This window comes from Ananas comosus, linkage group 8 (genome assembly GCF_001540865.1).
Source record: "Ananas comosus cultivar F153 linkage group 8, ASM154086v1, whole genome shotgun sequence".
Lineage (NCBI taxonomy): Eukaryota > Viridiplantae > Streptophyta > Magnoliopsida > Poales > Bromeliaceae > Ananas > Ananas comosus.
Window position 1 is genome coordinate 2,597,424 of NC_033628.1, and position 60,948 is coordinate 2,658,371.

The 60,948-nt window shown below is 34.6% G+C and overlaps 3 protein-coding genes across 4 annotated transcripts; all 3 read left to right on the forward strand.

The window, feature by feature from the left end:
- On the forward strand, window positions 8,303-11,751 carry LOC109714469 (xyloglucan galactosyltransferase KATAMARI1 homolog). Its single transcript, XM_020239109.1, has one exon. The coding sequence runs from the start codon at window positions 8,979-8,981 to the stop codon at window positions 10,674-10,676; it is 1,698 nt and encodes a 565-aa protein (XP_020094698.1). The 5' UTR covers window positions 8,303-8,978; the 3' UTR covers window positions 10,677-11,751.
- LOC109713846 (MDIS1-interacting receptor like kinase 1-like) lies at window positions 22,638-27,120 on the forward strand. The gene is given in 5 exon segments (XM_020238085.1): window positions 22,638-23,191; window positions 23,485-24,915; window positions 24,917-25,286; window positions 25,929-26,316; window positions 26,457-27,120. Coding segments are annotated over 5 exon segments (3,081 nt in total). The 5' UTR covers window positions 22,638-22,754; the 3' UTR covers window positions 26,912-27,120.
- LOC109713552 (beta-glucuronosyltransferase GlcAT14A) lies at window positions 53,704-58,999 on the forward strand. 2 transcript variants are annotated; one of them, XM_020237662.1, is made up of 5 exons: window positions 53,704-54,324; window positions 55,180-55,255; window positions 55,367-55,482; window positions 57,885-58,417; window positions 58,768-58,999. In XM_020237662.1, exons 1-4 carry the CDS (start codon window positions 53,754-53,756, stop codon window positions 58,397-58,399), a joined length of 1,278 nt encoding a protein of 425 aa, XP_020093251.1. In that variant the 5' UTR covers window positions 53,704-53,753; the 3' UTR covers window positions 58,400-58,417; window positions 58,768-58,999. The 2 variants fall into 2 exon arrangements, with proteins under 2 accessions (XP_020093251.1, XP_020093250.1); XM_020237661.1 differs by having other exon boundaries at window positions 53,705-54,324; window positions 57,885-58,999.

Below are 60,948 nucleotides of genomic sequence, written 5' to 3' on the forward strand. Positions count from 1 at the left end.
TTTTTGTGCTTAATAAGTAATTACAATTTGAGTGCATAAGTGCTTGCCTTTTTAGTTATAACATATATCCTTATTCAAGAAATAAAATTTTTGCTAAAGAAAAAAAAAGTTTAAAAGCTACAAACTAAATAAATCTTTAAATTTTTAAAAATATGTAATTTTGGAACAACTCTATTTTAATAGCACTTGTCATAATTAGGGTTTGATTGGTCCAAATGGCTCTGAACTAGCGCATTCCTCTTGATTAATTAAAAGCATAATATTCATCTAATCATCATCATTCAAAATAATCATCATACTCCAATAAATTATGTTCTAAATGAAAAATTACTCACATGCATTTTTTACCCATTCACAATCATCTCCCTTCCTTTTTGTTTTGGTTAGTTGCTTTTTGATGTTGTTAGAACGATTCTTAAATTTCAGTCTGGATCTTAGTTGGCTTAAAAATGCCAGTATCCTGTATGGCGAGAGGTCAGATTAAATCGAGTCATAATTAAGATCTGTGGACGCTGTGTCTACACACTTTAAAATGAATTGGTTGCATCTTTCTAACAGCATTAGTATTTGAAATTAATGGTTAGCACCGACGATTCGACAATCTCTGTTAGACGATAAATTTTGGCCGCGGGATTAATGGAGCGGCAGATGATCTCGACAATTTGGTAATTGACAAGAGATAATCATTAAGTTTTAGGATTGAGCCAAAATTATTGGGATTCAATTTTGAAATGAGATTCGGGCTTGTCAGGAAAGTCGGATTCTGATTCGAACTGCAGGGGTTATAAATACCATGCAAGCAAGCAGAGAAAGGCCCTCTATTTAACAAAAACAACAGCAACAATACATCACATATTTGGACGATTTAACTGCAGGAGCAGTTTGGATATTTTCGGTAGTTTTCGCAGCATATTTAGTAGCTTCACCAATCGTGCATCTTCCAAATATTTCAGTCATGTAGGCCGAAATCTCGAATTTTCACTACAACTGAATTAGATTATAAGAACATATTTTTGAAACACTTTTATATAAGTGTTCTATTTATGCCAAAAAAAATTTAAAAAATCTAAATATAAAACCCAATCCACTCAAAAAAAAAAAAAAAATTTCTCTACTCAGCCAATCACACCTAGTCTACTCGGCCCGAGTACAAATTAAAAAAAAAAAATTAATCACCACCTCCCCTTCTCCTCTGCTGTCGCAGCCGACGAAATAGGGTTTCGACGGCTGGAGTTCGGCCGCGAGTATCTCGCAGGGACCGTAAAAGGCTACGATTGCGACGTATTCCTCCGCCACATATCGCTGGAGCAGTGGGTGCCAAATATCAAGATGGTCCTATCTATAGCGATTCCACATATAGCAATATTTTTAAAAAGTGCTGGTAATTTAGTTAGCAATATATTTTTTTTAACTTGTACCGATTTTTAAAACTGTCGCTATGCATTATTTTTGTTGTAGTGTTTAAAAGTTCAGTTTTAAGCCCAAGACCAACCAAATCCATCCAAGAAGGTCAAGTTCCAACAGAGAATGTAAACCGAAAGGGTTGCGACTCCCAACCATTGTAATCGTTTTATATTAAACAATCCCACCTTGAAAAGTAAACAGAAGAACTAAAAATGACCCAACTTGAAAATTGGTGTATATTATATACACTAAATTAAGGACTATATGTACTTATGCATATAGATAGGAAACTTATTTGACAAAAGAGGTACATATATATATATTTTTATCACAATAATAAAATTAGTATTGATAAAGATAAAGATATATAAATGCGGAGAAAAATTAAAACCTGGTAGGGGAAAGAGCACGAGTGACTTTTGTCAATTAGCCTAATAATTTTATTAATTTATTATTATATATTATTATTATTGTTTATTTTAGGTCTAGTTTGAAGAGCCATGGCATGTGGGTTGGACCACAACTTCAATTGCCACACGTTCACAAAAGTTGGTCTTTAAATGCTTAAATCATGTGGCATGTGAGTGATTTTCACCTACTTTTTATCATAAAACCAGCAAATAAATAAAAAAAATTATTAAAAATATAAAAATTAAATTTAGAATTTTTTAAGAACTCAGAGTACTGGCTCTCATACTATATGATGGACAAAAATTTTATGGACATAGTCCCCATGGGACTATACGGATCGGCGCCATGTGGTCGGTCCGACCGCCACGGCTGGAAAGAAAAAAAAAAAGCCCCGTGTTTTTAGAGAGAGAGAAAAAAAGCAACTGAGAAAGGCATCCGTCGGATCGGCCACATGGTGCCGATGGATCGGCCACGGATGGAAAGAAAAAAAGAAAAGCCCTATGTTTTTAGAGAGAGAGAGAGAAAAAGAAATGAGAAAGACACCTGTCGGATCGGCCATGTGGTGCCGATCTGCATAGTTTGTAAACTAATTAGTTTGAAAATTATTTTCATAAAATTAATTTTGTCTCTGTATAATGGGTTGGGATTAATCTCAACAACTTTTGCTGGCTTTTAATGCTTGTTCCCTCGTGAGATGTATCTATCGAAGAAGTGTTTTCGTAGCAGGTGATGTGATGTCTCTTTTATTGGTGGCCGTTGGTGCCATTGTTTGAATATATTTTTTTCATTCAAACATAGTGCTACGTAAATTATACCTTAAATCAGAGTATGATAATATATTTTTATCATATGTAATGCATCTTTCCTGCAATTCATAGTAGAGCCTGCATCTCTCTTATGAAGTCACGCAACAAGAAGTAAAGAGTTTATAAAACTCCAATTTAAAAGAAATAAAAATAGAATTAAAAAAAGCTCCAATTTGACATATATATATATATATATATATATATATATATATATATATATAATATACTATACATATAAATTAGACTGGGATTTACCTATTATAGTAAAAACACTCTTTTTATCTTAGTTTTTAACCCTGGATGAAAAATTGTAGGGTTAGGATGATATTAGTCGGTTAGAGTTGATGGTCCTCCTAGGGTTGAGTGGTCCTACTGGGTTATAGTATTTAATCCAATGGCTAGAAAATGATAAAAGAGTTGATCCAATGCTAAAAAAACTGGTAGCAACAATAGAATTTGTACTAATAGTAGCCCAGTCCACTCTATATATATAAATATAGAGAGAGAAGTGCTGGTACTTTTCGTAAGGCACGAGGCCTCCGTGCTTCCACTTTGTTTCGATGTTCGGACTTTCGAATCGACGATCGTTCCGTTATGTTGATCTAGAGTATTTAAAGTACCAAGAAATTAAATTTTTGCGATTTTTCGATATCATTTGCCTAGTGACGAAGGGGCTCAAATCAATATGTTAACAGCCTGGTGAGCCCAGTTGCAAGTTAATCGGATGTAGAAATAATCCAATATCACGTGAAATTTTGATAGAAAATTCTTTATACCATATAAAACAAGATCAATAACTTTGATCTAAAATTTTAATGTCATATCATCATATTTTGTGAGATTTTTATTTTCAGCCGTTGATTTTGAGCCACTTCGATCACTAGGCAAATGATATCGAAAAATCGCAAAATTTATTTTCTAGATACTTCAAATACTCTAGATCAAGTCTAACGGAGCCGATCGTCGATTTGAAAGTCCCAACATCGAAAACAAAGTGGAAGCACGGAGCGCTCCGTGCTTCCGAAAGCACCCCAGACGCACTCTATATATATATATATATATATATTCGATTTTGTATTTTATTTTTTTAGAAAACATTTTTAATAAATTCTATAGACCGTAGTGCTTGGTACATTAATACAGAGAAGAGAAAATTAAAGAAGAAAATAATATTGAGGATCTTCAGTGTGACACTCTGAGGATTTAACTAGTTAGCAGGGCTAAACCTTGTCCGACTATTATATTTTTAAGCAGTGATTAGGTCCAAAAGATTAGCGATACGAGTCCACATTACCTAATATTTGTGAGTATGATTCACTATGACAGGAATCGTCAGTACTAAATTAAGAGGATGAATAATTATAAAATAAATAATTTCTCTAAAAAACATGACCTGTACTTTCCTAAAAATTTATACTGTTAGAGAACAATATTTATATATTTTTATATTTAACACTTCCTTTCACGTCTGGGCTCGAAATTTTTTTAGTTGCCCATGACGTGGGCTTGAATTAAATGGGAAGAAATTAATATGTTAGGAGCCTGACATGACTTGAACTCAGGATCTCCTGCTCTGATACCATATGAAACAACCTTGTACTCTAAAAGCTTAAGCTGTTAGGTATTTATATATTTTTATATTTAACCACGTCTCGTTCAAATCAAAATAAAATATTATTAAAAAAATAACTTTTACGACCATCCTTTAAAATTTAATAATAACAAGCTTTAAGATTTTTATCAACATCAACATCATTGGAGAGAATCTTTTACTATAATTCAATAATAAGTCGCATATATTTGAAAACTTTACCAATTGAATATATCTCTTAATTATTGGCGAAGCATCACATCAACAAAGCTGTTCCCGCGTTTTTAATTTATTTGATACTCTACCATTATAATATAAATATAATAATTAAATAACTATTAATTAAACATAGTAAAATGATCGTGACATATGATTAGTACCCATAGCTCTTTTTTTTTTATTTTTTTTATTTTTTGGGTTTAGTTTAGTGCGTGCCACTCCTTTTCAAATGTGGGTTCCCCCACAAAGAATTAGTACCCAACGAGTACATGATGTGTTAGAAAATTCGTGCCACATTTGGTGCCATCTAATGCGCATAAATTATTTTACATATATAAATTAAAAGAAATAATTTATATTTGTTTCTCTTTTAATTCTTTAATTATATTTAATTAAGTTCATTCAAAATTATTGACACAAAAAAGGGGTAAATTCCATATTTCATCCTCAAATTTTAATTTGTTAATTTTTTTGCTTAAACTTCCAGATTTTTTACAAAGTTTTGTAATCCAATTTAGTTGATTAAATATTAATATTTTTTTAATATAGTGGTAATATAATAGTATTGTGATTGATGATACGTTAATAATTAATATACAATATCATTTTTTTATATCAACGATGCGTAAAAGTTTAGTCAATTAAATTGAATTGTCGGATTTGATTGTAATAATTTTAAAAATTCAAGCTAGAAATTACAGTAAATTAAAGTTTGAAATTACAATGTCATGCGCCGCATAGTTTAAAGATCAAACATTTAATTTATCCATATAAAAAAAAATCTAATATAGCCATATTGGTGATAATTTTTTTTTTTTAAATAATTCATCAGAATGTGTTTATCTTTAAAATATAGTAAATAGTTAACTTTATATTAAATTGAAACTAATTATTAGAATAAATTAAATTTTACAAATAGAAAAAAAAAAAATCATACAACTTTTTTTTAAAAAAAGTAAACTAGAGTAGACAAAAAGGAGATTCAAAAACTAAATAATAAATATAAATTTAGCACGTTAATTAAAATGATAAAATTACGCGTATATTATTTATAATTAGATACAAATCCATCCACTAATATTGGCCCGCTATTATTTATAGTTAGTTTTTGGTATTAAATTGAAATTTTGTTAAAACCAGAGGTGATTTTTAAATTTAACTATTTTGAAACGAGGGCTTTTTTTGCATTTAGACCCCTGATAAATTTTTATTTTAAAAATAACCCTGTCAAAATTTAATTTGCAAAAATGGCTCTGGGCCTGCCACGCAGGCGCCACGTCAGCGCCACGGGGGCTGGGCCCGTGTGTTAAGTTGAACACGGTGAACCATTCACCGTGTTCAAACACGGTGAATGGTTCATCGTGTTNTAAGGAATAAAAATTATTAAATATTTTATATATTGTATAAATAAACAAAAATAAATTACGTATATATATATATATATATATAATTTATTTGGGTTTGGATTCGGATAATATTTCGGGTATCCATACCTATTGACATCCCTACTCCTTATTCCACTTTTCAATATACAAAAAATACGTAAGAAACACGGTGAACCATTCACCGTGTTTAGACACGGCAAATGATTCACCGTGTTTAACTTAATACCCTGGCCCCAGCCCTGCCCGCGTGGCGCTGACGTGGCGCCTGCGTGGTAGGGACAGGGCCATTTTTGCAATTTTAATTTTGATAGGGCTATTTTTAAAATAAAAATTGCTCAGGGGACTATTTGCAAAAAAAGCCCTTGAAACGATTTGAGGCAACAAAATCACGGAATTTCGTCGGGTAGAATTATTAATTTTGACAAAATTTTAATTTAATTTATCAAAATAATTAAAAAATGTTAGAGTGAGTCCACAAAACACGTGAACAAAAAAGTTGAGGGATTTGATTCAAAGAGAAACATTGTTTAGGGGCCTTAGTGCATTTTTGCGTTTTCCTTTCAAACCGGCCGGCCCTCGCCTTAAGCTACGGATGACGTCACCCTCGCGGCAACCGACACGTCATCCGGTCATGTCCTACGTGGCAAGAGGGTTTGACCGGGTACCGACGGAGGTGACCGGCCCGCGATTCTAAAACGCGCCGACTCCGCACCGCTACGACAAATTTTTTTTTTTTCAAAAAAAAATAAAAATAAAAATGTGTGAAAACCCCTCAATTATTTGGAAATGGAATAATTATTGTTTTCTTTCATTAAGACCCCTCAACTTCTCAATTTAAAATTGAGTATTATACTTAATCGAGTCAAAAATTTATTGACTTACTAATATTACTGGCTATCAACTATTTAATTTAAAGTTTTTTAAATAACTAACTTTGATAAAATTGTTAATAATTTTAACAAATTTTTTGATTTTTTTACTAAAACTATTTGATTAAGAAATCAAAAAAGTTAAAGTTGACGATATTATTTTGAACTGAATTATGGGCAGAGAAATGCAAAGTCTACTAGTTGAAGAATTATGTTTTGCAAGCCATTTTGAAATGGCTCCATCAAGTTTGAAGTTTTTTACTTTTTAAGTTTCTATAATCAAAATAATATTAGTTAAAAATTATATATTTTATTAAATTTATCAAATATTTGAACCCGTATTGCTGCCAGCATCGGCAGAGGTGTGGGTGAAGTAGGAGAGAGAGGAGCACGGTGTCGACGTTGGAGCGATGAAGGAGAAGGAGAAGGAGACAGAAAATAGAGAGAAAGCGGGAGGAAAATAAGAGAAATGAACGACAAGTAGACAGACGAAGAGAGCAGAAGAAAACATACGAGAGAGAGAAAGAAGATAGAAAAAAAAAATACTTTGATCAGTTTACTAAAAATTCAGATCTAATCTATAACATCTAAAAATAAACATATGTTTACAAAAATAAAAACCCAATAGATTTTTTTAAACAAGTGAGCCAAAAAGAAAAAGAGTACAACAGGCCCTAAACTTTTATTTTCTCATAAACGGTCATTTGGATTTTTTAACTTTGACAATTAAATCACTAAATTTTTTTAGATAGTTTATTAGATCTCTCTCCTCAATCCAAGTTATTTATTCCATTCCAATTTTGCTCCAAGTTATTTATTCCATTCCAATTTTGCTAATTAAGTTCGAGAATTTGAGAATAGAATTGACCTATATTAAATTTTACAAAAATAACATTTATTTCATTTTTGAACCTTTATAAGATAACTATAAGATATACAATCTGAACAGTTATACAATTAGTAATTTGGATTAAAAAAAAAATCATTGAACTGTCTAATACAGTTATGAAAATTTAATTTGTTAGAATAATAATTTAGTCACCCTCTTGTAAAAAAGCAATAGATTCAAAAAATCTCTATACATCTCATATATTTTTCTCTTAAAAAAAAAAAAAAAGTGAAATTGCACTTTTCATTCTCTAATAATGAGGCGTGCAAGCAATTCGATACTTAATTTTTAATTTATTCTCAATATTTTGGCGCAAACTTTCGAAATTAGTGTGATTAAATCCTGTAATATAATTGATAATGCAGTAACTCCATGTACTATTCAACAAAATTGGATCGTACAATTTAGTTGCAACAATTTTAATTTTTTTTTTTGAGAAAAAAATAGCATGCTATCCGTTTCATTCATTGAAGAGATAAATTAAGTTACAAGAATAGAGCATCCAGGCCCCTAAAAAAAAAAATTAAAAAAATAAAAAAAAAACGTCACCATCTCTGAAGTGAACAATTTAAAAAGTTAAGAGTCTAAAAATTAACAACAAAGTAAAAGCCGAGGACCAAAACGTCACGATTGTAAAGTTTGAAGACCAAAAATATAATTTAACCAATCACCCATAAACCCCCAAAAAAGAATAAAAACAAAAACATAAAAAAACAGGAAACCCGTAATGGGGGACACGTCTCCGTTCTCCCCCTTCAAATTCCCGAAATTTCGCCTCGTAGTGGAAAAAGCCCCCCTCCTCCTCCTCCTCCTCCTCCTCCTCCGCCATTATTATCCCTCTCCTCGAGTTCCCTCTCCTCCTCCTTCATCTCCCCGCCATTCCCTTTCGATCCCCTCCCCATTCTCCTCCCTCTCCCGAGATCCGCGTTGTCGATCCGTTTCCCCCCTCGGAAACCACCCAAAGATCGGGTTCCTCCCCGATTCCCGCTTCAAAATCGGTTCTTTTGACCCCCCCCTTAGCTCGATTTCGCGTCCATTGTGGAGATTTGAACTAAAGTTTTGATTTTTCTGGTTATTGTGATGGTTTTTTAGTGTTGTTGTACTTGTTGTGGGCGTCGGTGGGGTTCGTGGATTCCATTGGCATTTCCCAATTTCGGCGCTTTAGATGCTAATTAGGGGATTAGGGTTCCAAAGCCGCCACATTTGGAACCATGTTAGGGTTCTTTTCTTGAATAGGAAGGAAGAATCCCCCCCTTTTTTTCCCTTCCGTTATTATTATTTGCATTAATTGGTCACTTCAATTTGTGATTTTAGCTCAGATTCAAAGCTAGGGTTTTACAGTAACCCTGCTTTAGATTTGGCTCCAATTGTAGTTATCTTGAGCTCCTTGTGGGCTACAAACTTATGAGGCGGCGCCCCGCGACGTCGGGCCACCACGAAGAGATGGAGAAATCCAATTGTAAGTCGCCGCCGTCGCGGCTTTGCTTCCTCGCAACGCTTTCCGCCATGTTCTGGATCTTGATCTTCTACTTCCACTTCTCTGTTCTCACCGGCACCCCAATTAGCCCGCCGGATCAATCCGAATTTTCAGACGATAGTAGGCCATTCGAACCCCTCCCGACGATGCCGAGTCATCAGCATTTTGCTGAGCATCAAGAGCCCAAAACTTTCCCCTTCGCCCGCGCACTTAGGACGGTCGAGAACAAGAGCGATCCGTGCGGCGGGAGGTACATTTACGTGCACGATCTTCCGTCCAGGTTCAATGATGATATGATCAGGGACTGCCGCAAGCTCAGCCTTTGGACCAACATGTGCAAGTTCATGAGCAATGCCGGCCTCGGCCCGCCGCTGGATAACACCGAGGGCGTGTTCTCCAACACCGGCTGGTACGCCACCAACCAATTCGCGGTCGACGTGGTCTTCGGCAACCGGATGAAGCAGTACGAATGCTTGACCAAAGATTCGTCGATCGCGGCCGCCGTGTTCGTGCCGTTTTACGCGGGGTTCGATATTGCGAGGTACCTTTGGGGGCACAATATCTCGGTGCGCGACGCGGCCTCGCTCGATTTGGTGGATTGGCTCACGAAGAGGCCGGAGTGGAACGTAATGGGCGGGCGGGACCACTTCTTGGTCGCCGGAAGGATCACTTGGGACTTCCGGAGGCTCACGGAGGAAGAAACGGATTGGGGAAATAAGCTCTTGTTCTTGCCCGCCGCGAAGAACATGTCCATGCTAGTGGTCGAAGCGAGCCCGTGGAATGCCAATGATTTTGGGATACCGTATCCGACTTACTTCCACCCTGCTAAGGACGCCGAGGTTTTCCTTTGGCAGGATAGGATGAGGAAGCTGGAAAGGAAGTGGCTTTTCTCCTTTGCTGGGGCGCCTCGCCCCGGCAATCTCAAATCGATCCGAGGGCAGATAATAGATCAGTGCAAGATGTCGAGTGCGTGTAAATTGTTGGAGTGCGGTTCTGGGGAGAGTAAATGCCACTCTCCAAGTAGCGTAATGCAGATGTTTCAGAGCTCGCTGTTTTGCTTGCAACCTCAGGGGGATTCGTACACTCGAAGATCGGCGTTCGATTCGATATTGGCTGGGTGTATCCCTGTTTTCTTCCACCCCGGTTCGGCTTATATCCAGTACACATGGCATCTTCCTAGGAATTATTCAAGGTACTCGGTGTTTATACCGGAGGACGATATTCGAAAGAGAAATGTTAGCATCGAGGAAAGGCTTCGGAAGATTCCGCCCGATGTCGTCAAAGCGATGAGAGAAGAGGTGATCAGCCTAATACCGAGGTTGATTTACGCAGATCCTAGGTCGAAGTTGGAAACCCTAAAGGACGCCTTTGATGTTGCTGTAGAGGCCATTATAGACAAAGTTACAAAGTTGAGGAGGGATATAATTGAGGGTCGTGAAGATAAAGATTTCATCGAGGAGAACAGTTGGAAGTATGCTTTGTTGGAGGACGGTCATAGGACGATCGGGGCTCATGAATGGGATCCCTTCTTTTCTAAGCCTAAGGACGGAAGCGGAGATTCTAAAAGTTCGTCTGCCGAAGCTGCGAAAAACTCTTGGAAAAATGAACAAAGGAGCCAACATTGACCTCTCAGTATGTTGCTCTTTTATCGAAGGTACTTCGAGGCAAGTTCATCGCCAGAGATCGAAGTTGCTCCGCACAATTATTGCTCTTTCCGTGATTTTGATCTTCGTAATTTGATGAGCTTATCTCTTTAAGTTTGTAAGGAATACACCTATGCCCGTGTCCAAAACTAAAAGTAGGCGCTCGACGTTCTTTTCCAGATATATTTCATTCTTTCTATAGGCTAGAAATTTTATTTGATGTTATATGCATTAATAATTCTCTGTACTTCTTATAGGTTCTACAAAGATACAAATACTTCTATTGTATCATTTTGTTTTGTTCTCTTAATGTTGTGAATGAAAAATGAGGAGAATAGTGAAGTCCTTTTGAGTTCTATAACTCTATTTTTTATCCTCAATTTGCATGTCCTTAATACAAGACTATTATCTGCTCGAAGGATGTGTGTTTATATTCTTTACACTTTACGCTTTTTTGGTTGCTTTTATGATGGTTAGTTAGTTGAGTTCTGTGAATTGACACATTTTCTCGCTGGTTTAGCGTTTGGATCTTCTTGAATTCTCAAACGGAGGGTTACGGAAATCTTACGTGCAAAGAATGTTGGCAAGCACTTTCGTGCCAGATCTGCAGATTATAAGCCGGTATCGACACAGCAACAGTCGAGGAAAGGTATCGATGCAACAACCGAAAATTGTTACCGTGGTGATTGTGTTTCCAGGACTTTTTACATGGAGCCAAACGCATTTATAATGCACCACTTGGTGTTAGATGGAATTAAAGTGTTGGTGAGAGGAAATAGGCTTTTTATGACCTCCATACGACGGGACCGTGTTTTTGTCTACAATTATTTGCTTCCCATCGCATGGTGAAAGTTAAAAGTAATCGGCGCGGTAAAGTTCCTGCATGTTCATTTGTACTTTGGAATGAATTACTGTCCTAGGAAGAGTTAGTAAAATTCAGCTTTGGACTGTGTTCTTGTTGTTGAGTTTGTACCGAAGCATGCTTGGTTGTACCATTGTAATTTTGTCATCTCATTCTCTGTAAGGTTAATGTTAATAGAATGCATTATTTTGAGATTGATTCTGAACATCCTATTAGTATTGTCAACATCCTCATCTGTTCCTACAAATGTTTATTTGCTTGATGCTCCAAAGTTTCTACTCTCCTCTTTGGGTTCTGTCGAAAGTGCAGCATCTATTTCCTCATTTTATCTTGTAGTTTTTCTGATCAAAGCGAAACCGAGAATGATTCTTGTTCTTTTGGACTCTGACATGTTTGAATCAGAATCTAAGGATGGAGCTGTAATTTTTTTCGCATTGAGTTTTTAAAACTGTGTCTGCATCAAGTATGTGTGGCATGGCCTTGAGCACTGTGATTTGTGAACAGCTACTGAAAATTTACCTGTGATCTTTGATTGTTTGTATAAACCTTCAATTGCATATTTATGGAGAAATTAGATACCCCTGCAATCTCTGTAATGGCATGTTCTTGAATTAGTATTTGTTTCATGTTTCAACTTAGATGGTGTTTGTGACGCTCCAATAGTCTCACATCTGACGGGAAAAGATTATGATTGGGAATATAACAATCATGAACTATAATTACAATAACTGTATTTAAGTATTTTGGGGCCGTGGTTTTGAGCCCAACGAGTTATTATTATTAGTGAGGTGACATAGAATTGTAAAGAAATAGTTTTTAAATCACATTTGACTGATTAGCCCGACCCACAATATGGTGAGAATCGAGTCATAGTTTTGACCCATTGGAGTTGAGCTCCGTCTGGACAAACCCGACCCGGCCCATTTTACATAATGGTGCCGGGTCTCGGCAACACTTATGTTGCTTTTAGACCTATTAAAGTGATATATTGTATCACTTGAAAGTTTTTTTTGTTTTTTGTTTTTAACTTAATATATATATATATGATAATATTTTAGTCTTTAAGAAGCTGGGGAACGAGCCTTGTATATGAAAGCACAAGCAAGGATCGAACATCCAACCTGTAGAACAACAACCCGGCTAACAATCGCTAGTCAACTCGAATAACACTTGAAATAGAGACAAGGAAAAGACGTGTCTAAAGCCGACACGGCCCAAATTTTTTCGTGCCAAAGTGGGTCAGGGGTGGGGATTCAGATCCGTGTCGTGTCGTGTCGTGTCGTGCTGGGCCGCCTTTTTCTAGACCAAGGCCTGACGCTACCCCCGTCCTCGACCATTTTGGAAAGGGTTGTGTCGTGCCGGGCTATGGACTCGCCCATTTTTTTTTTCAAATTTTAATTTTGGAAAAAAAAAGAAAAAAAGGTCATGCCGGCCCATGGTGTAGGGCCATGGGCCAGTCTTGTGGCATGGCACGGACTGGAGCTGTACGTCCACGGGCTGTTCGGTCCGTTTTACATCCCTACGCTCAGCTCGTCTTATTCCCCTATACATGAAGTAATCTTAATTTTTAAGAAGGGTAAACTTTAAATACCACTTCTATGATTTCGCACACTTTAGTACCCTGTGATTTAAAGTGTATAAAGTTAGTGTCATGTGGTTTCAATTTTATCTTTTCGTCAGCTTTTCCGTTAATATTTCGTTAAATTATATACAAAATACTTCAGATATCCCACCTAGGTTTATCGAATATTCACTTTAGTACCCTTTAGTTTTAACTTTGTCATTGATTTAATGAAAAAAATTAGTGAAATTGATAATAAAAAGATAAAAATGAAACCACAGAACACTAAATTGATACACTTTAAAACATAGGATACTAAAGTGAGAAAGTATGAAACCACATGAATAGTATTTGAAGTTATCCTTTTAAGAATGAAGTATAAGATGAATCACAAAGAGGTGACAATTATAGAAATCTTCTCGCTCCACAATTTTTATAAGAAAAAAAAGTTTCATTTTGGTCCCCTAAAGACTAGAATTTATAACATTTTAGTTTTTACTATGTTTTATTATATAATTTTTTTTAGAAAAAAAACCTGAGGAGGACCATGATCACTGTGGGCCATAATGTAGTTCAGTACCTGACTAGTCACACTTAAAAAAATAAAAAATAAAAAAACAGAAAAAAAAAATGCAAGCTTCCATGTATATTCAAAATTGTTTTAGGGACCTTTTCTAAACCTTTAAAAGAAAATAAAAAAGTTTCATGCATGTCTAGTTTTAAAAAAATCTTAATAATTATTTGGCAAAATAACCACTCCATTTTTTTTTTAGTTTTCTCTCCACTCCCATACAAATTAAAGTTGGCCTGATGTGGTTTTAATTAAATAGTTGTATAAATTAATAACAATGCACAAGATCACAATTGTTTAAAGTAATGTGACAAAGTTACACTGAAGATCACACCTCATAAACAGCCCTTCACTACCTAACATATATTCCTCTCATGGTGTGTAGCTTTGTGTATCCTTTCCCATTGGAGAAGAGCCACTTTTCAATAATTCATGACTAAATAAACAAAAGTGTTCATAAAAATACTAGTAGATAAATCCAAGTGATTAAAATTGGAAGTAGCCCTTCACCTTCCATTACCAATTAAATTAACTATGATCCAAAGCGAAATTTATATAATCCATCTCGGATTTATTTGCTATGGCTAGCTATAACTTATATATAAGTGTTTTTTGAATAGAGCTATTTTTTTTTTACTAAAAACTTGTTTGCCTCGGTTATAAGGCATGCATGATGTTGTTCTAAGAAGTATTTTGAGTTGTTCTGTCATCTAAATAGGATCTTCTTATTGGCTTAAAAGAGCCAGCATCCTACCCTGTGGCAGGAGATTATGTTGGATCAAGTTATGTTCGAAATGGTGAGAGGTCGGATTAGGCTGAGTCATGTTCGAAATGATGTGAGGCTGGTGAGGCCGAGTCACAGTCGAAATCAGTGGGCACCATATCTGTACACTTTAAGTGAATTTGTTGCGTATTGCTAATAGCTCAAGCTTTTTGGGATTAATGGTTGGCAGCAACGATCCGGCACTTCTATCTTTGAGGCTTAAACTCCTATTTTAGTTTTCCCCATAGCAGAAATACTCGACTTATTTGTTTGCTAAGTGCTTTAGTTAATACAGATGACTGTAACTGAAACCCTAAAAGCAGAATCACAGGTGAGGCTGAGCAAACACTAAAATTCCGTGAAAGCAATATTCCTACAACAGCGGAAGGAAGTTTCAAATTAGAACTTTCTTTCTGTAGTAAGGAAAAGAAAATTTTGATTAATTAGGTGCGTTTACTCTCAAACTTGTCATCTCATTGCTTTACTTTTTTTCTTTTCTTTTTTGCATTTTGGGAGCTACAAAGCATGTTAAGAATGGGGAATTGAACGTAGGAACTTTTATCAGTATTGAATATAAAATATTAAGACACAGTTCTCTGATAGCTATTTTAAACTTTAGAGACGATTGTTTATTCATGTAGTATTAAAGTAAGAGGTCTTGAGTTTAGATCCTTCCTGTTAGCTTTGTTTAATTATTTTCTATTAATTTAATTCAAGTCTACATCTAAAATATGTTCTCCTATATATATCAGTTGCCAGATTTTATTTTGGATAAGCTGTTGTTATATTTGTTAAATTTCATCAAAATTAGAAAGACAATGTACATTGGAGCCACTGCTCTCTCATCAGCTTAGTTAAAACCATGTTTAACAAACACTAGTAAAATATAATGTGCACAAATGCCAAATGATTAAATCTCATTATCTATATAATCTAAACACAGTTACTAAAAAAATGGTATCTCTACATTGCATGCTTACACTAATCTAATACAGGAGCACCAGCTAGATTTATAGTAAAAAATCATGTTTTCTCCTAATTAACTTTGGGTGCTGATGGATTTTGCAAACTATTATCTCATTTTGTAATTAATCATATAGCTTAATGCTCAGCCCATTAAATAAACACATTAACATATAATTAAATAATGCCTTTTAGGTTGTGTCTGTGTGTATATATATATATATAGTTATAGTGTCATGCAACTTTATTGCTCTTTTATTTAAAGTAAACAATAAGATTGTAACATGCCACATTTAATTATATATCACATAAAAGCACACTATTTGGCACAAATTACTTTGTGTAGTGGGACATTAATAATAGTACTTTTCCCTCCACAAGTCTTTGAAAAGCCTCAAAATGTGCTTATTAAAATCAATAAATATGGGAGGATAATGCTCAATAATTAATGCATGGCTTATTATTCTCTGATCTTTTTCTTTCCAAGAGGGGGGAGAAGCTACGTACACAATGCAATTTGAGAAGTCCCTTCACATGGCCTCCATCTTCTTGCTAATGTATTTAAGTAGTAAAGCATAACAAGTACACTAAAAAGGCCAAGGCCATGTGTGCATGTGGGTGATGAGGAGGGGTTTGAGTTGGATGAGTGTACTGCGGTTGGTGGCCGCATCTATTTGATTGCACCTCTCTCTCTCTCTCTCTCTCTCTCTCTCTCTCTCTCTTGTTGTTTGCACTTGGTGCATGTGTACATTTGTGCTCTGCTCTTTCCTTAAAACTATAACACCTAAATAGTCTCACATCGAATAAAAAAAAATTTTAATTGAGAATATAAGAGGCCACCTATCCTAATAATAATAATAGGGGTTAAGCATTTTCGATTAGTGGTGCATTTTGGGCTTCTGAGAGCTTATTAAGTACTTATGCAGGGCAAAGTGCTATATCATAAGTTTGGTGGGAGTCACCTCTTGAACTCGTAGGAGTCACCTCTATAATCTCATATTGCTTGATAATTCTGATTTTTATGTTTGTGATCGGATTAAGACCTGAAAAGAATATCAAGATTTAAACGGGCAGTCCTACATCAGAGGAAAAAAAAAGGGTTTTTGATTGAGAATATAAAAGGCAACACACCTAGTAGTAATAAATCGGACTTAAGTATTTTGGATTGATGATTTAGAGCCCAACGAATTATTATTGTTAACGAGCTAGTTCATTACAAATACTATTCTTGCAACGTTTTCTATCAAATTGACTAATATAATATAGAAGCTACTTTGAAGTCCTTTTTGGGTCCAAGAGATTTGATGTTTAATTTTCACATTCCTGTTTTAAGGGACGTAATTCTGTTTGTTATTCAGTTATCGCTTTCGTTGCCTCTACGACCAGTGTACATGATTCAATTCACCCGGGATATCCATCATGCACATTGTCAACCGAAAGATCGATTAGGATGTTAGGTATAATCGATAGCCAATTCTTATATTATCGTTAAAAGTCAGGTGTTAAAGTTACTCCTAAACTATTTCTTATCAGATCGATCTTTTGAGTAATGGGTACATTCAGCTTCATTATCTCATTTTTCAATCTGCACCATCCAACCATTTTAACCGGTCACTTCGATTTTTCAAGTTGGAAAGAAAACATTCAATGAGTGGCATAAACTAGGGTGTGAGATGGAATATATGAATGGACGGCAGGGTACGGTACATGGGGTATACAGATGCACGGGGTGCAAGCAAGACCTCTCTCTCTCTCTCTCTAACAAAATTGGAGAGAGATGATTTGTGGTTTCTCTCTCATTCCAGTGTAGGGGCATAAATCAACATGGGAAGATTCTAAGAGGGAGGGCCCAATGACAAAATTGGTGCACTTGGGTTCATGCCATTTTGCTCTCTAACTAAACTACATTAGGAGAAAAAGTTACACAAAAATAGTACAAAGGAATGGGGAGGATACAGTTGAGTCGGTTGGGTTGACTTTTCAGGGAGAACAAGGGTCATGTTAGCTTCTGTACTCTTATATATATATATATATATATATATATGTATATAGTCCGGTTATGGTGCTTGTAAAAGCATCAAGCACTTGGTGCTTATAAATTTTTTACCGTTAGATCTATGCTTTTGATCATTTTTACCCGTTAGATTATACTATTCAACCAACCACTCACTCAACCCTAGGGGGCCCACATCATCCTAACCGTATATTTCTTAATCCAAGGGCCGAAAACTTATAAACACCAATGACTCAGTACTTTTAAAAGCATAGAAGCTCAATTCTCTCTCTCTCTCTCTCTCTCTCTCTCTCTCTCTATATATATATATATATATATATATATGCTTTTTAATTTGGAATTGGAAAGAGGCATCTTAAAAACCTTATGTGGCACAAAATTAAGTTCATTGAAGTGGGTTTTCATTTTTGGGTAAATTTTAATGGTGGGTTCCATGGTTTTATTCTTATTACTTAAATCTTATTAGAGTGCTGTTCTGATATTTTTCACAAGATTGTTTTGGTCAGTCTGATTAAAATTTGATTTTTGTTCGGTTTTTGATCTATATAAATGTGTCATGTTTGTGTTTGGTTTGAATTTCAATGTAAACTTGTTCGAATCCTGAGTCAAAATGAGTATTTAAATAATTTACATGTCGAGTTTAGAACAAGTTAAATCTGATTCAAATCCAAAATTTAGTGGTGTTGACAACACAACCTCTTTTAAAAAACTAAAATAGTAACATCAGAATGCCTAAGTGTTATAAATGAAATAATAAGACATCAAAATGCACTTTAATTACCACATTACTCTTTTATGAAATGTACCATCTCTCACACACGCACATTTGAGCATAGGAATATCAACAGGTCGGTTTTTGGACGACTTTTGTAATATCCAAAATTGAACCTGAATAAGAACACGAACCCGAAGCCTGAAAATGTAGCAACTGTATAACAAAGAAATTACAATAGTGATCGATAGCAACCAAAGACTGAGAACCAGGTAATGCAGGTATTAATTATATTCATAATCATCTAAGTGACAATATCTCTACCAACTATATTATTACACATTTGAAATACTCATTGAGGTTTCTTTGGTGGTAAAAAATTAATATGCCTCTAATCCAAGCAACCAAATTGTTTATCCTATATGGAGGTAATGACTTTAATTAGGGAAAGCACCCAAAGAGCTAATCTAGGATAGAGGACTTTTAGGTAAGATGATTACTAAGCTTCAAAGCAAGTGCTTATAGTAGTTAGTAAGTCAATAAAAAATTAATATATGAGCACAAAAGGGAGAAAAGTTATAGGAGTTGCTTATGATTGTTCATCAATGGCTAATGATGCTCTATCATTTCTCTTTAATTTCCTCTTATTACCTTTTCTTTTTCACCAACTTTATCTTGCCTTGCACTGCCTATGACATTTTTCTATATTAGCTACCAATCCAAATGCTAACTTTAGTTGAAGATATAGTGTGAGACATATAATTGCAATATTTAATAATTTTGAGATGAAAAGGTAGTTTTTTTAAAAAAATTAGAAAGATAGTATGTTATATGCTTATTTATTAAAATTTTATTTGGAGTAAAATAAGTTATTTTTGAATAACTTATTCGGTATGAAAATTTTTCTTGTTTGGTTGGAGATAAAAAATTAAAATTTTACTCTTTAAAAGGTTTTGTATTCATAATTTGCTAGGATGATATATTTCACCTTTAAAATTTATATTATTTTGAAAACTTGACTAGAAAGTAGAATATGTTATTTTATTCTAGATATTTAATCGTATTTTTCATCTACGAAATACTACAACATTTTAAGAAAATCAAAGACATATGTGAAATAAAATATTCAAACATCGAAACAGAATCTAAACAAAATGAATTCAGCTACAAAAAGTAAGTTATTGGTCCTATTAGGTTTTTGGCACTTGAATGAAGAGATGTACTATTAGGATGATAATAGTTCCTTAGAGTTTAGCGGGTGGCTGATAAAATAGTATGATCTAAGAGGTCAAAATGGTCACAAGGTAAGTCTACTGGCGGAAAACTTGAAAGCGCCAAGTGCTTGGTGCTACTAACAGTATTGTAGCAGAACTCTCTCTCTCTCTCTCTCTCTGAGTGTATCTTTTTTTTGTACTCATAAATTTTTAGCCATTGAATGAAGGAATGTGCAATTAGGATGATGGTAGTCTCCAATTTGGATGAAAGTTGTCATCTAGAGTTGAGTGGTGGTTTGTTGAATAGTATGATTTAACAGGTAGAAATGGTCAAAATGGTAGATTTAACGGCCGAAAACTTATGATATAAAAGGGTTTATATTTATGAGAATATAGTAGCTGGACTATATATATATATATAGTTGAGCTAGAATACTATCGATAGCAAACGACCTCCGTTGCCACCCATTTGTTTTTGATGATGGAGCATCCAAATCGACGATCGGTACCGTTGAACATGATCTATACCACTTGAAGTGTTTAGAAATCAAATTTCATATATTTTCGATATTGTTCTCTTATCCATCAAGTGGACACAAAAATGAACGGTTGAAAATGAATATTCTTTAAAAACTGATGATAGGACCCTTGTAATCAAGATCAAGAGTATAGATCTTGTTTTAAATAGTTTAAAGAATTTTCTAACAAAAATTCAATTGATTTGAATATCTTTACGCCGTTAAATAAGAAAACGTATCATATCGATCATTAAAATTACAAATTTTGAAACCTTTTGATCATTAGGCAAATGATGTCAAAAAGATTTAAAATTTGATTTCTAAATACTTCAAGTGGTAAAGATCATGTTCAACGGCGCCAATCGTCGATTTGGAGGCTCTATCATCAAAAATAAATGGGTGACAATGGAGCCCGTTTGCTATCGATAGTATTTTAGCTCAACTCTCTCTCTCTCTCTCTCTCTCTCTCTCTCTCTCTCTCTCTCTCTATTATTATTATTTATTATATATATATCATATATATATATCATCAAGTTTGATGGGTGGTTAGAATGAAAAGGGGAAGAGATGTGTGGAGAGAAATTCAAGGAGAAGAGAAATTGAAGACACCATTATCTCCTCCGAATATGATCTCCCCATCTCATTCTAACCACCATGCAATCTTGCATGGGGATGGGTAGCATGGTTAAAGTAGAAGCACGAAGTGACTGCTGTGCCGGGGCTAGTAGTTAGTAACCTACACTATATATATTATATATATATATAATATATATACTTAGTATATATATATATTATATATATATATATTATATATATGTCACAATGTTATGCTCATTAATTATGATATGCAAGGGCACTATTCTACTTGAAGATTTCAACCTATATATTTACCTTAAACTAGTGGATACCAAGGTCCATAACATGTCTTTGGAAGTAAACAATACGTACTTAGCCTCACAAATCTACTCTGTCTCGGACAATTCACATTCATAATAAATAATCTTAATCCACACGAGTGATCTGTTTCTTCTCTCTCTCTCTCCGTGACAAATTAAGTGCCCATTAATTTTTTTTGAGAAAGAGGTAGCAAGCTACCCGCTTCATTCAATAGGGGTATGAATTTAGCAATCATGATGGAGACAGCTAGGGTCTCCTCCAGGGTACAAAAACTCCGAAACAGAAGAAAAAAGTAACTAAGTGCCCATTAATTATTATCATCATCTAAAGTAATAGTGAATTAATTAGAGCTAGAGTGATTTTAGAAGCATGGAATACTCTAATTATCAACTTATTTTTGATAATGGGACTTTCGAATTGATGATTGACTCTATTAGACTTGATTAGTTTATTTTAAAGTATTCATAAAATAAATTTTATGATTTTTCAATATTTTTTTTTGAGAAATTTCAATATCATTAACCTAGTAATCGAAAAGATTTAGAATTAACAATTTTAATAATCCATTTGAGCTGTTTGCAAATTTAGCAATGTAAAAATATGGAAGTTAGGTAAAATTTTCATACAAATTTGTTTATGCTATTTAAAGTAATATTAATATATATTTCTATTTAAAATTTTAGTAGCATATCATCACATTTTGTGATATTTTTATTTTTGGTCGTAGATTTTAAGCTATTTCAATTACTAGATAAATGGTATTTAAAAATTACAAAACTTTTACTTCTAAGTATTTTAAATGTACTCAAGATAAAATCTAAAGAAATTGGTTGTCAATTAGGAAATCCTATTATCGAAAATAACTAATAAGCATGGAGATCTCTATACTTCTAAAAATATTCAAGCTGGACTTATAAAATTATAAAATCGCCACTTTTAAAAAAGCTTTAAGTTTTTGAAAAGTGACAGTTGTTTCATATAATTTATTTAATATTATATGATATGAGAATAAAAAAATTCTGAGTTCGAGTTTTACCAAACCCATAGTGTTATTTAATTTTTTTCTAAAAATATCTCTTGCTGGTTAATCATACATAAATATATAAATATTTATACTTAACTAAACATGCATGTTCAGGTGACAAGCTCCCGCACATTCTCTAACCATGTTTGATGTCGGGGTTCGTTCTCAACAATCCAAAGAATTTTCCAGCTTATGTCCAAATTGCTCCAGTTTTTGCTCCAGTTTTTGTTGCTTATTTCCAGCTGTTTCTGACCCCAAGACCCCACGAGCTCACCAAACCTCACTATTCCTCTCTCTCTCTCTCTCTCTTACTTGGTTTTCATGTATCAGTTCTTGATCCATCTCATTACATACTTCAATTTTAATCGTTACGTATTTATAATTTTAATTTTTTATTTGTTTAAGAAGTAGAAGAGATTCAAATATATGATAAGATTTAGGGCTATTGAAAGATAGTACATAAGAATAAAGATATAAGATGTTATGATAATTTATTCATATTTTCTCTCAGTAGAAAAATTATCATTTATAAATCTCTTAGCTGCTCGATTTATATATCTATTCAAATAATTCAACATATTTGAATTTTTTTAAAAAGAAATATCGTAAGTATATGGGCGATGATAAAAAGCTTAAATATGAGATGTGATGGAGGGCTGAAAAAATATGATGCGTGGGTTGATACAGTGCACCAAGTTTATAAGTTTTATTTATTTTTTTTCACTATTTTATAAATTAAAAATAAAATTTAAATATATGCCCAACCTCCATTAGTAAAGCCAATAAAAGATTCTTAATCCTTACTCTCTCCTCTTCTTTTTAAATTAAACCATCCTTCTTATGAACTTCCTCCTCCCCCACACTCTCCCCAGCTGCTTCAAACCACTCACCATTAATGGAAGCATAATAAGCAAAAGCAAAAGGAAATTTACAGAGGAGAAAGAGAAGCAGCAGCACCAAAATGCTAATCACTAGAATGCCAATTCTCTTCCTCTGCATGCTCTCATTAACTGCATTCTCTGCCGCCGCTGCTGCGGCCGATGACGAGGCGGCGGCGCTGCTGGCGTTTAAGGCGGTGCTCGCCGACCCCCTCGGCGCGCTCCGCGACTGGACACCGCCGCTGCCGTCGTCGTCGTTGTCGTCGCATTGCAATTGGACCGGCGTGCGGTGCGATTCGCGGGGCTCCGTCACCGGCCTCGACCTCTCCGGCCTCAACCTCAGCGGCTCTGTCGCCGCCGACCCCCTCCGGCGCCTCCCGGCGCTCGCCTACCTCAACCTCTGCTGCAATTCCTTCTCCTCCCCGCTCCCGAACCCCCTCCCGGGCCTCCCCGCCCTCCGAGAGCTCGACGTCAGCGACAACAACTTCGCCGGCCGGTTCCCTGCCGGCCTCGGCGCCTGCCCGGCATTGCGCTCCCTCAACGCCCGCGGCGGCTTCTTTGCCGGCTCGCTCCCGCCCTCCTACCGCGGCCTGCAGAAGCTCGAATTCCTCGGCCTCTCCGGCAACAACCTCACCGGAGAGCTCNTGGCGTGCGGTGCGATTCGCGGGGCTCCGTCACCGGCCTCGACCTCTCCGGCCTCAACCTCAGCGGCTCCGTCGCCGCCGACCCCCTCCGGCGCCTCCCGGCGCTCGCCTACCTCAACCTCTGCTGCAATTCCTTCTCCTCCCCGCTCCCGAACCCCCTCCCGGGCCTCCCCGCCCTGCGCTCCCTCAACGCCTCCGGCAACAACTTCGACGGCCCCCTCCCCGCCGACGTCGGCAACGCCACCGCCCTCCAAGTCCTCGACTTCCGCGGCGGCTTCTTTGCCGGCTCGCTCCCGCCCTCCTACCGCGGCCTGCAGAAGCTCGAATTCCTCGGCCTCTCCGGCAACAACCTCACCGGAGAGCTCCCCGCGGCGCTCTTCGAGCTCTCCGCATTGGAGGAGCTCATCATCGGATACAACGAGTTCGAGGGCCCGATCCCTGCGGCCATCGGGAACCTGACCAGGCTCCGGTACCTCGACGTGGCGATTGGGAACTTGAACGGCGCGATACCGCCGGAGCTCGGGAGGCTCCGGATGCTGACGACGGCGTACCTGTACAAGAACAACTTCGTCGGCGATATTCCGAGAGAATTGGGCAATGCAAGCGCGCTGACAATGCTCGACCTCTCCGACAACGGGCTCACTGGGCCGATACCGGCGGAGCTTTCGCAGCTGAGTAACCTGCAGCTGCTGAACTTGATGTGCAACCGGCTGAAGGGCGCGGTGCCCGGCGGCATCGGCGAATTGCCGCGGCTGGAGGTTCTGGAGCTGTGGAACAACTCGCTGACGGGGCCGCTGCCCTCCGGCCTCGGGCGAGCCTCGGCGCTGCAGTGGGTGGACGTGTCGACGAACTCGCTGTCGGGGCCGATCCCCGCGGGGCTCTGCGATGGCGGCAACCTCACCAAGCTCATCCTCTTCAGCAACGCGTTCGCGGGGCCGATCCCGCCGGGGCTGACGGCCTGCGCCTCGCTGGTGCGGGTGCGCGTGCAGAACAACCGCCTGAACGGCTCCGTCCCCGCAGGGCTCGGCCGGCTGCCGCGGCTGCAGCGCCTGGAATTGGCCGGCAACGAGCTGTCGGGGGAGATACCCGACGACATCGCCCTCTCGACGTCGCTCTCCTTCGTCGACCTCTCGCACAACCGCCTCCGGTCGGCGCTCCCCGCGAACATCCTCTCCGTGCCGACGCTCCAGAGCTTTGCCGCCGCCGACAACGAGCTGACGGGCGGCGTCCCCGACGAGCTGCAGGACTGCCCCTCGCTGTCTGCGCTAGACCTGTCGAGCAACCGCCTGTCCGGCAGCATTCCCGCGAGCCTCGCGTCGTGCCAGCGGCTCGTCACGCTGAGCCTCCGGAGTAATATGTTCGCGGGCACGATCCCGGCCGATATCGCGATGATGCCGACGCTGTCGGTGCTCGACTTGTCGAATAACTTCCTCACCGGATCGATACCGGCGAACTTCGGCAGCTCCCCGGCGCTCGAAATGCTCAATTTGGCCTACAACAACCTCTCCGGCCCGGTGCCGTCGACGGGGCTGCTGAGGACTATAAACCCCGACGACCTCGCCGGAAACTCTCGGCTCTGTGGTGGCGTGCCTCCGGACGTCGCACGTGAGGCACATTGCGGCCGGATGGGCGGTCGGGATAACGGCGGTGGTTGCGATTGCCGCCGCGGCGATCGCGGGGCGGCGGCTGTACCGGCGGTGGTACGTGGACGGCGCAGGCTGCTGCTGCGAGGACCGGTTCGACGAGGAGAGCAGCGGGGTCGCCGGAGCCTGGCCGTGGCGGATGACGGTGTTCCAGCGGCTGAGCTTCACCAGCGCCGACGTGCTTGCGTGCGTCAAGGAGGCGAACGTCGTCGGGATGGGCGGGACGGGGATCGTCTACAAGGCCGACATGCCCCGGCACCACGTGGTGGTGGCCGTCAAGAAGCTATGGCGCAGCCGTGGTGCAGGCGACGATGATTTAGCCGGAGAGGTAGGCAGTGGGCTCCAACCGTTTGTCTCTATAATCTTAAAAACTCAATGTTTTTACATAGAACATTACTTAATAAATTAAGGGGCAATTGTTTATACATCCTTGAAAAATTTTTGACTTTTTAATTTATCTCTCTTAGAAGGCTAATATTGAAAATATCTTTTTTTACGTTTCAACCTATTTCTAATATATCCATCGAGTTAAAATCTATTAATTAACTCTGTTATCTCTGTAAAATTACTATTTTGTCATTTCAAATATACGCCTTCACCATGATTGACTTTCTTATTTGCCCTTAAAATCAGGGTATTTTAACTTTTGGTCTTTTCCAATATACCTCTCTACTGTTACCAATATTTTTTTATTTACCCTTAAATTAAGGGTAAAATTGGTATTTTAATTTTTTTAAATATAGATATTTAACTCACGTTTAAACTAAGTTAACTTAACAGGAGATAACTGTAGGATTATTTTGCAATAATGGTGGAATATATAAGGGGTATTTTAGAAAAAAAAAGAGAGAATAAATCAGATATTTTCAAATACATGAGAGGTATGAGGAGTATATAGACAATTATCCCATAAATTAAACACGATGTCTACTGTCAAAAAATAGTATTTTTAATATTTTATATTCAACAGGTGGCACTATTAGGACGACTGCGGCACCGAAACATTGTTCGGGTGGTCGGGTACATGCGGAACGACTCTGACACGATGATACTGTACGAGTACATGCCGAACGGGAGCTTGTGGGAGGCACTGCACAGCGGCGGCAACGGCGGGGCGGGCAGGCTACTGGTCGACTGGGTGGCGAGGTACAATGTGGCGGCGGGGATAGCGCAGGGGCTGGCGTACCTGCACCACGACTGCCGGCCGCCGGTGATTCACCGCGACGTCAAGTCCAGCAATGTGCTGCTCGACGCGAACCTGGAGGCGCGAATTGCCGACTTTGGGCTAGCCAGGATGTTGGAGCGCAAGGACGAGACCGTCTCCACGGTCGCCGGCTCTTGCGGCTACATCGCGCCAGGTGAGTGTCAAATGTATACTATCAAAATATCATTCTCCGACAGCTTAATTATAAAATAATTAATTATTTTAAATAATATAATATATAATAAATAATTTAAAATTCAAATTTCGTCAGATTTCTAAACTCACAATTTACAGAGTACGGCTACACTCTAAAGGTGGATCAGAAGAGCGACATATACAGCTTCGGCGTGGTCCTGATGGAGCTACTGACCGGCAAAAGGCCGATCGAGCCCGAGTTCGGCGAGGGCCAGGACGTGGTCGGGTGGGTGCGAGAGCGGCTGAGGAGCAACCGCGGGGTCGAGGAGCTGCTGGACCCCACAGTCGGGGGGCGGTGCGAGCATGTCCGCGAGGAGATGTTTTTGGTCCTGAGGATTGCCGTGCTCTGCACCGCACGGTTGCCAAAGGACCGGCCATCTATGCGGGACGTGGTCACGATGCTCGCCGAGGCAAAGCCGCGGAGAAAAAGCACGACCACAACCACGACCACGACCACGACCACGATCGCGGCCACTACTACTGTTATCACCACCAATGTTGTGACTAACAATAAGCCCGTGTTCACTACCTCCCCGGATTCTGGGTACCTGTAGGCTTTTTTGGCGCCTCTTTGTAATATTTGAATTCCAAATTTTCTTTTGTATGTATTTTTAATTTTTTTTTTTTTCAAATTTCAATATTGGATGTGTCGTATATTTTTTTAGATTTTATTATTTTGGTGGTTAGGGAGAAAAAAAATGGTATTTGGGAATAAATTGTTACTTACTTGTAGATGTTTTAAATGTTTAAAAAGAAATAAAAGAATGATGGGTAAAAAATAAATAAATTATTTGATCAAAGTTTTCTTTTCCAATAGCTTGGTATTTCGAATTATTTCCAAAGAGAAATCATTTTTATATCTCCTATAAAATATAATAAAAACTTGCAAGCTGAGGTAGGGGATGTGNTTTTTTTTTTTTTTTTTTGGGTCTCTTTTTGTAATTTGGACATGAATAAGGAAAGAGGCCAAAATGTAAATTGATTTATGTGGTACGCAATCAACTACCTTAGGGGCGAATTGACTCGTTGTAATTATAAATACAGTATAGCTAAAAATATTATTATTCAATTTTTTACATTTATAAAATTTTATAATTTTATTTATGAAGTTGTGGCATTATCTCTTATGAACGAAAAAAAATTGTTTAAGAAATTATTAGAAAGGTAAACAAATCTTTTATTTAAAGTTAGTCTCTTCAGCTGATATAGTTGGAAGTACTAGCAATTTGAGTATATTTCCATCTATTACAATTGAGCTTCTTCGTGTATTTTTAACTATAGTAGTTAAATTTAAATACATTAAATTAATTTTATTTATATTTATAGCTGTAAAGTAGGTGCAATTACATACAATTAAACTGTCCTTTAGCTTAAACTAGTATAGGATCCGCGCTTCGCAGCTGGTAGATAGTATTTCAGTCAATTAATATATATAATTTTTAAAATTTTAAAATTGAAAAAACTTGTAATGAAGAATACAAAACAAACTTATATATCCTTTTATATATTATAAAAACTATTTTTTTAATAATAATTTTAACTTCAAGTATTTGTAGAGTTAAAGTATCGTAATAACTTTACTTAAAAATTCAATCAAACTTAATAATTTTAATAGCTATTTCATAAATAAATTTTTATTTTAAAAATTAAAATTGGAGAAATTATTCTAAACTACCAAATACATAAGATCGTCTTTACCTTACTAAAATTTATTAGAAAAAAAATGTTATTATTTGCACATGGTATATTAATACACACCATATATCGTAATTTATATTAGAAAACTAATTTCTAATATCAAAATATAATTAAATAATCTAGGCTATGAGGTCTAATAATTTAAATATATTTGCTGAATTAAATTTTAAATTCACTATTAGAGATTTGAAGCATGTGGTGTATGTAATTATATACATTTAGTGTAGAGAATGGACTTTTTTCGAAACTAACCCTGTGAAATTACATATTTGCCAAACTAACCCTGTGAAAATTTTATTTGTGAAACTAACCTTCCTCTCGCCACCTCAGCGGCCAGATCAGCATTTCTCATAAAGACGGTGATTCGTTCACCGTCTATAAGTATAGCTCTTGAAGACGGTAAATGGTTAACCGTCTTATTCAGACGGTAAATCGTTAACCGTCTTCTCTAGGCGTAGCATGCCGCCTTTTCAGCAATTCCCCGCGCACCCTACCACCTTCTCAGCAATTCCCCGCGTGGCACAAGGTGCCTATATAAGACGGTTAACTGTTTACCGTCTTCTAAAAGACGGTAAACAATTTACCGTCTTATCTCCCTAGCCAGCCTANTGTAGTATTACACGAAAGACGGTGAACGAGTCACCGTCTTTGTGATATATGCTGATGTGGCAGCTGAGGTGGCGAGAGGAGGGTTAGTTTCACAAATAAAATTTTCACAGGGTTAGTTTGGCAAATATGAAATTTCACAGGGTTAGTTTCAAAAAAAGAGAATACTTAACTATGGACCGAGCTCTTTGAAAAGCTCTTTTTCATAGTTCTAGAAAAGAGACCAGAAATTTTTACTTGCACATGATATATACTAATATTTCATGTATCGTAAGTATATTAAATGATTGATAAAAATATCAAATAGTTATTATCATAAAATAAAATATGATAGAATATAATATAATATAAAATATAAAATATTTTAAAATTTTATTATATTATAGAAATTTATTTTTTATTCATATTTTATATCTGGTCTACGGCGCAATTGACGCGTCGAAAATTTGTATTGAGTGTGTGACATGTTCTTATTGGCTAGGGACTATAATGCAGGATCGACTCCTCCACAAGCTACCTTTATGATGTGGCTGAACCGTCAAATTATATATTCTATATAATATGGCAGAAGTTATATAGGTAGAAAACTACATGTCGCGCGTTCACATCAAATGCCTTTTTTGGGCCTCTTTTAGTTCTATTATTTCTTTGGTATTTTTCATAAATAAAATTTTATTATGGTGTTAGATGTACCCTTGCACTGTCACTGTCGTCGTTCATGACCATGTCCATGATCGTATTTTTTGCCATAGTCTCACCTCCACAATCTGTGCCATATCTAAATTGGCGTTGGCGAAGGTGTGCACGAGGTACGAGAGAGGAGCACGACATCAATGTAGGAGGCGGTGGAGGGAAGAGGAGAGAGAAGAGAAAGCAGAAGGAAAAAGGAGAAGATGGAACGACGAGGAGGGAGACGAACAGGAAAGAAAAAATAAGAGAACAAAAAAAGAAAGGGACAAAAAGGAATAAAAATATTTTGATTAATTTTTAAAACATCGAGTTGAATCTGTAAAATTAAAAAAAGTAGCTTCTTTTTGCAAAAAATATAAAGCCGGTAAATTTTTTATGCAAAAAATCTTTATTGCAACTAAGTCTTATAATTCAATTTAGTTAATTAAATATTGACTTGCTACTAATATGGAAGCAACGCCATAGAATTATACTTGACGAAACAATAATAATTATAATGCCACTTTACTTTCCAATCAGCGAACCCGTCAACATTTAGGGGTCGTTTGATTCGATATAGTTACATAAATAGTGTGGTTGGAAATACATGTAGTTGCAAATGCCGCAGTTATAACTATACCTAGTCTTTTTGGTTTTATACAGTTGCAATTATTACAGTTACATTTTTCTGTTTGGCAAGCTGCAATTGAAATTTGTATTTATAAATTCTATCAATTTTTAGATAGAAATATGAAATTATCTCTTCTAAATATAATATAATCATGAAATCTTTTAATTATTAATTAAGACTTTTATATCTATATATAATTTATATATTATAAAATTATGTATGAATTTAATGAATTTTAAATGCAAACATATTATAGATTTGACCAAAATAAAAACATTATTGAACTAGCAGACTGATAAAAAAGGAACCGTATAAAATAAATTTATTGAACCCTAGCAGATTTCATAAATAGGTATTTCTTGAAAAAAGAAGTTAAAAAAAAAAAAAGAAAAAAGCGTATGAAAAAAAATCATACTTCATTTATTTTTTTAATGGGTGAGCCGACTCCGGCCCAACTGTTGCAGTTGGGCCTTCTCGTGCAGATGTAATTTTAGCAGTAGACGCTAACTACACCAAACCAAATAAAAATTTAATAGATGCACGCATTTTCAAAATGCATGCAATCAAACAGCTCCTTAGTCATTTAAATTGGATTGTAAAATTTAATTGTGATAATTTTTAAAGTTTGAATAAAAAATTATAACAAATTAAAATTTGACGTCGAATGAGTCACCCGCCTAATAGCTTGAGGACCAAAACTTTTATTTAGCCAAAGTCCAACAAGCCCAAACAATAAACTCAAAGCCCAAATCAAATGGGCCAAAGTAGCCCATTGTAAATCCAAGTGTTTTTAGGTAATAAAAAAATAAAAAAATAAAAAAGAAACAATTGCCAACGGAACTATTATTTAAAAGTTATTAAATTTAGAAAAATGTTCAACTTAACAAATAAGAAAACCTTCAAGAAAACTAACAAAAGTTGAGGGTGTAAATTGAGGAAATAAAGTTGAGAAGTATACTTCAAAATTTTGTACAATTGAGGGGGCCTCAGTACATTTTTTTGCTCTTTCTATTTTGCCCTTTTGATTTGATTTATAATTTAGTGCGCGTTTGGCTTATATTCTTGAAAGTGATTTTGGAGCCAAAAATTAATTTTCTTCCAATAAAGTATACGAAAATTTTTTTAAGAAAAACCTAATTCTGATTTTAACGATCAGTTTTCTGAATTTTAGAGGCCTAAAAACAGAAGCATTTAAAAACAACATTTACTCAAAATAAATTCTGCAAAAAATTTATTAATTTTGCATTTTTGTGAAATCGGAGTTTTTTATTTAAAAAAAAAAATTTACAGATTTGCGTCGAATCTTTTAGAAACTGACCAAAATATTTTTATTCTCTCCTCTCGTGCTTGCATGTCATAAGCATGCTTCTCCCCTACCTCGTCTATGTCTCTACATCTCCGCTGTTGTCGACGGTGACGACGTAAGCTCGAATGCGACACATACTGTGGAGGTGAGGGCGTGAGTAGCGGCGGGACGCAGTGGGGTGCCGGAGCTAGAGGAGGAGGAGGAGAACGGAAAAGCAAAAAGGCGAATATAGAGGAAAGGAACTTCAATGTTCTCTTTCTCCGTTTTTTTTTTTTAATATTTTTTATTCTTTCTCCGTTAAAAAGAATAAAATAAAATATTATACTATTTGACCATATGCTATGCTAATTAATTAGTGAACTGACCGTGAAATAGTGTAATAAATTGTTTCGATTTCAACTACTTAGGGTAAAATACACTTTTGGTCTTCAAACTATGAGTCGCATGATATTTTGGTATTCAAAATTTAATTTATTATAATTTTTTATACCAAAATTTAAATTTATCACAACTAAATCGTACAATTCAATTTGGTTGGTTGAATATTGACAAATTATTTACGTACATATGATGTAGCACAATCCAATTTTGAGTTTCGGATTTTTAGTCGGATTTGATTTTGAATATGAATTCAAAACACATTGGGTTTGGATTTTGATTTGGATTTTGAGTTTGATGGTCAGGTTTGGATTCGAATATTTTAATATTCGTCTCGAATCTAACACGGTCAAAATTAATCAGCATGCAAGGTACATAATTTTCTTTTCACGAGTAATTTTCAAAAGAATATTTGAGAATAATCATGATATTAATCCTAAATATTTTCATAGTTTTTTAAGGAATCGGTTAAAATCCAATCAAATCACCATATGAAAAAAAAAAAAAATAAAAGTTCAACTTTGAAATTACCCCTTTGATTTTTTTTAGTGGATTTTTTTAATAAATTTTTCAATCCACCATGTGGGCAAATCATTTATTAAAGTTTTCTCCACAGTATTAGTAGAATTTTAATTAGTATGTGATTAGTTTTTACTGTGAAACTCCATTTCCTTTTCTTAAATATCATATGAAGATCTTAATTAACTTCGGCCAATTTGCATAAAAAATTCATTAGTTTTCAGCTTTTGTAAAAATGGGCCGCCAATTTGGATTTTGCAAATTCGGATCGAATTTTCAAAAAACTGACCAAAATACGCTCATTCTTTTTTCTCTCTTCCCTTTCTTTTCTCTAGTTGTTTTTTTTTCTCTCTCTCTGAAGAAGGTGGTGGAGGTGGAGACAGAGGCGGAGACGGAGGCGGCCTGCCTTGTCTCTGTCCTTCGCCCGCGCACCATCGCTCCGCCCTCTCCCTCGCCTGCGCACCATCGCTCCGCCTTCCTCGCCTCCGATCCCGCCGAGGCCCGCACCTCAACTCTCGTTTTTTTTTTTTTTTCAGCCCTCCAGGACGCCTCCTCACCAGCCTCCGATGCTATTTACAATAGTAAAGTGAGCAGCACAACGATACTCTTCCTCTCACTTTTTTTTCTCATCGATTTCTTTTTTTTTTTTTTTCTTTCAATCCCCTTTACCACCTTCGCGACCCTCTACGCCGGTAATGAGGACAGCGCCTATCCACCTCCTCTGCCTTCGCCAGCAGAGGCACCGACAACGATGCCGAAGAAAGAGGACTCGAAGTAAATGCAGATAAGAGCGGAGCCAAAGAAAAAATATGTATAAAATAAAAAAATAAATAGAATAAGAATAAAATATAAAAAAATATTTTTTGTACAAAACAAAATAAAGAATCAGAGAAAAAAAAAGAAGATGATGAATATACACTATTTCAGAAAACTGTTGCACTATTTCAAAGAAACGTTGCCTTATATTTTTAGAAAATATACCCTCTTTGAGAGAACAAAAAATACTTTCTGAATAAAAATTGTACTCTTTGAACGAAAGTTACATTTTTTGAATGAAAATTATACTATTTGGCCGAAAATTGCACTATTTCAATAGAAATAGAAAGAGGAGAAGGAGAAGAAATAGATAATTTTTATCCAAATAGTGCACTTTTGGTTCAAATAGTGCAATTTTAATTCAAAAAATACAGCTTGCATGTAAAAAATATATTTTTTTCTCAATGAGTATAAATTTTCTCTAAAACAGTGCAACGTCTTCCTAAAGCAGTGCAACTTTCTCCTAGAGTAGTGCAACATTCTTCTTAGTGCAAATTCATTATCTTATTCTTTTCTATTTGATTTTTCATTTTTCTCGTAGAAATTTTTTTTTATATTTTTTATTTTCTGCATTATTTTTTTTCGTCTCCGCTCTCACCTGCATTTGCTCCGAATCATCCTTCTCCGGCACTAGCGTTGGTGCCTGCGACAGCGAAGGTGAAAGAGAGGATGTGGCCCTGTTCTCGTTATCGTCGTGGAGGGTTGCGGAGGCAGTAGAGGGGGATGAAGAAAAAAAAAAACGAGAGAAAAAAAGAAGAGGAAGAGTACATGACGCTGCCATCTTTAGTATTGTAAAGAGTTGGGAAAGCAGTGGAGGAGCGTTGGAGAGAAAAAAAAAAGAAAAAATAATCGAGACGCGGCCTCGATAGGGTCGGAGACGAGAAAGGTGAAGAGAGGGTGCGCGGGCGAGGGCCTGCGAGATAAGCGAGGTGAGCCACCTCCGCTTCCGCCGCCCTCTTCGGAGAGAGAAAAAAAAAAGAATGAGAGAAAAAAAAAAAAAAAAGAGGAGAAAAAAAAAGAGGGAGAGAAAAGGGAATAAGGATATCCGACTCGAATCTGTAAAATCTAAAAAAATGACCTATCTTGCAAAAGCTGAAAATTAATAATTTTTTTATGAAAATTGGCCACTAACTTCAAAACACCTTTTTCTTTCCCAAAAATTTAAACAAAAAATTCCAAAAAATTCTAGAACAAGATGAGTTTGAATATCTTTTTATCTTCAATTGAATATCTTCTAAAATTAAGGCTAACTTACAAAAAAAGCTCTTTGTCCATTTTAGTCGTCGTTTCAAGTTATCAGCATCAGCATAAAAAATTACATTAATTATCATTCTATATTTCAAAATCGATTTTGAAATATAGTTAGTGAATTTGGTTGCGAAGCTTCGCCAAAGTACATTGGTATATCTCATAATTTTATATCTCTATATTTATCTAATTTGTAACTTAAAAACTAGATTGAAAAATTAGATAAAAGAGATTCTTATTTTGTTAATACTATTATGATAGTTTTTGAGCAACTTTATTCAATTTATATGATTACAATTCATTAGATGTAATTAATTCTATCTGTAAATTTGTTTCTTATTTCATTTGGTTCGGGTATAAATAAGAACTATCTATTTTAGGGATATATATAAGTTCAGGTATAAACCTGAAACAAATCAATTTTGCGTTTGAATAAAAATTAAGTTGTTTATGAAATAAGAAAAATAACGTTTGCATAGATAAGATAGAATAAGAATAATAGTGGATAGTTATAAATAAAAAAAAATAATATTGCCCTTTATATTATATTTGAATTTAAAANAAAAAAAAAAAAAAAAGAGGAGAAAAAAAAAGAGGGAGAGAAAAGGGAATAAGGATATCCGACTCGAATCTGTAAAATCTAAAAAAATGACCTATCTTGCAAAAGCTGAAAATTAATAATTTTTTTATGAAAATTGGCCACTAACTTCAAAACACCTTTTTCTTTCCCAAAAATTTAAACAAAAAATTCCAAAAAATTCTAGAACAAGATGAGTTTGAATATCTTTTTATCTTCAATTGAATATCTTCTAAAATTAAGGCTAACTTACAAAAAAAGCTCTTTGTCCATTTTAGTCGTCGTTTCAAGTTATCAGCATCAGCATAAAAAATTACATTAATTATCATTCTATATTTCAAAATCGATTTTGAAATATAGTTAGTGAATTTGGTTGCGAAGCTTCGCCAAAGTACATTGGTATATCTCATAATTTTATATCTCTATATTTATCTAATTTGTAACTTAAAAACTAGATTGAAAAATTAGATAAAAGAGATTCTTATTTTGTTAATACTATTATGATAGTTTTTGAGCAACTTTATTCAATTTATATGATTACAATTCATTAGATGTAATTAATTCTATCTGTAAATTTGTTTCTTATTTCATTTGGTTCGGGTATAAGTAAGAACTATCTATTTTAGGGATATATATAAGTTCAGGTATAAACCTGAAACAAATCAATTTTGCGTTTGAATAAAAATTAAGTTGTTTATGAAATAAGAAAAATAACGTTTGCATAGATAAGATAGAATAAGAATAATAGTGGATAGTTATAAATAAAAAAAAATAATATTGCCCTTTATATTATATTTGAATTTAAAATTTAAAATTTTATATTTAAATTAAATTTAAATATATAATTTTAAATTTTAAAATTTTAAATTTTAAATCTCAAATTCAAAAATTCAAAGTTATAAATTTTAAATTTTAAAAATTTAAAATATCTATTAAAATTTAAAATTTAAAATATAAAATAATAAAATTTTAATTTGAAGATTACAAATTATAAATTTTTAAAATTAAATTTTTAAAAATTAAATAGGGTTGCGAACAGTTTTTTCACCCCTATTCCCACACAAGCGGTGGGATCTCCCAACCAAACGGTATCATAAAGTTTTCGACTGAATTCAATAATAATTCTAAAATTTTGAATTTATTTTAGAGGTAATTTTTAATAAAATTTTGAATTTATTTGAGAGGTAATTTTTAATGCTAGGAATAATCGACACCGGAGATTTTTTTACTTTAGCGTAAAATAGAGGCTTTAAAAATTATATTTACTCCTACTTAGTTTGATCTATAATTAATCTATATTTAATTTGAAAGAGTATAAATAATTTCTAAAAGAATGTTAAAATGCATGAATTATTATTTATAGAGAATGAATTATTCTTGTACAGTTTACGGTCAATGTCACTTATGTCAACACGTGGCTCTTTGTAGGTCATATATTTTCCAATTAAAAAATAATTTAGGGAGGTATTAAATTTACACAAATACCGGAACGGCTGCGTTTGGTTTTAGAACTAAATTTTAGAGAACAATTTTTATTATTTTCGAGAATAAGGAATATTCCGGTACAAGACAAAAAAATTGTAAATTTGTGTTTGGATATATTCGGGAATATTCTAGAGGATATTTTTAATAGCATTTGGATATAAACTGTAGAACAATATCTAAAAATNATATTTTTAAAAATAAAATAATTAATTATATATATAATACTTAATATAAAATAAAATAATTAAATATTAATATATAAATGATAAAACTTAATAAAATAAATAATACATCAAATTTCATTAATTTATATTATACAATAAAATTTAAGTATAAATATATTATCATAAAAATAATATTTATATTAATATATTTATTTATATATCTATTTATCCAATAAAATAAAGAGAAGAATAAAATTGCACTCATTTTTTCTAGGAACAATTTTTAACGGGAAAACAATTCAAAACAATCCACTTTGATCGAAACAATCTGTTCTGTCCTTTTCTTTTATCGTTTGGTTATAAATTGGGGATATCTTGGATTGTTCTGGAATATCCCGGTACCAAACGCAGTCTCTCTTAGTCTAAATAAGTAAGAGTACATAAAAGCTTGTTATTTGTTGCCAAAAATATTCCACATTCGAAACATTTGTTTTAGGCTTGGTTTTTTTTAAAAAAAAATTAAGCAACACAATATGTTGTATTTTAGAGAGTTTTAAGATATTCAAAATGCAATTATTTATTCATGAGATAGGAAACCATGAATAGGTCATAAAATATTAAGAAAAAGCCTGTTAGGAGGATTAAATCATTCAAATTAAACTTTTTTAACCGATATTTTCGATATTCTCCGATTCAATTTTCTTAAAGATTTTTGGTTTTGGTCCATTTTGGTTTGATTTTGCCAAATCAAATTTTGGTTATGTCGTCGAATCCATTTTTTTCTCTAAAAACTTATTTGATTGATTTTTTTTTTTTTTTGAAGGAATAGTAACATGCTATTGTTTCGTTTATTTTTTCTGAAAAAAATCCAGTTAAAAATATAAGACAATTAGGTTTTGAAATCGAGACATCAGATACCAGCTATTAAACCATTTGTCACATGCGCTGGAAACGGTCGTGTAACAATCAAAATGTCAATACTACTTTTAAAACAAAATATAAATAAAATTTAGGTAAACTTCAAATTAAAAAAATTTCACTAATTTCATTTTGATACTTCAACAGACCCTCAATGCAATTCAATAGTACACCATGTTAGGGTACCATTTTCTTAGGCAATACAATAAACCCTAATGGACATTTATTTATTTACTAATATATCCAAATCACAAAAGTGATACCAAACTCTTTATTTATTTATTATTATTATTTTTTATTAAACACCATTCCCACGTGAACCCAATGTACGTGCCCCATTTTAGTGATTTATTTTAACCTCATAAGTAAGTAATTGCTCCCCCGAACAAGTTAAAATGGGTAAATACTAAATAGTAAAATAGTAAATTAAAAGCAAAAAATAAAGTTGGCGGGGTGAGGGAGTGACAAGAAATTAAGGAGAGTAGCGAGGGGCGAAAAGGAATTAGGGAGAGTAGCGAGGGGCGTTTTGTTTCTTTCTCCTTTTATCCTCTTCGTTTTCTCGCCAAGTGGTGGGAAACAGAGAGAGAGAGAGAGAGGGAGAGGGGGGGAGAAGAGCTCTGAGGAGGCGGCAATGGTGGAGCCATTGGGAGAGGCGGCGGAGGCGTGCTTCGGCGACGACGTGTTCCTGCTCGACCTCGTCGACGCGAACGAGCGGCGCGCCCCGCGCGGCGGCGGCGGCGGCGGCGGCGGAGGAGCAATGTTCCTCGACATCTTCGACCACGCCGACGAGGGACTCGCGGTGCGTGACCCCTTATCAGAAACCTAGTTTATACAGAAAAAGAAAAGAAAAAGTCCGATTTTTGATGGCGTGGGAGCGTAAAAATCCGATTTTTATGGTTTTTTTTTGTGTGTAGGAGGGAGGAGGAGGAGGAGGAGGAGGAGGGGGCGAGGAGGAGTTGGAGTGGCTCGCGAACAAGGACGCGTTCCCGGCGCTGGAGACGTCGTTCGACGCGGCGGATGCGCCGGTGCTGGGGGCTTGGGCGTCGGCGCCTGCGGCTGCGGCGGCGGCGGCGGCGAGGGTGGCGGTGAGGCCGAGGAGCAAGGGGCGGGCGGCGGCGGCGGAGTGGCGAGGGGGGCGGCGGCGGCGGCGGTCCGGCGGGTCCGCGCGGCGGTGCAGGCACTGCGGCGGCGGAGGAGACCCCGCAGTGGCGGCGGGCCGGAGGGGCCGAAGACCGCTCGCAACGCGTGCGGCGTCCGGTTCAAGTCCGGGCGCCTTCGCCCGGAGTACGCCCCGCGCGCAGCCCCACCTTCGTCCCCGCCCTCCACTCCAACTCCCACCGCCGCATCCTCGAGATGCGCCGCCTCCACTCCCCCGCCGCCGCCGCCGCGCAGCGCGGCCGACGCGGCCGCGCCGCGGCAGCGCGCGCAGGCGCCGCTCCGCCCCTTCCTAATCCCATCTGTTAATGGCGTCTCGTTTCCATTTCCATTCCTTTTTTTCTTCTTTTTTTTTCCATTTGGGGAAATGTTTTTACTTTTACTTTTACTTTTACTTTCACTCTTCAGGTAGGGACAACTAGTGATTCTTTGTAAGAGTAGGAAGATAAAAAAAAAAAAACAAAAATAACATCATGGTTTTATTTTATTGCATCATGGTTTTAATTTATTGTTAATTGTTAATTCCTTCTTTTCATAAGATGACATGTTTAGTTGGCTAAAAGAAAAGTAGGGAAGGTAATATTCTGGCGTATTATCAGTTGTTTAATTTGTGAAGGTAAATATAAGAACCGTATGTTTGGTTTATAATTGAAATGGAATTGGATTGTATTTTATAATTGAAATGGAATTTGATTGTATTGGCATGGGTAATGAAACAACGAATTATTCAAAATATTTGATGTATTATTATTGGAACAGAAATCAGAATGAATATTTAGAATTTTGAAAGAAAATTTTGGTTAAGAAAGAGAAGAATGATGAAGAGAGAGGATGCGAGGTGTTTGGCAGAGAAGGCTTTAAGTTGTTTACTTTAGAATAGGCTAATTTTGAATTCAAAACATGAATTTGACTATTTATATTTCAGAGTGGATAAGAAATCAGAATTAGATTTCTCTAAAACAAATAACAACTATCGAAAATTAGAGCTCGATTTTTATAGAATAAACAACAACTATCGAAATCAATTCCATAGATAAAATCAGTTATAATTAAATCTCATTTTTTTTTACTTGGATTTAAAATATTTTAAAGTCATCAAAAGTGGAAAGCTTATCTAAAATGTTATATTTGGTTTTAACATTAATTTTTGAATTTAAAGTTAAATTTTAACTTAAATTTGAATTGAATTCATGAATTGACATCATGAATTTAATTTCATATTCTCAACTTTATTTGTAAATTTAAACTCAAATTTATAAATTTATATTTTAAATTAAATTTTATTTAAATCTGAATTCTAGTTTTAAAATTTAAACAATTTAATTACACTTTACTACTATATTGTACTATTTTATTTTTTCAAAAACACCATTACATTATTATATTTATCAATCTCTACATTGTATTATAATTTTTTTCTATCTTGTAACTACTTTCTTTTCTAATAAATATCACTAAATTATTTTTTTTTCTCAGGAATCTCTGCATTATTGTTAACAAATCTATTATCTTAGATCAAATCTAATAACTTGATTAAGAGGCACACTTAAATAGTAGAAAAAATGCAATGTAAATATCCATGGCACACTCATTGAAAATTTTTATCAAATTATTTTTAATTATTGTTTATTATTTATATAATTTTTTTTATTTTTTGTCAAAATAAACTTAAAATATCCTTTGCCACTTTTAATCTTTATTTCTTAATGGCTTTTATATAACATTATATGTTTACTGCTTATTGGAATTGGAAAAAAAAAAAAAAAAATTGAGTGGTACTTTGAAAAAAAAATAGTACAATGTGAAAAATAAAAAATTGTAAAGTACAATGTAGTACATTGTGGTTATGCCATTTTAAATAAAAATTTAAATTAAAATATTGAAAGTGAAATTTTAATTAAATTATTTTTAACAAAGAATTTCAACATGAATTTGAATTCAAGTTGAAAATTCAAATTCAGAATTTATGTTTATATCTTGAATTTAATTTCAATAATGAGTTTTAATTTGAATTATGAATTCAAATTTTCAATTTGAATTATAATTTAAACTCAAATTTTTAATTTATATTGAGGTTTTAATTCAAATTTAAAATTTATATTTAAAATTAAAATTTAAGATCAAATAGTAAATTAAAATTTGATTCAAAATATAAATTCAAATTATCAATTTAAATTTGAATTGATATTTTAGATTAAGTAAATTATTAGATTATGGAAAGCAAAAGAAACTTTTAGAGTCCTTAAAATCTCTCTAATTTTATATTAAGTTATGCCACATTAATTGTATAAATATTGCTAAAAACTTACTACTTATTAAGGCCAAATATTAGGAAGAAAAACCAAGGGTTAATTATACTTTTGGCCTTATAGTTGAATAATATTTTGACCTCTAATTTTAATTTATTATAATTGTTAGCTCAATTTTTTTAAATTATTGAATTAAGCTTCATGGTATATTTAGTTGATTAGGTGATGATGTATTAGAAATGTGGCAGTGATGTGTCATCCTTGTTATTTCCATGTAGTTAAAAAACTGTTATGTGGATAACATATCATTATATATTTAATTTAATTTAATTATTGAATATTATTATAATAATATAAAAATTTATATAAAAAATTATAATAAGTTAAAGTTGGGAATAAACATATAATAATGTGCATAATTTAGCCAAAGAAAATAACTTGACTATCACATTTTTTTTTTTGTCCTATTGAATNAAAGAAAAAAAATTTTGTTGAATGGAGATGAAAAGTTACATGAGTGACAGAAGGGAAAAGAATTACGAAATGAAAATTACAGAAGTGACAGTAGGGAAATAATATGTTCTATTTTAAAGCATCAATATTTAAGAGCGAAGAAAATTACAGAAGTGATGTGAGTTTTAAATTTTTTCCTCTTTCCAAAAATGCCTCTATCCTTTTTTACTAATATTTTTATGTCTATAAATTTTCAGCCAATTATTTTAAATAATTAACTAAGTAATAATTTATTCCCAAATAAAAATAAATATTTTTCTTATATCCGCACCGCCAATAATTTTAAATAATTCGTAATCAAATATTCATATTTGAGTTTGACACGTGGCAAGCATATAGAAAGCCACGTGTCAGCTTCTCACATAGGGTTCATTAAGGGTTCTACTTTTATATATAGTAATAGATATGAAGTAAAAATTATATCTATACTACTTATAAATTCCTTCGCAAAGAATAATTTCAAAGCAACCGCCAATCATTTCGTAAAATAAAATCGTATCTTACATTTTGATCAGAAAAAACTAACTCTATAAAAAAAAAAATAAAGCAAATGTATGTTAAATTTGAAAATGAAATCGTATCTTACATTTTGATCAGAAAGAACTAACTCTAAACTATTCACCATCTCTGGGCGATAAAATTCAGGCATAGTATACAGACAAATCACTCTAATTTTGATCTTCTATTTGTCTCCAAGAGGAGTGATGTCACGTATTGAATCATATCCAAGTGCCATATTCTAAAAAAAATAAGACATCCAATAAAAAAAATTAATATATCATATTTAAATAATAAAATAAAAAAATATATGTTCTCTTTTAAGGCATCAACATTTAAGAATTAAGAAAATTACAGGAGTGACAGTAGACAATAATTTTAAATAATTAATTATTTGCCAATACAAAATTTGAGTTTGACCATTTTTTTCGCAACTAACTATTTCAAATAATTTGCAACAGATTATTGCTTATTTCGCAACCAATAATTTTAAATAATTAATTATCTGCCAATACGAAATTTGAGTTTGACTATTATCTGTCAATACGAAAGCATATAGAAAGCCACGTGTCAGCTTTTGTGACAATATTACCCTCGCATTTATATCCTATTTTCTATCTTTTCTAAAATAAAATATCTATATTTGAACTTGACACGTAGATTATTTTCCCTAAAGCAGTAATATCCGCACCCACCAATTCTTTCGCGTGAATTTCTTAAATATCTCAACATAATTATAGGTGACTTTGAAATAAAATTATTGAGTTTGCAACAGATTATTTCCACCGCGAAAAAATAATTCCCAACAGATTATTGCGTATTTCGCAACCAATAATTTTAAATAATTAATTAAACTAATAATTTTAAATAATTCGTAATCAAATATTCATATTTGAGTTTGACACGTGGCAAGCATATAGAAAGCCACGTGTCAGCTTCTCACATAGGGTTCATTAAGGGTTCTACTTTTATATATAGTAATAGATAACAAAAAATTTCTAATTAATTTTATATTTTTTAACAAATAAAAAAATACACTATCAATCTTAATTATAGTACATATTAAAGTACACAAGCTAGAGAAAAAGAATATGGACCAAAGTAAATATTCAACTAAAATGCAAAATTCAATCCTACTCTATTATCTATGAATTGGTATGCAAAACAATTTATATTTACATATTGATGTGCGAAATAAAATGATAACTAATATTGATATGAAAAATTACAAATGACATTAATATTTAAGTATATAATGAGATCAACTAAACTTTCATATTTGACACAAATTAGAGTAAGCACACATATATTATGTTCCTACTGTCGCTTTTAAGATTCAAAAATATATAGATGTTGGTTTTCAAGAAAATATAAAGAAAAAAAATTTTGTTGAATGGAGATGAAAAGTTACATGAGTGACAGAAGGGAAAAGAATTACGAAATGAAAATTACAGAAGTGACAGTAGGGAAATAATATGTTCTATTTTAAAGCATCAATATTTAAGAGCGAAGAAAATTACAGAAGTGATGTGAGTTTTAAATTTTTTCCTCTTTCCAAAAATGCCTCTATCCTTTTTTACTAATATTTTTATGTCTATAAATTTTCAGCCAATTATTTTAAATAATTAACTAAGTAATAATTTATTCCCAAATAAAAATAAATATTTTTCTTATATCCGCACCGCCAATAATTTTAAATAATTCGTAATCAAATATTCATATTTGAGTTTGACACGTGGCAAGTATATAGAAAGCCACGTGTCAGCTTCTCACATATGGTTCATTAAGGGTTCTACTTTTATATATAGTAATAGATACCATAAAAGATTAAAATCTTAACTAAAAAGTTATAACTAAGTTTATATTTTACAATTTGATTTAAAAATACTTAATAATGATTAATCACCATTTAATTTTTTCTATTTATTTTTTTCTTAACTCTTCATTATTTAATTCATTTTAATTTTGATAGAATAAGCTTAGGCCCTCTCTAAATTTTAGCCCGATTATACTTAATTATCTGAACTAACAAATTATGTTAGCTTTTAATTTTATTAATCACCTAATTATGATTTTTATAGCCCAATTACATTTAATTATCCAAACTTAAAAAACTATACTAACTTAATTTAATTAATAACCTAATTACGATTTCTATAAAATTTTATAACTAATTATACTCCAAAAAAGTCAAGGCCCTTACTGTTTGCGCTTTTTTTTTTTTTAAAAAAAATACTAAGTTAAGATAAATTTAACAAATGTTTAATTCTAGATAACTATGAATTAAGAAAAAACTAATGAAAATTTGAGCCAGGTAGCTGATTAAAATAATTTGACAATTTATATAATTGATAAAACTTATTTAGAGTTAGAAACTTAGATTGAATAACTAAATATAAGAAAACAAAGTTTTTAGGATGATTTGCTGAATTTTCCGGATTTAATTCATTTGCAAGATCTTTTATTGCTTGGAGACCACACACTTAGGTATTATTACTAGGAATCCGGCTACTATCCTATTAATAGGATTGGGACCATTGTCTTATCAAGTCATTTTCAATGATCGACACTTCAAATTGATAATCGGTACTGTTGAAATTAATCTACACTATAAGAAATATATATATATATATATATATAGAGTGAGGCTACTATGCTATCGTAAGCACGGAGCCTTCCGTGCTTCCAGCTCGTTTTTGATGTTGCGACTTTCAAATCGTCGATCGGCTCCGTTAAACTTGATCTAGAGTATTTGGAGTGGGCCTAGAAAAATAAATTTATTAATTCTTTTCGATATCATTGCCTAAGTGATCGAGACTGGGCTCAAAATCAATAAATTTCAATGGCCGTAGGAGGCGTTTGCAAGGTTAAACGGTGAGAAATACCAAAATCACGTAAAATTTTTTGACTAGAAAATTTTTATAACTATATAAAACAAGAATAAATCTTTGATTAATTTTAATGCAATATTCATAAATTTGTAAGATTTTTATTTTCAGCCGGTTGATTTTGAGCCCCTTTGTTCGACTTACAAATGATGAATCGTAAAATCATAAAATTTATTTTCTAGGTACTTCAATATACCTCTAGGATCAGTTTAACGAGCCGATCGTCGATTCGAAAGTCGCAACATCGAAAACGACTGGAAGGCACGGAAGGCTCCATGCTTCCGATAGCAATAGTGCCTCATCTATATTAATTAAGAAGATAGGCAGCACGCTACGTTTATTTCATTTAGAAATAAGCTTAGCTGGAAATGTGAATCAACTAGAATTCGAACTTGGATCTCCGGTATCAACCACCAAGCTCTTTGCCACTTGCTCTAAGGACGGTCGGTCACTATAAGAAATATTTAAAAACTGAATTTTGTAATTTTTGAAAATCATTATCAAGTCTATCGAAGAGTCGAAAAAATGAACAGTCATAAATGAATAACCTTCTTAAAATAGAGGTTAGACTTTCTCAAATTATGATCAGAATTATCAAATATTATTTAAATAGTATAAAAAATTTTCTATCAAAAATTCAAACAGTTTGGATTGCTCTACACCGTTAAACAAGCAAACGGCTCATATAGGCCGTAAAAAATTATCGATTTTATGATCCTTTGATCACCGCGTAAACGATTTTTAAAATTTCTGAAATTTAGTTTCTAGATATTTCAAATACTCTAGATCAACTTTAATGGGTTCGATCATCGATTCGGCATCTCTACCATCAAGAACGATTTGATAGGACGATGGTCTCTATCCTATTAATAGGATAGTAGTTGGATTCTTATTATTAGTATGTCCGTTACTTATAAATCCATCACACTCTCCCACTTTCGTATTATTGCTAATATGTCTGTTACTTATATATCCATCACACTCTCCCACATTATTTAATATGGGATTTTATTGGGATGTCACATGCTACATACCTTTGTTAGTTAATTCGCGAATTATTCACGAATTATTGAAAATCCGAAGTAAACGGTCCGTTTATGAATTTTTTTTCTAAAAAAAGAGAATTATTCGCGAATTTTTTGGCCAGTCGAATAATTTTCGAATAATTCGCGAATAATTCGCGAATTATTCCCAAATTATTGAAATATGAATAAAAAACTTATAATTTTTATTTTTAAATATAGATTACCTTATATTTTATATTTTATATTTTATACCGAATATATTTTTTAAGCCGAATTTTTCAACGAATTTAAAAATTAAAAAATAAATTTTACGCTTATTATACCCGTACCGAATTTTTGCCGAATCCGAATTAACTAATTATGCTACATACTCCCCTCATTTAGGTCCTGACATTCTCGTTAGTCTGGCTTAATTATAAGCATAGTCCCGGATTATCAAATATAACGATCCAAATCACCGGTCCAGAATGCTTAAGTCTAATTATTATTATTAATGTATCCGTTACTTATAAATTTAATACACTCTCCGACATTATCCAATGTAGAACTATTGAAATGTTACGATAATCATCTCAAGATACATCTATTCATCTATCAGTCTAAGTGAGTCAATGCACTGTCTTATTTATGGATGGCTTAGTTTGTCTCTTGCGCGAAGGCTTCTGTATAATTTTTGTTTTATTTGTGAGAGTTTTTATGACGAGAAATCAAAACATTTTAAGCATTGTACCTTGCGATACGGAAATAATAATTAGTGATTGAATTATTTTAAGCTATGATTTTGCAAAAATTTGGAGACTAGGGTTTTTATGATTATCATCATTTAATGTGTGCATGTGATGGTGGTCGGTGATACATGAGGGTTGAATGATCATATGTCCTTGTAAACGCGATTTAATTGGTTGTGACTAATAAATATATGCATGTACCAATTATAGGATTTTATTTTACTCTTTTTTTCTTTTTTTGGTTCAATGTATCTCCCATGAATCCTAAAAATAGTTAAATTTTAAAATGGATGATTATGTTGAGATGGTAAGAATTAGTATTGACAAATTGTATTCATTGAATCTGATCATGCAGATTTACCAAATTCATTACATCTCTGTAAATAAATTAGTTCGTTGTTTTTGGTTCATATTACATTATTACTATCCTAATAGGCTAATACATAAGAAAAATGATTTGGATCTTGGACAAAGAATACCATATTAGCTATCGATGGTGCACATATACAATGCGATGCTTTAGGGCTGTTTGGTTGCATGTAGTTGCAACTATACGGCAGTTGTAACTGTATGCAAATATAAATTTCATATTTGATTTGATGTATTTAACTTCAACTCCTGTAGCAGGAACTGTAGGAGGAGGCTCTATTACAATAGTTGAAACTATGCCTAAATTTGTCGCAGTTCCAACTGTAGCAATTGGAGAGAATAACTTTAAATAAAAGACAATTCATAATAATATTCTTACATATTTTTACATTGAAGATAATCTCTCCATTATATATATAAAACGATAAATTTTTAAAAATTATTTATCAACTACATGCAACTAAACAAATTATTTATAGTTGTATCGCTTTCCACTGCATCCAACCAAATAAGATGCATGTAGTTGCAACTGCTACATTTTCAACTACATGTATTTCCAACTAAACTGCATTTGTAATTACATTTTGTGTATGTAAATTTAGTTAAAATTCTTCATATCATGTATATCAACATAATAACAATTCATAATAATATTCTTATTCTAGCATTAGCTATATTTTGTCTGCAATAAATTGCTGTGTTTTATTATTTTTGGGTTTATAAAATGTAATGCTATACAATCTTTGTAACAATAGCTAGGTACTCATAGAAAATGAAAAGAGAAATTTACCGACCGTCCTTAGAGCAAGTGGCAAGGGGTTTGGTGGTTGGTACCCGAGTATGGCTGGCAAATGAGCGAGCCGGCTCGCGTTCGACTCGCGTTCGACTCGATATTTGGCTCGCTCGAGCTCGACTCGAAATTAAATGAGTGAACAAAAAGAAAGGCTCGAAATTTATTTCAAGCCGAGTTTGAGTATTACTCGGCTCGTTCGAATTAGGCTCGAAAAGCTCAAAAAGCTCGAATATATATACATATATAATAGAGCTACTATGCTATCGAAAGTATTGAGGATCTAGTGCTTTCGATTTTTTGATTCTTAGATCAACCCCTTTAATCATTTCTTATCTTTGGACTAATATTATTATTACCTTGTAGGGTATTATTTAGTCCTCAGGGGGACCGCAATCATACCAACCATACAATTCTTAATCAAAGGATCAAAAATTTGAAAACATCAAATCCTCTATATTTTCGATAGTATAGTAGTTCTACACTATATATATATATATATATATATATATATATAGAGTCCGGCTATGGTGCTTGTAAAAGCACCAAGCACTTGGTACTTGTAAGTTTTTTACCATTAGATCTACATCTTTGATCATTTTCAACCGTTAAATTATACTATTCNTTTCAAGCGGCTCGTTTAGGGCTCGAGCTCGCTCGACTCGAAATTAGGCTCGCTCAAGCTCGGCTCGAATTAATTTCAATCCAAGCTTGAGCTTAAATTTATGCTCGAAATTAATTTCAAGCCGAATTTGAGCCGAGATAAGCTCGCTCGAGCTCGGCTCGTTTCCACCCCTATACTCGAGGTCGCAAGTTCGAATTCTAGTTGATTCACATTTCAAGTTAAGTTTATTTCTAAATGAAATAAACGAAGCGAGTAGCGTGCTATCCAATCTCTCTCAAAAAAAAAAAAGAAGAGAAATTTGTAGAAGGTAAAGTATTTTATTTTAGACCAAAGGATTATTTGTGTGGGTAGTTTTTATTATTTTTGAGTTCTTTTAATGTTTTCCCATTAACTTATTGAGGAGTGTGATCTTAATTTCCATGAAAAATTATACTATTAAATTTTTTTTTTTTATTTTTTTGAGAGATAGGTAGCATGCTACCCGCTTCGTTTATTTCATTTAGAAATAAGCTTAGCTGTAAATGTGAATCAACTAGGATTCGAACTTGGGTCTCGAGTACCAACCACCAAGCTCTTTGTTATTTATTCTAGGAACAGTAGGTTCTATACTATTAAATTATAGAAGCTTCTGCTTATATACCTTATTACTGTTCACAATTTTCAAATTTACCACCTTATTTTTCAAATACCCATCTAAACCTCAAATCCCATTAATATATTCGAAGAAATTTTTGAAAAAAAAAAAATCAGTAAGAATATCTTAATCAACCAAAGTGGTAGATGGAATTACCTAGTGTCAAACAAATTGCTCAAAGAATTAGGTTCCAATTTAGCCTAGAGACCAAAAAATAAAATAAAATTGGGCACATTGTGAAGAGCTAGCGATTGTAAACTGCTTTTAATTTGCAGTTTGTACCATTTCGATATATCTTTAGCGACGTAATAAAACTATTGTAAATTAATAAGTGATAGAAATACTAGATTATTATGGATTAAAATGCATTCTTATTTTCATATTTGAGCCAAATCACTAGCGTAACGGTTTGACCTATAATTCTTACATTTTCAATCATACTTTCTTTCCTATATGATGCAGGACTATTGAGATGTTTTCTTCGGCTTAGCATCGATACCAACAATCCAACTCCCTTCAGCTCTGACGCCAAATATGACAACCCAACTAGCAGGAATAGTTTATTGGGTCCAAACCACTGGCCTAAAATGTTTCAGCCCAGTTATTACTATTAGGGTCCATGATATTTATATTCCCAATTATATTTTTTTTTTCATTCGACATGGAATTATTCAGTATTATAACTAGTAGTCCATTAATAAAAATAAACTAGTTTTACTGGCCGTACCTAGCACAGTTGGTTAAGAACTTGATGCTTGGTACCTAATGTCCCAAATTTGATGCTTAATTACTTTATATTTCAAGCTAAATTCATTTCTAAATAATAAATTTAACAAGCAGCTTGCAACCTTTCTCTCTCTAAAGTAAAAAAGAATTTTATACTTTCCCAAGAACTATTTACCTATCTAGTCTTTTTACAAAAAAATATTCCCTATCTAGCCTTCTTTTGAAAAATATTCCCCATCTAGCCTCATTTTCAAAGATTAGAGAAAAAAAAAAAATTAATACCTTTAATATATATTAAGGGGTTAAGTGGGAGAGATTATCTTTTTCTCTCTCCTCTCCTATTTCCCGAGATCCCTTCTCACTCTCTAATTTTTGCGTATAATTTATCTCATATCGATTTATTTCAAAATAGAAAATTTTTATATAGCGCATCAATCGTTTTATATTTTGATGGAAATATTATGCATGGTTCGGAAGGAGTTGATTATAATAGTTATGATCCAAAGCTATTTGGATTTCTCGTACTTTAGGTTTTAATACATTAAAACATAAAATTTATAGGCCGAATGGGATCAAGATTATTTTGATATAAAAATTAATGGAAGAGGAGAGAGAAAAAGATAATCTTCCCCACTTAACCCCTTAATATATATTAAAGGAATTAATTTCTTTTTTTTTCTCTAATCTTTGAAGATGAGGCTAGATAGGGAATATTTTTCAAAAAGAGGCTAGATAGGGAATATTTTTTTGTAAAGAAGCTAGATAGGTAAATAGTTCCTTTCCCAACCTTAGTGACTTGATAGTTAATAATAAATTTATTATTCTGAATATAAAGTATACAATATTTTCAATATATTACAAATCTTGAGCCAAAAGGCCCTACATGTAAGAAATAGTATCACATAAATAGTGAAAACGTAATCAAAATGGTAAATTCATAGTATTAAAATTTTGTACCGGATTTATTTTAATAGCTTCTCTGCTTAAAAAAGTAGTGCGACGATCCAAGAGTTCGACAAAAGTTGAATTTTCGCTGCAGCAAAAGCAACAATTACATTACGTACAGCTAGAATGGAATGTTCATGGAAAATTCTTTTTTTTTCCCGCTTTGGATGAGGGGGAGCTAACACAGCAAACTACGGTTATCAATGCCTATTTCTAAGGTATGTCGATGGATACGAATATTCAAAATTTTATCCGAATTTAAATTTAAATAGAGTGAATTTATTCGATACTAAAAGAAATGTAGTTTCGAATATGAATATTAAAAATAATATCTTGACGAATATGGATTCAAGTGTGGTTTTTGTGTGTACCCGACCCAAATCCGAATATGATCCGAAGTGTATATATATATATATATATATATATATATATATATATATTGGATGTTATATCTGAATTTAAGTTTTAAAAATTTAGATTTAATGTAATATGTTTGAAATATTATAAAGAAAAATAATTATTTTGAGTTTGGGCTTGGATTCAGGTTTCGAATTTCTGGTCGGGTTCAAATTTGGATATGAATTTTTAAAATCCGTCAAATTTGGTTTCAAATTTGAGTTCGGATTCGAATTTCGGACTTGATAGTCGGATTCGAATTTTAAAAAATTCGCCTCGAATCCAACGCAATGACATCCCTAACTATCATTGATTTGGCGAGACTATTCAGCTCGTCAAATCGGTATATATGAGTCAATTCATGGTAGAAAGGACATCACATTGCTTTTAGTGGTGAGGATTTGTTCAGAAATTAATACAATGCTATCTCTATATCTAAAAGTGGATATAAATCTTCCAGTATATTTACCGAAAAGTTACTTTTATCACATAATTTTTATAACAATCTTATTCTTTAATACTAATAAATCAACAAGTTTGTTTCAATGCTATCTCTATATTCAAAAATTGATGCAAATTTCACACATCACTCATCCAAAAATTAATTTTATCACATTAGTCTTATCACAATGTTATTTTTTTTAATAATAAAGACACAAAAGATTGCGGGCCAAAGTGAAAGAAGGTGCAAAGATTAGGGATAAAATTAACGAAAAATAAAATATTAAGAATGAAAATAAAAAGAAATGAGGTAAAGATTAGGGACCAATGTGCAATTAAATGCTGAGCAATCTCTGCACTTCTAATCTAGGTGTATATTTTACATTTCATTCATCTAAAAGTTTTTTTTTTCCTCTAGTTTTGTCCTTTTTTTCTTTTATAAAAGACTTAATTATACTATAGCACACTGAACTTTACAAAATTTTTTTTTTCACTTTCTACTACTATTTTTTTTTTTCTAAATGCACTACTCAACTATTCTTTTTTTTTTTAATTAAGATATTTATATTATAAGCAATAAACCTACAATTTTATATAAAATAGTGATTACAAGTAACAGACCATATAATCAACTTATTTTGATATAAAAAAATATAAAAATCTATAAAATAAAAAAAAAGTAAAAATAATTTGATGGAAATTTTTAATGAGTCTATTGTAAAAAAATTATTTTATATTTTTCTACTATTTAACTATTAGCTCTTAATAAAGTTATTATTTTTGTCCAGAATAATATATTTGTAACAATAATATGGAGATTGCCGAAAAAAAAAAGAAAAGGTTTAATGATATCTACGAGAAAAGCAAATAGTACAAGCTGTCGAATCATTCACGCTAACCATTAATCCCAAAAGTTCGAACAGTTAGAAATACACAACTAATTCACTTAAAATGTATAGATACAGTATTCACGGGTCTCGATCGTGACTCGGCCCAACCAGCCTCACGCCATTTCGAACATAATTCGGCCCACCCAGCTTCACGCCATTTCGAATATGACTCAATCCAACATGGCTTCCTACCACAGGGCAGAATGCCGATCCATTTAAGCCAACAATCCCTCCTACAGCACCTGAACACATTCGCAGGATGTCTTATCGGATCGTTCGCGCAGTGGCGTTCACCATTAATTCCAAAAGCTCGAGCTGTTAGAAATATGCAACTAATTCACTTAAAGAATACAGATACAGCGCCCACGGGTATCGGTTGTAACTCGGCCCAACCAGCCTCACGCCACTTCAAACATGACTTGGCCCACCAAGTCTCACGCTATTTCGAATATGACTCGGCCTAACATGGCCTCTCGTCACAGGGCAGGATACTGGCCCATATAAGCCAACACAAACTAGAAAAATAAAAATAAATCTAAAATACAGTATAAAGATTGATAACATATAATAATAAAAAGTCTTTGAAAAAATATAATATATAATATTGCAAATAAAAATAACAGTAAAGTACGTTATAGTAGAGTGTAATTAAGCCTTCACTAAAACAAATTTAAATTTTTGGGAATTCTAAACAAAAAGTATAAGATTTATTACACTTATATATAAGTATACATAAAATATTTTCCTTCACTAAAACAAATTTGGTAGGAGTTGTACTTCAAAGACAAATCCTTTTTAAGTGGAAGCTTACCTAAACTTTGACCTTTGCAAGTCGAAATTAATTTTATAAGGAAAAAACTTAGATATCAATACACAAAAGGAAAATATGTGGAGAGACCCCTAAACTTTCTCTCTCAATTAGTATGATTAAACATTAGAATTTAAAAATACAGTGAATTTAAAGTTTAATAAAATTATATATATAAGACATACGGTCAGAATGGCTGTGCAATTACTAACTCAAATATGAGTCCGAGTACTTTACTCTTATGAGTATAGACCACTTTGTACTCATAAATTTTCGACCGTTAGATCTACCTTTTTAATTATTTTCATACGTTGGATCATACTATTCAATCAACCACCCACTCAACTTGAGGAAACCACTATCATTTTAATCGCACATCTCTTCATCCAACGGCCAAAAACTTATGAATTCGAAGGAATTTATACTCATAAGAGTATAGTAGCCATAATTCTAAAGTTATATATATTTGCTAAAAGTTAAGGGACCTAATTGTTAAAATTTAAATTTCAGGCGGCTGTCTGTAAATGAGTTAAAGTTCAGGGGGTTGTCTGTACATTTTTCTTGTGGGCCCCGCATGTCAGCTAAATGAGAAACTCACCTTCTCCGTTCCGCGACTCCTCTCTTTTTTTTTTTCTTTTTTTTTCCTTTTTTTTACTCCCAAATCGAACACGAAGAAGACGAAGAAGAAGAAACACTGAGCAATGCACTCCACTCCACCGCACCCACCACCCCCGCATCCCCAGAGCTTCCCCCATAACTCCCCCAAGGATCCCCGCGGCCACCCCCTCCTCTGCGTCCTCCTCCTCTCCCTCCTCTCCCTCCTCCTCCTCCTCCTCTCCCTCTCCTCCCCCCATTCCCCACCTCCCCCCTCGTCCTCCTCCTCCGACGCGGCGGCGTCGGCGGCGGCGGCGGCGGCGGGGGTGGCGGAGATCCCGTCCATCGCCTACCTCATCTCCGGGAGATCTGGCGACGGCGACCGCATCCTCCGCCTCCTGCTCGCGGCGTACCACCCCGGCAACCTCTACCTCCTCCACCTCGACCGCGCCGCGCCGCGCGCCCAGCGCGAGCGCCTCGCCCGCGCGGCGCGCGCCGCGCTGCGGGGCGGGGCGCGCAACGTGCACGTCGTCGGCGAGCCCGACTTCGCCAACCCCCGCGGCGCCTCCGCGCTCGCCGCGGCGCTCCACGGCGCCGCCGTGCTCCTCCGCCTCTCCCCGCGCTGGGGCTGGTTCGTCAACCTCGACGCCTCCGATTACCCCCTCGTCACCCAGGACGGTACGATCTCGAGTAGAATCTAGGGTTGGTTTCATTTGGTCGCTAGGTCGGTAGAATCGAAGCCGCTAGTTTCTTGGATCGGCGGATCTGATTCGCTCATACTTGTTAAGAAAACAATGTCATTTGCAATGAGTTCCTCTAAGAAAAGAATGTGTGTTTTTTTTTTTAATTTGATTTGTTGAATCCATTTCATTGTAGAAGCTATGACACGAATTTTACTTATATCGTTTTAATTTGATTTGGTCCTTTAGTTCCAATACTTTTCACTACTTTAAACTTTATTTTTTAAGAACTTGGTAAAAAAAACTCGTGTCTTTTCAAGCCTGAGATATCTGCAAGGATGTTATCTTGGTATTTATTCGAAAAGGAGATTGAATTTGAGTGACACTTACGGAAGGGGTGTACATATTTTATGTTGGTGATTTGATGATAGAGCGAATACCTTGATTATGGCAAAACACTCTAAAAGCAATGTGCGGCAAAGATGAACAAGAAAAGATGAGGTTTAACCTCTTCATTGTCCTACACTTCTTCCACTGCTTTGCTCTTTACTCTAGTAGCAATTTGCGTGAATTATGAAGTTCATTGATGTCATATATGAAACCCATGCAATTAGGGCATCTGAATTCAGGTAAGCGTGCCCACTGCTGCTGCGAGCGGTACGGTCGGCATAAAACATCTTTGTTAATGAAACTTTGCAGCCCAGAGTCAGGCATAGCGGTGATATAGGTTCTCCTATTTGCTAGATTTTTAAGAACTAATGTGTGGAGCATAAATGTTTTTCAGATCTACTCAAATAGAAATATTCTTTTAGGGAAATTCTGGCTACCTGACTTGAGTATATATGTGTTTCAGATCTACTTCATGTCTTCTCCTTTTTACCGAAAGATCTCAACTTTATTCAGCACAGCAGTTATATTGGTTGGAGAGAGTATGAACTTCACACTCTTGTTTTTGCTAGCCATTTTCTTTTCCTGCTTTACCATTAGTTGTGAGAGTTTCGTAGTTGTGATGCAAGGTTTCTATTATTTTTTTAATGCAGGTCGCGGCGAATAAGGCCAATAATTGTTGACCCTGGTCTTTATCTCTCAACCAGGGCAGACGTATTTTATGCTACGCAAAAGCGTGAGCTGCCAGATGCGTACAAGTTATTCACTGGTAAGTGTTTATATCATTCTAGGGTATTATGACTGAATTTATTAGTAAATCCTCGTAATTATGCATCAGAATGAGAGGCTCCTACTAAGAAAACTTTCTTGTATTTTGTTCTATCTACAGAAAAGACGCAAATATGTAATGAACAGTGATACTGCGCAGTTAGATAATGTCGATAACTTAGCAAACTTTTAACAGCTAGTTATGTATATCTTTTAACCGTGTCTGTTAACACACTGAGCTGGTCGCTTTGCACCTACATAATTGCTTGCATCATTCTCTACTAAACTTTTAGTTGTGTTCAGAATCAGTTGCATTGGAGTCTAACTAAGCCAATCAGTTTTCTGAGTAACTCAAGATAAGATGTCTATTGCACGGATCTCGGACTTCACTCTTTCTTTTCTTTCAGTGATTCCTTATGTGTGGATAAGGAAACTTGTGCCTAGTTTGGCATGCATTCTCTAAATGCAACCGGCTTGCTGCTTTAAAGCTCCAAAAGAATTTACTTAGAAGCTCCGCTCCTGCAATGCTATGAACTGCTGTAATATGGTGGTGGGGACTTCCAATGGAGAAGCATCCCAACAGATGCTTTTCTGATGAAGGTTCCAACCCCATTTCCACAGCATTCAGTAGTATTAGGCTTACTTTGGTAATCCGGTGGCTAAAAGTACCATTTTTATACTATGGAAGTGCCAATAAATCTAAAAGCTTACAATCTTTTCTTTTTTAACATTTTAAAATTGCAGTTACAATTGCCACCAGAGAAGTATATAGCCACATGCTTGTCCAGTAGCGGTTGCAACCGCAATTTTATAATGTAAATGAAGGAATGATTGAAAACCTTTTTTGAAATTTTTTGATCTTTCATAGTAGAAAATTAATGCTTTTAGTCACCATATTACCAAACTAGGCCTTAATGGTGTTGAGCGTTAAAGTGCTTTTGGATGCATTTTCTTTCAGCTCTAAACTCTAAAGCATGACAGGGCATTTTGAATACACACTCCCAATTAGGCCAACTGGAAATTTGAAGTATGACACTTCACCATTTATTGAATTAGGTGTTTTTTCTAAGGTTTAATATATTAGGTGAATGATGTTCATATCTTACTTGTAACACTGAACATTGATTCTTGGGTGATGATGCTACTGTTATCGCATTATAACATGCAAGGAGTGCCCCTGCCGTACCATGCCAGTGGCGTATTAGCACCTGTCACAGGTTCACGTGGCACCCAAAAACTGTGGGCGTGCTATCCTGTATCGTGGTGTGCCGCTCCCGTATCACCCCGTATCTCGGCGTACCACCCCTAGATCGCCCTGTGCCCATTCGTGCCGAACCAGAATGGTTTGGCACAGATCTATTTACTCTTTTTTTTCTATTTTAATGGTCAAAAGAGACCTCTTGATGGTGTCGCCGTTGTTCCTGTGACAGTACCTATCAAGGTAGTACACGTACATCGCGACACAATTCGTTATAATGAATATGTTTGCAATTATTACGAGATGTACCCGCACCAAATGAGCTTTCACCAATATTAGCAAAATTTATATAGTTGAGGGACCAATCTAGTGACTTATGATTGACAATTACTAGTATGATCCACGTAGATACTCCATATACTACTAGCAATGGAAGATAAAAGTTTAGACTTTAGAGTTATGATTTAGGCATATTGAATTATCTCTAATATTATATGTTGTTAATTATTAGTCTTATATTAGCATTTATATACTTTCATGAGGAGTTGTGTATGACTATTTTGACTTGGACTGGATAAAAGATACAATACTGGATCAAGTGTATATACATTACAAACCTTAAACATCTTAAAAAGCTAACGTTACATGATTTTTTTTTTTAAGAAAACAGTACTAAACCCTGCCAGAATGCCACTGGCATAGGAGGCCGTGCCAAGACTAGCACGCCTGTGTCACCGTGCCGTGCCGGTGGCATAGCAGCAGGGGCCATACTGGTGGCATAGCAATCCCTGATAACATGCTAAATAAGTTCAGCAGGTTTTTACATTTATTTTATTAAAATGGGTTGGAGGACATGCTCCGCCTCTATGTTGTTTTGATCAACAACACATACCTAGGGTGAGTCAAAAGATTCGTAAATATTTAAATATTCACCAATAGAATCACTTTGTTAAATTCCAAGATGCACTCTCATAGGACAAGAAAAACTGAATTGAGGATAAAAAATGTAATATCTCTTGTAGATTTCTTTGAATGATATCTGAAGGAAAAATTCTTATGCATTGACCTTCATTGTTTTCTGCTGAGATGTTCAAGAAACTTATTCAGAAGAGTACCCTCATTAATTACCTTGAACACGCTATATTATTCTCATTTTCAAATCATCAAAACTGCTGGTGGATTTCTTCTAATTTTCTCTTCATCAGGTGATTCTTCTGTTATTCTTAGTCGGAAATTCATTGAGTACTGCATCTTGGGTACCAACAACTTGCCGAGAACTCTTCTTATGTATTACTCCAACATGCCTTCACCACACCTGAACTACTTCCACACTGTCCTCTGCAACTCGCCCGAGTTCAACAGGACGGTCGTGAACCACAATCTACACTATGTAACCTGGGACATGTCTTCAAGGAAGGAACCCCGCCTGCTTACTCTTGATGACGTGGCAAATCTGACCCGATCTGGTGTGGCCTTTGCGACGCAGTTCGCCAAAGATGACCCAGCTCTTGACCGCATCGATCAGGAAATTCTAGGCCGCGGGCCTGGCAGGGTAGTTCCGGGAGGCTGGTGTTTAGGTGGGGGCCGGGGAGATCCGTGTTCAAAATGGGGTAGTCCGAATGTTCTTAGACCTGGTCGAAGAGCCATGGACCTTGCAAATGCTATTGCGCAACTTCTCACTCCAGAGAACCTCTATTCTCATCAGTGTATATGGGACTAAGCCATGTAACAACATCAGGTACTATCTCCCACTGTATTGTTTGTTTTTTGTTTTGGTATGATCTTATTCCGAAATTGGTGATTCTTGTGCTAGTTGGTGGCACTTGGTTAGATTAGTTTAGGAGGGTGAGAAAGGCCTGTATTGTTTTTTGATGAGACATGTATAGTGTTGTTAAGCCATTTGATGCCGCAATTTAAAATGCGCAACTTGTTGTTGGCATGGATCTATCAATCTCTGTATTGGATTGGACCTTGTTTGTAGATATTAAAGTAAGCAGAATACAAAGAGGGGGTCACTGGATCCAATGGCCTTGTGACTCAGAGAAAATGATTCAGGGTACATTTGGTAACCAGCATTGGATTTGACAGGGTAAGATGAGGAGCAGTTTGGGGGAAAGATTGCTGGTTTAGTAACGCATGGGGATCGGCGTCATGAGAGGAATCCGATCGGACCAAATGAGTCTATTAGGATGGGATTATCGCTTCCTATGGAGGCTGTAATGTACAACTTAAGCAATGTGAATACCTATTACACATTGGTCTCATGTTACAATATCAAATTACCAGAATCTAATCAAGAATATTGGAAAATTTATATCTAGCTATCAGGTTTAACTTTTACGATAATTTGAAATTTATCTGTAATTTTTTTAAGCTTTTGAGTTTGAAGCTTTTTTTAAAAAAAAATTTCATAAAATTTTCTGTTGGGCATCTTTCACTAGAAGCTAGGAAATGCTTCATTTGTAGTTTTAACTTTTTCTTTTTCCTTCAAGTATCCTTATTTGAGATGTAAGTTGATAAAGGTTGAGTAAGAGGTAAAATTGGAATAAAGGAATGCGTATATGGTGTCAATGAAGGGGAAGAGAAGTTAAAANATGACTTGTAAAATGTAACACTTTACTTCCTTGCTTATCAGTGGACTCTTACAGAAAAGAAAGAAAAAAAAATCACATATGATAGTAAGCTATAAATGCAATATAGTAAAGGAGAATTTTTGAAGTTGTTTCTTACATTTGATTACTGTTTGCATGACAAACTTACAAGACTTCAATTCTCTTGATTTGTTGATGGCAACCAAAATTCTATCATATGTATGAGAGATGCTAGAGAGAGAGAGAGAGAGAGAGAGAGAGAGAGAGAGAGAGAGTTTACCAAGTATATTATTGATAGTATATAAATAGTATTTCTTATCAATATTTTCATCCTTAGATTATTACTATTCCATCAATCTCTGCTAAACTCTTAGGCATTCAATAATCAAAAAGTTGACAATAAATACTATTTTCATACTATTAATAGTATTCTAGTTTCATATATATAATATATATATATATATATATATNTTCTTATCAATATTTTCATCCTTAGATTATTACTATTCCATCAATCTATGCTAAACTCTTAGGCATTCAATAATCAAAAAGTTGATAATAAATACTATTTTCATACTATTGATAGTATTCTAGTTTCATATATATATATATATATATATATAGAACTAGGCTGGAATACTATTAATAGCACCAAGCTATTGGTGCTATTAGTATTTTAGCCATTGGATTGAGAAATATGTGGTTAGGATGATATGGGCCCCCTAGGGTTGAGTGGGTGGTTGGTTGAATAGTATAATCTAACGGGCAAAAATAATCAAAGGGGTTAATATAACGGTAGAAAACTTGATAGCACCAGTATTTGGTGCTATCGATAGCATAACAGCCGGACTCTATATATATATATATATATATATATAGCTAGACTAGTACACTATCGGTAGCACCGAGGCTTCCGTGCTACCAAGTTGTTTTCAATGATGCGGCTACCAAATCGATGATCGGTTCCGTTAAACTCGATCTACACTATTGAAAGTATTTGAAAACCAAATTTCATAATTTTTCGACATCATTTGGCTAGTGATCAAAAGGTTTCAAAATTGATAATTTTAACGGTAAATTTGATGCATTTGTGAATTTAACGGTATAAAACAATCCAAATCTGATGAAACTTTTATAGAAATTTTTTTTTCACTATTTAGAGTAAGATCAGTACCTCTGATTTTAAATTCAAGTCGTTTATCATCATTTTTTATGAGCTTTTTATTTTCAGCCGTTCATTTTTAGACTACTCGTTTGATAAGTAAATGATGCCGAAAGATTATAAAATTTAGTTTCCAAATACTTTAATAGTGTAGATCAAGTCTAACGAAGCCGATCGTCGATTTGGAAGCTACATCATCGAAAATAACTTGGTAGCACGGAGGCCTCTGTGCTATCGATAGTATACCAGCCTAGCTATATATATATATATATATATATATATATATATATAGAATTAGGCTACTATACTATCTATAGTACCGGAGCTCCAGTACTATAGTCTTGTTTTCGATTTTAGAGTGTTCAAATTAATGATCCACACTGTTAAATATAATATAGGGTATATAAAGTTCTTAGGAATAAAATATTAGTTTTTTTCGACATCGTTTACTTAGTAAATAAATTATATCAAAATGGACGGTGAAAATTGAATAATCTTTAAAATTTGAGCATAGAA

Bases quoted from the DNA above. Each gene is read 5' to 3' on its own strand.
- LOC109713552 (XM_020237662.1), top strand. From the start codon at position 53,754: ATGCACTCCACTCCACCGCACCCACCACCCCCGCATCCCCAGAGCTTC. The intron at 55,256-55,366 runs GTATGAACTTCA...TTTTTAATGCAG, and splicing joins AGTTATATTGGTTGGAGAGA to GTCGCGGCGAATAAGGCCAA. The intron at 55,483-57,884 runs GTAAGTGTTTAT...TCTCTTCATCAG, and splicing joins TGCGTACAAGTTATTCACTG to GTGATTCTTCTGTTATTCTT.
- LOC109714469 (XM_020239109.1), top strand. From the start codon at position 8,979: ATGAGGCGGCGCCCCGCGACGTCGGGCCACCACGAAGAGATGGAGAAA.